The sequence below is a fragment of the Polypterus senegalus genome, chromosome 16, assembly GCF_016835505.1.
Source record: "Polypterus senegalus isolate Bchr_013 chromosome 16, ASM1683550v1, whole genome shotgun sequence".
NCBI lineage: Eukaryota > Metazoa > Chordata > Cladistia > Polypteriformes > Polypteridae > Polypterus > Polypterus senegalus.
Genome location: NC_053169.1, coordinates 75076 through 147164, shown reverse-complemented (window position 1 = coordinate 147164; position 72089 = coordinate 75076). Strand labels below are relative to the sequence as shown.

Genomic DNA, 72089 nt, shown 5'->3' with positions numbered 1-72089 from the left:
GGAATATTAGGACCACCATACTAATATGGTGTTTGACCCCCTTTCGCCTTCAGAACTGCCTTCATTCTACGTGGCATTGATTCAACAAGGTGCTGAAAGCATTCTTTACAAATGTTGGCCCATATTGATAGGATAGCATCTTGCAGTTGATGGAGATTTGTGGTCTGCACATCCAGGGCACGAAGCTCCCGTTCCACCACATCCCAAAGATGCTCTATTGGGTTGAGATCTGGTGACTGGGGGGGCCATTTTAGTACAGTGAACTCATTGTCATGTTCAAGAAACCAATTTGAAATGATTCGAGCTTTGTGACATGGTGCATTATCCTGCTGGAAGTAGCCATCAGAGGATGGGTCCATGGTGGTCATGAAGGGATGGACATGGTCAGAAACAATGCTCAGGTAGCCCATGGCATTTAAACGATGCCCAATTGGCACTAAGGGGCCTAAAGTGTGCCAAGAAAACATCCCCCACACCATTACACCACCACCACCAGCCTGCACAGTGGTAACAAGGCATGATGGATCCATGTTCTCATTCTGTTTACGCCAAATTCTGACTCTACCATTTGAATGTCTCAACAGAAATCGAGACTCATCAGACCAGGCCACATTTTTCCAGTCTTCAACTGTCCACTTTTGTTGAGCTCGTGTAAATTGTAGCCTCTTTTTCCTATTTGTAGTGGAGATGAGTGGTACCCGGTGGGGTCTTCTGCTGTTGTAGCCCAGCCGCCTCAAGGTTGTGCATGTTGTGGCTTCACAAATGCTTTGCTGCATACCTCGGTTGTAACGAGTGGTTATTTCAGTCAAAGTTGCTCTTCTATCAGCTTGAATCAGTCGGCCCATTCATTCTCCTCTGACCTCTAGCATCAACAAGGCATTGTCGCCCACAGGACTGCCGCATACTGGATGTTTTTCCCTTTTCACACCAGTCTTTGTAAACCCTAGAAATGGTTTATGTTTGTGTATATACGTGTATATATATATATATAAGCCCCTAGTATTCTTAAAATTGGCATTTATGTATTAGAAAAGTATTATAAGCACATAAGAGTGTCTACTTTACTTAAGTATTAAGACGTAAGAGTTGGGGGTTAAAGTTCATGCCTATACATTTATTACCCTGTATCAGCCGCAGACCACCATTATCTCTCAAAGTTAAAGTCTGATAAGGAGGGGAGTGTAAATAATGGGGGAGTGCTGGGAAAGAAGGGGGTGCAGGTAGGGGCTGTCAGACTGATATGACGGACAGCAAAGAGTGACACCCACCCAGCCGAGAGATAATAGTAGACTAATTAGGGGCAATGGAAGGCTAGAAGTCAGACAAGGAAGAGCAATGGCTTGAATGAAAAGAATTGCAATTTAAAGATAAAAGGTACCCATTGTTGGAGGCTCATCGTTCCATCTTAAATGGGTCTGTATGTGCGCCACACAATAAAGCTTAATTCTGCTGTCTGTTCTGAAGTCCGAGTGCCTTCTTGGGGGTCCGAGGGCACCCCTGCCGTGTCAGCCTGCTTCAACAGATTCAGCCCAAAACTACACGGGAGGAGCTTGATAATGATCTGAAGGCAGATGGGACCACCACAGTCACCATTGGTAACACACACACTACACCATAATGGATTTAAATTGTGCAGCACCTGCAAGGTCCCCCTGCTCAAGGCGGCACAGGTACAAGGAAAAGCCTTGGTGAGGGAGGGGACCAACAACTGGGTGGTCTCTCTAACAGAGCTTCTGAAGGCATCCGACCTGATCTAATCAATAACATTTTAGATAAGCATTTAAATGGGGGGAGGGGGGTTAGAAGGATTTTCTTCCCTTTATTTTGTTTTCTACTCAGTTTTACTCTGCGGTTTATGGCGTTGATGGTCGAGTGGTCAGACGGAAGGCACAGGAGTTTAAAGATTCTCCAGTCTGATGAGACCCTCCTTGAACTCCAAGCATTAGGTCTACTAAACAGCAGGTACTGCTGACCACTTGCCCAATACCAGCCCACCCTACCGTAAAATATGGTGGCGGCAGCTTCACGCTATTGTGGGGTACAGTGACAAGGAGACTGGTCGTAATTGAAGGATGAATGCTACTAAACACAGATTAAGACCCTGCACCAGAATGAACACCATCTCAGGCTGGGGTGATGGCTCACCTTTCAACACGACCGTGACCTGAAGCATACAGCCAAGACAATGCTGGGGTGGCTTCAGGACAAGTCCCCAACTTTCCTTGCGTGGCCCTGCCAAAGCACAGGCTTAAAGGTCACAGAACACGTGTGGGGAGACCCGACTATGGCAGTTTACAGGACGCTTCCCATCCAATCTAATGGTGCTTGAGAGGATCTGCCAGAAACAAAGGGATGAATGGCCAAAACTCAGGTGGGCAACGCTTAAGAGACTTTCACAAGAAAACTCAGAGCTGGCATTGAACATTAGAACAAATCGAGAACAGCGGGCCAGTTCAGCACAACAAAGCTCGCCAGTCCTGCCCACTTCACTTAAATCCTCCAAAGTAACATCACAGTGTGGTTTGAAGGTCCCCAAAGTCCTACTGTCCACCACACGACTTGGTCACTTATTCCAGATGTCTCTATGTAAAGAGAAACTTCCTAACATTTGTGCAGAATTCACCCTTCACAAGTTTCAGGCTGTGTCCCCATGCTCTTGATGAACTCATTTTAAAAAGTCACTGTCTCGATCATCTGGACTAATTCACTTTATCATTTTAAACACTTCAGTCAGGTCTCCTCTTCTCCTTAAGGCTCAGCTCTTTTCATCTTTCCTCAGAACTCATCCCCTGTAGTCATCCTAGTCGCTCTTCTCTGGACTTTCTCCAATGCTGCTTTGTCCTTTTTGTAGCCTGGAGAGCAAAACTGCACCCAGGACTGCAGATGAGGCCTCACCAGTGTGTTATAAAGCTGGAGCAGAACCTCCGGCGACTTGTACTCCACACATCAGGGGCGCTATATAACCCAACACGGTTTGCCTTCTTAATGGCTTCTGAACACTGTCTGGAAGTTGACGACTCCTAAATCCTCCTCAAAATTTCAGAGCGCCCATTGGGTTCTGAACCCTCTGAAGATATTTCAGTTTTGAATTCAACAAAATTTGGAAAGTTCTCCCCGTGTCTGCGTGGGTTTCCTCCCACAGTCCAAAGACATGCAGGTTAGGTGCATTGGTGACCCTAAATTGTCCCTAGTGTGTGCGTGTGTCCCCTGCGGTGGGCTGGCACCCTGCCCGGAGTTTGGTTCCTGCTTTGCACCCGGTGTTGGCTGGGATTGGCTCCAGCAGACCCCAAGGTGACCCTGTAGTTAGGATATGGTGGGTTGGATAATGGATGGATGAAATTTGCAAACCATTCTGAAAACATGTTCTTACTTTGACATTATGGGTTATTGCGTGTAGCTTAATGGACAACACACCCCCACGGTCACATTTTTCCGTTTTATATGAAATCGACAACACAAAGTGTACTGAAAGAGAGAGCGGGTCTGAAGACTTTCTGAATGTACCGATAGTAACAACTCGACCAGTGACAGAACAGGCAGGCGGCGGGACACTCGTGCTGAAGCGGCTGCAAAAATGAGGTGCTCTGAACAGTGCAGCGGGTAGGACCCCGCAAAGACGACGGGGTAGAGAGTTCACGTGGTCTGCGATCCCCTGTAGGAGTTTCACATTTTGCTGCGTGTCTCCCGAGGCCAGCCCCCCTATACGGACCACTGCACTGGGGTCCTACCTACACAATCACTCAGCAAGTCACAACATACATCGATTAGCATGGGGCGCCGTGTCCATGCGTTAAGACTGCCCTGGTCAGCAGCAGACCCTTTTATGCTAAACTGTTAGCTCGGTTGCTGCTTGCGTGTCTGTTCTTCCTCGGCTACCCCTCTGGTTTTTACTATAAATATATTTATACACACACACCCCATATTTTTGTATTGTAATTATTCACCATTCTAAAAAGGCATACAAGAATGTCATTTTACTCTGTACACTTGACCAAACTGATTTAAATATACCGTCAATATTCAATATGGCGTCCTTCATGCCCATCTGTGTTCCTGTCACACACGTGTTAAGTAGCATCCTTTTATATTTATACTGCCTATGAGAAAATTCAAATTTTATTAAAAACGCGTGTAAAGGGATAAGACGACGTGAACAAGCAGCTCCAGCTGATGCAGGCCAGCCCTTAAATGAATGCCTCGTGGCTCCCACTGCCCGCGGCTCGATGTATTCACGCACTCTCTGCTTTTAAGCTCCAATAACCTGCGTGGCCTTATGAAACATGACAGGCAGCAGCTTCACGTTTCTCGTTGCGACCGCCGAGCCTGTGCTTTTTGAGGGACGACACCGAGCAAATGACATGAGCTCAAGTGACAGCGTCAGCCAAGATAAAGCAGCGCACATACGAGCAAAACGAACATAAAAAGGCTAAGGGGGAGGTTCGGGCAAAGTGGTTACTCATAAAGGGCGGCGCGGGACCTGAACTGCCGAGTGTCTGCTACGCCGTGGCCACTCTACTGGTCATAACAGGGCAAATACAACCCGAGTGCTGCGGCTGAGCTAGGGGTTTCCTTCAACGTTGTCCATTTATTTTCGTATATCCGCCGCTGTGTGGGTGTATTTCTAGGATGGGTTATGGAAAGAAAGCAAAGGTTTGTGTATTTGGTTTTTTTTTTTTTTTTTTAAAGTGACCCTGTTATTGCTAGCTCTCTCTTCAGTCATCCACGCTGTCCTCTCTATCAATGTCTCTGCTCTGGCGTTTCCTTTGGGTCCAAATGGATTCCAGAATTGTGGGAACTCCATGCTGGCATGTGACCATGAATGTGGGGGTCATGTCTGACTCGTCCTCTTCGTTCAAGATGGGCAGCCTGTATTGCCTAAATTAAGGAAAGCCAACAAAGAAGAAGTTTGAGAGTGGAAGTGCAATGCAAAGGGGAATCACGCAAGTGTCACTCACCTCCCCAAGCAAAAGCACAGGAGACTCCTTTTAATATTAAGGTAGGCAAAAGGCAGCACACAGCATCGTCTGGGTTAGTAATGTTAAGCTCTAGTCATTTGGTCTGCCAGTTTGGCTTCCTTCAGTCTGTTTGGATGTTTTGCTTGCTCTGAGCCAGCAGGTGGCACTGCTCGACAAATAAGGCCTGGCCCTAAACCTCCGAGGTTTTCAAGCCTACTTATTCTGCTAGGGAGACTAACAGGCACGAGACGTAACAGTAGGATTTCCCAATTTAGGACTCCTTTTCAGCTTTTATAAAGCCAAAATCAAAGTTAAAAAAAAATAAATAAATTCAAGCACACTTACTGAGAGTTTTAAGGAGGGAAAAAAAATGATCGACAAAAAGGTTTTCAATCCACAAGCTTGATCTTTAAAAGTCTATCATGTCACTAACTAAAAAGTTTACGACCCTCAGGTGGTCACACAACTAACAACAATTAAGGTTATGCCAACGACAGGTATGACAAAAGAGCTGCAATGTTTATATATATATAAATAAATAAGCAGCACATACAGGCCAAACAAACAGGAAAAAAATCAAAAGCAAGACTAAAAGACAGTACTAAAAAGTAAATACACTTCTTCACAAGTGAGGCACAGCAGTTGACACTTTGAACTTAAACCCCCGAGACTGCGGGATCAAAACCCAATATTGACCGAGTCACTTAACCGGCTTGTGCTTCAGTTGAAAAACCAAAAGGAATGTAACCAATTGTATCAAATGTGTGAGAAGTCACCCTGGATAAACATGTCAGCCACAGAAGTAACTAACTTGTAGTTAATCGTCGACTTTCTCATATACAGAGAGGAGGAAAAGGTCATCAGGACCACTTCTAGTTGAGCAATCCGTTTATCAGAACTAATTCATTAAATCGATACACAATCATTTCTCTATTTATAATAAATCTTTATATTAAATTATATTTTCGCAGTTAAGGAGGTTTTTTCATGATTACATATGCATTACCTCGATTACGTGCAAAGTAAAAAGAGTTAGTCACCTAAAAGTGTTAGTATTAAATATTTGTTGCAATAAATTGCTATGTGTAAAACTAGCTACATTTATGAGAACGGCGGACATTTAAGAAAAAAAAAAATCAAAATTAAATGCATTTATCAGGAATACGACGGGTACATAAAGATGTAATGGGAACAAGCTTCTATATTTACATGGCATGTTCAATGTTTACATGTTAAACTGAGGTATAAAATAAATAGTTATTGAAAGAATATGCGTTATATTGAAGCGATTCTAAAAATTGGCCCTAGTGTGTGCGGGTGTGTTTGTGGGTGTCCTGCGGTGGGTTGGCACCCTGCCCAGGATTGGTTCCTGCCTTGTGCCCTGTGTTGGCTGGGATTGGCTCCAGCAGACCCCCGTGACCCTGTGTTCGGATTCAGCGGGTTGGAGAATGGATGGATAGTTTTTAATATGTACACATTTATATTTCCATGTTACAAAAAATTGATGGTTTAAATAAAATGACTTCCAGTCGAGTAATTTTTCTCAACTTTCAAAATCGGTTTGCTTTTTATCATTAGATTCAAATTTTGCATAGATATTTATAATCTAAATTATAACCTTATAGTTTACTTGAAAATTCACGAAAGTATTCAGATAAAGTACCACATCCGGTTTCCAAAAGCGGCCCAAAAAGTTGTACCGAGGTCAAAGCGTTTTGAGTTAGTGTGTTTACAAAGACGCACAGAATTTCAACAACGATATTTTCGTACTCGAAGGTCTAAAACGTCAAGATTGAGGTTGAATTTTTTCCACGAGTCCCATACTATAGAAAATGAGTAAAAAAAAAAAGTGCTCAAACAAAATGAACACAAAAGATAACCCGTTTGTAACACTTAATGCATTCAATACTTTTTGAAGTTTAGCGACCAACTTCATGCATAGAGGCCCGTTTGAAGTTTTTGGAGCCTGAAATCACACCTCAAATAGACATAGAAGCAGCAACTGAAGTCAGGCCCGTTTACCACTCATTTAATGGGATTAACAATCGTCAAAATCTAACATTGTCAAACCTGCAGTATAAATGTCAAGGTCACGCAGGGTAAGAATCTACCCCAGCATCACCGACCATCCCTGCATGGGCCCGTAAAGTTTGGTGACAATTTTTGAGGGCCTCAAACTCTGATTGTGTTTAGGAGCTACAGACAGAGCAACGTTAACAGTATTGTTCAAAGTTACTCCACTTACGGCTCCCCTCTAATAACCACTGAGTGGGGTGGGGGGGTCAATACTTATGCAATCAATTTCTGTTTTATACTTATTTACACTTTGACATTAAAAGGAGTCTGCTGTTCAGGGTCAAATAAAATAAGCCAAATTCAACACACTGGGAATTCAGTAGTATATCAAGAAAGTGTGAAAACTTCCAAGGAACCAAATATGACCGGCACCGTATTGCCATGAAAACGGGCAGATTATATTCTGCACCCACCTTTACACTTTGCCTCGTGCCTACCCACACCAAATTTTCTTCCACTCTGATACAACAGCAGAGTGGCCCTGATGGTAAGGCTACTGGTGCCGACTTTACTTTAACCCATGTCTGGCATTTTATGCAACTCCAAACAAGTCCCTAAGTCTGTGGTGATAGTAACGGTTAATAATAAAGTCTCATTACAGATGAACAAGTCATAAAAAGGAAGCCAAGTGAGCTTTAAGGAAGAAAAACTGAGCGAGGCTAAAGGAAACCTCTTTACTGGTTTACAGTCCCAGGGTAGATTTAATTCTACATAAACTATGTTGTTACTCTTATTGCCTGAATGGCATCTCTATTTGTCATGTCATCCTAACATTCTTCTAAAAGTGACCATTTGGATGTCCGCCATACGTACATCAGCTGGAGGTCTTCCCTCTGGTCACTGTGTTGTAAAAAGTCAATTTCTCCAAGACTCTGAGTTTTGACAAGGACAGAAACCTGCCCCCAACAAAAATGCTAATGTGTGCTCTTTTCATTCTCCTATTCACCCCAAAGGCCAGATACGCACAAAAGTGAAGAAACTCATTATGGTAGTGATGCAGAAAGTAATAAGGCACAGCTGCCTGAAAAATCTGTCATTTCTTTAGATCTCCCCACAAGCTTGATGCAAGGGCATAAAAGCTAAGCCATGCCAGGCCTTTTGTGGACTGCAGGCAGACCTACCAGTTTGGCCTTACAGTATTTCCACCAGATACCCTCCAAGTCCACTTTTCCAACCCCTCACCCTGACGACCTCAAGCCTGTTATTATAGAGAAAAGCCAAATCCATAACTCAAGAATCTTGTGAATCAAAATACCAATAAAACAAACAATGCATTAGTCAGTTATAGGGCACTTAACTGTTTAGAACTAACCAAGTGGGCATGGCAAGGCTCTTATGGGGACCCATTTTAAGGGGCACCAGGGGACAGTCCTTAGAGGCTCAGATACCAAAATCGGCTGCTTAGACAGCTTGTATTATCACATTTTTTATATCTGGCTGAACAGCTAAACTTCTATTAAGTCTGCATGATGTGATTATGCATCTACTAACACACACAAACTATACAGTAAAGTGAAAAAGTCTTACGCTCCAGATAGTTCTCAGAAGTATGCATCCTAGTCCTGGTCTTCTGAATTAGCAAGTCAATGGAAAAGGGATTTTCGAGTTCCAAATATGCCTTTAGCAAAATGTTACAGAACACAATAAAGATTGCTATCCTTAAAGGAACTCCGCTAGTAATTGAACACTTTGTGTAAAAAAAAATTAAGATCTTTGCCAACATACAGCCCATTATTTGAATAAGGTGCTAATGATCCATGACAACATGCGTAGGTTGAACCAGAGTGATGAATTAAAACAAATTGTGTGTGGATTTTAAAACACACACATGGCAGGGGATAACATTTAAAAGGGTGGGGGGGGTTTGCGGCAGAGGGGTCTGGTTGCTGTTCTCACTAGCCACCACCAAATGTTCATTCTGCCTCAAAGTCTCTCCCATGCAGGCAGGTGGCTCCATATGTGCCATCCAAGCTACTCTGCAGAAGCACAGCAAACCGGCAAGGCTGAAGACTGGAAACAAAGTGATCAGCCACAGAAACCGAGGGCAGCAAAACAAGACATCAAGCTTACCTTACTTCCATTTGAAAACAGATGTCCCCCGATATATCCGCTCAGAGTTGGCACAAATCCTGGTACAGCCATTTATAGGTCAGAAAAGCTTCATCAGTAGTGGTCTTCATGGAAGAGCTGTGACCAAGAAGCCATTCCTCTCGGGTGGAACGGAAACCAAAACAACTTACCTATGCAGGACAGTGAGGTGGCTCCGAGGCCAAGGATCTGCAATGGCAATCTGAAGGTTGTTGGTTCAAATCCCGTAAAATGCCAGAAGCGTTTCCACTCCGCTGGGCCCTCGAGCAAAGCCTTTACCTGCAAAATTGCTTTGTCCCGAGTAGGACGATAACCTGCATCCAGCCCTGCAAGTAGACCCTCCAACCAGCAGGGAAAACCTAGGGGTTGATGGCAGGATTGGCACACCAGCCACCATAAAAATAAAATAAACCCCACACTGTTCCGTTCCATCTGAATTAGCATGGCAGTGAGGTGCCCCCCCATTGCATGGCTGAGCTCGGGTCCTAACCTGGGATCCTGAGGTAGTTTGTCATGTGGTGGGTGCGGGAACACGCTGTATCGGCACATGCTCCTAAACTCTATGCAGGAACACAAGGATTGGGGTGTAAGGCAGCAGGTGCTCTGGACTGAGAAAAGTTCAAACTTTTTGCCTGTACCAGAAGGTAGTGTGTCTGCCAAAGAACTAGTGAACAAGACACAAGTGAGGTTCCCTGCAGGTTTGGGGTAAATGGATGAGCCCCCTACACAAGGAGTATAAGCAGACTCCATTCCAATGTGCAATACCATCACAGGGGGTCTGACTGGTCCCAAATTCATTCTGTAACATGAAAATTGCTCCAAACACAGATGGCAAAAAAAAAAAAAAAGGGTTGGGATGGCATGACACCCACAGAGGCAGACGAGGAAATTCAGAAACTGGACTTTCCATTTACTGCATTTTCTAATAAGCGTCATTAATATAAACTACTCACGGCATCACTTTGAAAACATTCCCACTCTATACTGTATTAAACACACACACAAAACCATGAGTTGCATCCACAAGGTTTGCCATATGCATTGGATAAGCAGGTTACTGGCATTAACAGAGCAAAAAAGTAGCCAAGAAAGTGGCCACGGAGTGTAAATGTACAGAATACTTCCGTATTTATTGCATGTCATATTTCCATTATTTCAATTGTCCTGTGCTGGTCAAGTTTCACTTGTACAGTATTTGTAATTACTGTAGAGTGCAACTAAAGGAGTAACATCTTATTAACAGCAGGTTACAGGCTGAAAACCATAAAAAGGACTTGCACGGCGAATTTTTTTTTTATACTTTAAGACTGCCGATTGCCATTAGTGCATGCAATGAATGCATTGAAAATTTCTGCGATTAAAATTGAATGCAACAACTTGATGCATTAAATATGGTTAATTGGACTAAGCTTCACATGTTAAAAAGGCAACACCAAATGGAGTTCAAGTCTACTAATAGTAGGAAGGAAAAAATCCCATTGATACCCCCAAACTACCTAAACTGGCTCCATGCCGTTTTATTTCTCCAGCCGTCTGGAGTTTTTTTTTTTTTTCTGTCCATCCTGGCTATCGGACCTTACTCTTATTCTACGTTAATTAATGTGGTCTTAATTTTCTTACTGTGTCTTATTTTCCTATTCTTCATTATGTAAAGCACTTTGAGCTACTTTTTGTATGAAAATGTGCTATAGAAATAAATGTTGTTGATGATGCGATGCAGAGAAGCAGCGGTTCTACTTTTGAGCCAGTCCTGAATGTCTACACTCCTCACCTTACACTTCTCTCCCTCTCTAAGGTGGAGCACAGAAACCTCACAAAGGAAACTCATTTCAGGCCTACTTGCATCTGCAATTTGTTGGCCATAAAGGCGGCAAAAACATAGATCAACTGGTAAATCAAAAAACTGAGCCAAAAGGCGGCGCTCCCTCTTCACCATGACGGACCATTACAGATGTTGCTCTGATCTGCCCGTCTCTCACCTGCTACCTTCTTTCAGTTATGACTAAGACAGACCTCGGAGATACTTAAACTCCTCCACTTGAGGCAGCATCTCAACCTGGAGATGAGACGTAAACAAACTGGTCTGCTTAAGCAATAAGTGAATCTTAAGTCAGAAGAAAATAAGTTCATTTTTTTCCTCTTTATCTCAATAAGACAGCGATATTGGCTAGGCTAATTAGCACTGTGTGTGGCTCAAAACAGTTCAGCTGTTGATTATTGCATCACAGTTTAGTCAGTGGTTTCAGTTATAACAACTTTTCAATAAACTATGCCTAGGCAAGTGGCTATTAACTCACTGATAACTTTCTACTAAAAACATTGGATTTCCTTTATAGAAAAACAAAGGAAAGGAAGCATGTAAAATATGCAGTTAATTTAGATAAAAAATTAAATTGCACATTTTAAAAGCAGCTAGATAGAGAGATATAGAGATAGATACACACACATACTGCTCAAAAGAATTAAAGGAACACTTTTTAATCAGAGTATAGCATAAAGTCAATGAAACTTATGGGATATTAATCTGGTCAGTTAAGTAGCAGAGGGGGTTGTCAATCAGTTTCAGCTACTGTGGTGTTAATGAAATTAACAGATGCACTAGAGGGGCAACAATGAGATGACCCCCAAAACAGGAATGGTTTAACAGGTGGAGGCCACTGACATTTTTCCCTCCTCATCTTTTCTGACTGTTTCTTCACTAGTTTTGCATTTGGCTACAGTCAGTGTCACTACTGGTAGCATGAGGCGATACCTGCACCCTACAGAGGTTGCACAGGTAGTCCAACTTCTCCAGGATGGCACATCAATACGTGTCATTGCCAGAAGGTTTGCTGTGTCTCCCTGCACAGTCTCAAGGGCATGGAGGAGATTCTAGGAGACAAGCAGTTACTCTAGGAGAGCTGGAGAGGGCCATAGAAGGTCCATAACCCATCAGCAGGACCAGTATCTGCTCCTTTGGGCAAGGAGGAACAGGATGAGCACTGCCAGAGCCCTACAAAATGACCTCCAGCAGGCCACTGGTGTGAATGTCTCTGACCAAACAACCAGAAAGACTTCATGAGGGTGACCCAAGGGCCCCATGTCCTCTAATGGGCCCTGAGCTCACTGCCCAGCAGCATGCAGCTCGATTGGCATTCGCCATAGAATACCAGAATTGGCAGATGCACCACTGGTGCCCCGTGCTTTTTACAGATGAGAGCAGGTTCACCCTGAGCACGTGACAGAAGTGAAAGGGTCTGGAGAAGCCATGGAGAACATTATGCTGCCTGTAACATCATTCAGCATGAGCAGTTTGGTGGTGGGTTAATGATTGTCTGGGGAGGCATATCCATGGAGGGTCACACAGACCGCTACAGGCTTGACAAAGGCACCTTGGCTGCCATTAGGTATCAGGATGAAATCCTTGGACCCATTGTCAGACCCTATGCTGGTACAGTGGCTCCTGGTGCACGACAATTCCTGGCCTCATGTGGTGAGAGTATGCAGGCAGTTCCTGGAGGATGAAGGAATTGATACCATTGACTGGCCACCACACTTTCCTGACCTAAATCCAATAGAACACCTCTGGGACATTATGTTTTGGTCCATCCAATGCCACCAGGTTGCACCTCAGACTGTCCAGGAGCTCAGTGATGCCCTGGTCCAGATCTGGGAGGAGATCCCCCACAACACCATCTGTCATCTCATTAGAAGCATGCACCGATGTTGTCAGGCATGTATACAAGAACACAGGGGCCATACAAAGTGCTGCGTACAATTTGGAGTTGCTGCAATTCAATTTGGGCAAAATGGACTAGCCTGCCACATCACTTTTTCACTCTGATTTTTGGGGAGTCTTTGAATTTATGGCTCTGTAGGTTGATCATTTTCATTTCCATCAAACGATGTGGCATCCTTTCGTTCCTAACACATTACCCAGTCTATATCAGTATAGATATCCAGGAGGATTTCTTTTCCCCCATTGAGATCTGATTTGAGCAATACACATACACAAATAAGAGCAGTAATTAAGAATTTAAAATATTACCCCATACCCATTTGCTTCAAGCACACCAACACTGTACGGGGGATTTTTCAGCTTAAAAGAGCAGTCAGCTACATTCCTGGGCCAACATGCTCCGAGAGGCTAAGAGAATTAAAACATTCTGTCATGGGCAGAAGTGGCCATGGGTAGGCCGAATTATTATGAGGGATGTGGGGGGTCATTCTCAGATAGGCAATTATAATGCTAAATCAGAAAGATTTTTAGTTAAACTCTAAAATCACAAGCTTGATGAAGTTCACACAGTAGATAAGAATTAAAAAAAAAAAAAAACCCACTAGAGACTCGTACCTTGACAACTTAAAAAAATAATTAATAATCAAAAACCACCCACCCCACACAGGTGAGACACCATGTTACCTTGAGCTATAACATGAAGCCGACAGGCTGAATGGCCTCCTCATTTCTCATATGTAAGCACAGGGTCATTGAAAGAGCCACCAAAATGATCATTAGGGTTTGAAGAACATACACACACACACAAACAGTATCTGTATAACTTAAAAAAACATTTTAATATCTTAATATAAAAAGGAGTTATTTCTAATTTAGATATTTGCTTTAACAAACCAAAACAAGAGAAAAAAAAAAATGTACAAAGTGAAAAAATAAACACCCCAAGGAGGCGGTGTGCTGAAATGTGCCATCAGAAATTGAATATTTGTGCAAAGAAACAGAATGCATACAGATCACATTGCTACATTAAGGCAGTCCCTATGAATACACGTAGGAGGTTATCCTTTATAAAGTGACAGTGTAAGCTTCTTTTCTCCATTCTTTCCTTTTTCTATCTTTCAAAAAGCAGATAGTATTGCACTCAGTGGTCATCTACAACCCATAAGGAAATTAGGAGATGTTTGGAGAGATGGAGTTAAAAACAAAAAAAAAAAAGACAAACCTGCAATTATAGACTAAGATAATGGAAACCAAGAATCTTTTGCCATCCATGTTAAGTCTCTTCAAAACAAAGGAGGTATAATTAGCCATTAACACTGGGTATTTACAACTGTACTGGTTTTAGGGGTTTCCATTAACATTTCAATCTGAGATTTTTAAAAAATACTTTAACTGGAGTGTAAATTTTAGTTGCCAAGTATAAGAAAAATGCAATAGTGGAAATTTCTAATCCACTCAAGATTTAGTATAATATGTATACAGACCTGCAAAAAAAAAAAAAAAAAACTCAGATTTTAATGGTGTTGTACCAGGTTTGTCAGTATCACCTGGCTTTGGCATCAAGATAAAGCAATTTAAAAAGAAAAAAAGTATAAAATATATTTAACTTAACATGTAAAAGGAATAAAAAAAAATATCTACCAAGCCTGATAAAACATGAATAAAATAAACTTCAAAACAACTTTAGCTTGGAAAGAAAGAAAACAAAACCAAAACCCAACATATAAATTTGAACACTAATCAGCTCAACTGATTCAAAATTCTCAAATAAAAACAAACATTTTCATTGGCTTTCAAAAGTCCTTAATAAACCTACCACCTCCCCTCTACTCAGGGGAATGGAGTGATAATTTTTGCCTGAAGAAAACACAGGAATGATTGCTTATGTCTAACATAATACTTTTTTTTTTTTTTGCACTGCTGTCACCTCCCTTTACATGAAGTTGTCATTCAGTACTGAGCAACACAGTGGCTCACATTACAGTGAGGTTCAGGAGACTGTGGCAAGCTGGTAAGTAGACATGCTGAACGTGATCCACTTCCGAGCGGCAGACTGGACATGACTGAAGAAAGAACAAAGGAGAAAAAAAAAGGTTTTACTTTCCATTTTATTATTAGGCACTTGTCTAGTCTTAATCCTTCTAAAAGTTTATTAAAATGAGTGAACTGAAAACTTGCAATGTCCCTGGGCCTGCTTGCTTTTGGATTCCCCCTTCAGCTACTACTGCACTGTTTCTCAAGTTCGGGTGACCATCTTGGATATGCATGACTGAACCCTGTGATGGATGGGCACCAGGCTAGTCAGAGTTGATGGCTGCCTTGCCCTCAGTGCCGTCAGGATAGGCTCAGACCTCTCTGTAGACATCAATTTGACTAAATGGATCTCAATTCTACATTAACCTTTATGACGCAGACTTGCAAATGCCAACTCAATTAAACTTGAGTCTATTTTTTTTAAACCTATCCAGACATACCTTTTTAGTGCCCTGGATGTCAGAATTCTTTTCACAACAAAATTTCACCCATTTTATATTAATTTTTACATCCTAACCTGTGATCAAGTTTTTGAATCAAAAAAAAACCCCTACCGAAATGCCGGGAGAAAGAAAAAAAAAAAAAAAGTACTATATGGTGGGACAAAATTGACCCATCAGACACAAGTCTTCAAAATGTACAGCAACGATCGAAAAATTACATTTAGAATCTTTAGGGGAAAAAAAATTTTGTAAAAGGTCACAATGTTTCATCCTGAATGGATTAACTTTGAGATGCTTGCATTTCAACATAAAAATCGGGTCACATTTGACCGAGACGTTAACAATTTAAAAACCCCCAGTACATGAGTTAAGTCCATTGATCTTTACAGGTATCAACTCTTAAATAGGAGAACATTAAATGCCTTTTTTGGACAGGATATGCTTTTTGAAGACCCCGTGTGTGTGTGTGTATATAATATATATATATATATATATATATATATATATATAAAAGTTGCTATTACTAGAAAATGTCAAATTTTTTACTACGGATTCACGATATAGGTTTGGAAATAATTAGGGTTAGGCATGCCTTCTAGGGCTTACGCTTAAAACAGCCACACATGTTGTAGGTACTTGTAAGTAGCTATTGCTGTTTAACCTAACAAGAATCATGGCCTCTAAGAATTCAGTGTTTGAAGCGCCTTTTCCCACTAACTCATGACTGAAATGCATGAGTGCCTCCATTCCCACCACAAAAACCTCTAAAATCCTAGGGGAAATTGAATTTTCCTGATATGTCAAATTGGCACAGGACAAGTTTAACCATTTAAATCAAAAAAAATAAACACCACACACTATATACTTTATAGAAAGAACTTCATTATAAAAACGGAGTAACCGAGTCTGTAAAAATGTAGACAGGAGCAACTCCGATGGGACTAGAATGACACAGGTCCTCCAGTAATTAGTTCAACCCCACCTCCCAGTGTAAGACTAATTTGATCCGAATCATGATTATGAAAGTTAGAGCATTTAATAAATCGCCTAGATGGTAGAAATCCTCTAAATTTCCCTTTCAAAATTCATAAAGGTACTGGTTATGAAATAATTGTGGGAAGATGTGCATTTTGAAAGAAATTTGTAAAAAATCATTTCAGCAATTTACAATCAAGATTTTTGTTCTGGACTCTGAGCTCACATACGTGCATCCCTTATCAGCAATAAAAATACTTGAGACAAGGAGATAAGACTAAAGTGGCTAGCTGGCACGTTCAAAATACATGCTCAAACCTGCTTCACCCAATTTAAAAGGTTTTATAATGCTCAGTTGGGGCTTCACGACTGCCCTACATCCTTGTCTGTGCAAAGTTCACTCTTTAGCCCGTGGTCTAAAAAACCCCTAGCAGGACACCAGTAAAGGGTTTGAATCGGTTTTCCAACCCCAAAATTTACCATGCATGAGAGTGGATACATGTCAAGGCATCCTAATGAATTCCTGCCCTGGGTACCAATTGCCCTCCCTGTGTCTCGGTGGCTTTTTCTCAGAGCACTTCAGCTACCATGTTGGTTAGGCTAATTGTCAACTTGAAACTAGCCCAGTAGGATTAAGTGAGGGTGTCTAAGTGGCGATGCCCTGGCAATGCATCCAAAATTGGTTCACATCGTTTTGGGACAGGCACCTGATGCCCACTACAGTAAAATGGAGAGGCAACACTCAGTGGTTAGTTAAATTCTGTGTGTTTTAGTTTCTTTGAGCTGGGGAAAAAAAAAGGTTTTACAAAACACCTCAACAGAAACAGTATGAGCTAGGTTCACCAAACCAACATTTACTGCTTATACTTGATGGAAATGCTTAAGGGGCAAAGGCCCAATCATGCTTATCATGGAGACCAACTCTTTCTGGCCAAACAAAAATTAACCAAAATGAAGAAAACAACAAAGTGTACAGGTCAGGTGCAGGCTCCAGTCAACATCATGCACACCCTAACTAAGCAAAAACCACCACTGCCCTGGGAGGGGTAGAAAAATACTTTCAATTAGTAAAGTTACTGAAAAGGTAGAAAAGGGGAAAAAAAAAAAAGTCCAGACTGAAACAGCCATCTCTGAAGAGGACTACTCCAATTATGTATTCAAGGAAAGATTAAAACAGCTATTCATTGTTTGACAGCATAACATTCTCAAATTTGATTACTCCATAACAAGTACACAGAGGGTCATTCCCAGATGCAAGGCAGAAGAACACTCTGAAGATGATGAGCAGGGTCCACTCACACAGGGACATTTCAGAGTCAACTTAAAGTGCAGCTTTACGATGCAGAAGAAAAGCTGGACCAGGAGGAACTACGTAAAAGATGTTGGAAAAACCACGTCAACTGTACATAGGTGGTGGAACATTTAAACCAAAAAGATACTGAAGCTGTGAAACCAGGCTGAATATGGGGGTGGGTTTGGGTTCATTTCCTGATTAAAACACTGTTAATGTGCCAGCTAAATTCTTAAGAATTTTGTTTGTTATTTATTTATTTTTTTTAAAATGGGACTTTTTATGCAATCAACTTCTCTTTTCACATAAGCAGTCAGCATTGCGAAAGTAGAGATCACACATATGCTCAAACTTGCACTGCACAAATTAGGAACATTTCTAAACTACCATGGGAGGGCATTCAGCTTTGTCTGCATGTGAAGTACTTTAGATCCTCCCCGTACCCCACTCAGATTACCTGTAACCGAGAAGCGCAGGGCTGACAGCAGACCATATGTCCACACGGACAGAAAGCCGAGTTAATGTCCTCTTCGCAGCATATCACACAGATCATGGCCTCCTTCAGCTTCTGTAGCCTTTCTTGTAGTGCTTTACTCTGTTGACAGCTCAGACCAGGGCAGCTGGTACAGTTTAAATGGCTCTCTGATGACTTGAGCGGGGAGTCTGGAGAGCTGCGAGACATCAAGTCCACAATGCCGGCATTGTACAAGGCTCTACGAGCGTGATCATAAACTTCCTTGGAGGTGCGTTTGATGTCAAACACATATTTTTTACCCAGGTTTATGTTCTCATTGAGAAACAATGATGCCAAGTGTCCTTTGAAGTCCCGGCTATACTGCATCATGACTGCATTTGTTACAGTGTCACACCTGGGGTTAGGGGAAAAATAAATAAAATAAATAAAAATGAAGGATACCAGTTGGCAGTAGTCATTCTGAAAAGGGAATCTACTTAGTGCCACAGTAGTTACCAACCAAAAAAACAGGTTTATGGCCAAGGAGCTAAAATTTTAAAAATGTATCTATAAGTTTTGGTCAATGAGATATACCTGTAGACAAAATTCACACACACAAAGCTGTAATTCATTTGTTGTAATGTAATATATGAAACCAATAAAAACCTGTCACAGGTATTGTGGTGTACTGGTTAAGGCTTTGAATTTCCAACTGTGAGGTGGTGGATTCAAATCCTGCTACCAGTTCTGTGTGACCAGGAGTAAGTCACTTGACCAGACTGTCCTCCAATTGGAGCAACAAAAGAAATGACAACATCCGAGATCCAGTTGGTTTAAGATGTCAGTCAAATAAGTAAATATGGGTTACTGGAGACTGAGCCACTGTTTTGCTGGCCGGATCCAAATTTAGAGGCCACCCAGCAATAATCAATGGCTGCTCTTCCCTTATCAAAGCTATAATTAAACTGATGTTAGTAATGAAATCTTAGTAGATAAATGAAACTGAAAGCACAAAGGTCGGTCTCGCTCTCCTCTTACATAACAGTGTTGTCACCACTGAAGTAAACAAACTAATAAAATGTGTACCTGTAGAAGGCGTGAGTTTCAGTTATTGCTCTGTAGAATCCACTGGCTGCCCGTGTGCTGACCAGCTTGAAGAGCAGCACAATACTGCTGTTCGTTTCCTTTTTAACAGTCAAGTAGACGTTTTTACTAGACTGGGTGGCTATTTGAATTACTGGGTAAGGAATTCTTTGAAGAGAGGGACACAAAAAAAAAAAAAAAAGTATTAGAAAATAGAAAATAAAGGGATTACACCAAAACAAGAAATACCTAGCAGAGTGAAGAAGAGAAATATTATCCTGCTATTTCAAACATTCAAAACCTTTTTGCCCTCCAAAACAATTCTATAGGCCAACCTCGGCAGGTGGACGCCACCACTTGCCTCCCATTGCATTTCATAATTTCCAGCAATTCAATAAGCCCCTGGGGGGAAAAAAACATTTCTAAATATTTCCAGTTCAGCCATTTACTACTAGCAAATTTTAAAGAATTAACTGGAGCTCATGACCGTGTCGAAATGCTGCCTTTTTTGAGATGGGAGAGCAGATACCATTCAGAGGATTTACTCACTGGGTTAGTTATCAGTCCTTCATTAGCCTGCACCTAAAAGTTCACTCCATGCAAGCACGGCTTACTTAAGATTTAAAGTCAATACTAATTATAGCAGTGAGAGTGTGTGTATAAAACAGTCAGGACTCATCTACAAGATTCTGTAATTAAATTCAAGATAAGCTAACTAGCTATGTAACAAGAAACTTCCCCAATACCTATTAAGAGGAGTGAAGTCTTCTTTGCAGACAGATATCCCTTCTGGGCCAACGCCAATGACCAGTTTCTGTCCTTCTCCATTTCTTGCGTAGTGCCACTCCACACCATAATTTTCCAGCGTGGAGATGTTCTGTAGGACCTGGTACTCTGCCGATGCGGTATTCATGCCCGTTAGTGCTTTGTGCTTTGCAATAATGCTGTGGGGGAGCAAGACAGGAATAACTTTTTGGTCAGTCCAATAATTTATCCAACTTTGACAGTTACAATGTCTATAACTGTAGATATAAAATTGTCATAATCAACCCACAGTAAACAACATTTATTTCTATAGCACATTTTCATACAAACAGTAGCTCAAAGTGCTTTACATAATAAAGAATAGAAAAATAAAAGACACAATAAGAAAACAAAATAAGTCAACATTAATTAACATAGAATAAGAGTAAGGTCCAATGGCCAGGGGGGACAGAAAAAAAACAAAAAACTCCAGACGGCTGGAGAAAAAAATAAAATCTGTAGGGATTCCAGACCATGAGACTGCCCAGTCCCCTCTGGGCATTCTACCTAACAAAAGAAGTAGCTCTGGACCCACTGACCCCCCACCATGCCATGCCACACACGGAGCTCTTATTACAGCAAAGGTGGAGAAGGAAACTCAGGAGGAGGAGAAGAACACAAGCACAACCAGTTTGAGATCAAAACAGCCTGTCCTCCGCTTGAACCCGTTTTAAGCTATAGAAAGACTCCATTTTTTAAAAAACAGCTTCTGAGGGGAAAAAAAAAAAAACACACAAACAAACAAACAACCACACACAACATAGGGGTGTAGCACAAGTTGGTCAACTCCGTAAAGGGGGAGTGAGGTGCTGGGGTCTTTTGGGCAATAAGATTGCTTTCTGCCAGTCTACCTTACTACCTTAAATAGATTCCTTGAACTGAAAAAAGGTTTCAGAAGGAATGCCGTGTAACAGAGCAGTGTGTTCCAGCGGCCAGGATCATCAGGGTTCCAAATCAGTTCCAAGTATGCCAAGGAACATTCAAGACAGATCCCACACCCCCGTTCACAAGATACTGCTAGCAATCAGATTCAGTTTGCCATCTCACTAAATTTTGCAACATTCAGTACAACTGATCCTTAACAGAAATTCAACGCCGCGCAGAAGGCACACTGGGGGTAGCAAGTTACAAGGTCAAAAGAGGAACACTGTGGTCGAGGGCGCAGACAGACAGTTAAATGTTCATTTCTTTTCCAGCTCAGGCTTCCCAAATGCCGTTTTTAACCCAATGACAATAGCAACATACAGATGGCCCCATTAAAAGCCAGGATTCCACACCACACAAAGGGATTTCAAAACATAGAACAATCAGAACTTGGAATGGTTTCATTTTACATAACAATAGAGCAAGAAACGAAAGAACATGGTAGAGACTCCCAATAGCGTATGGGGCCATGAGATTTGCTGCAGACCCTTTACTAGGGAAATATAATCCTCCAGCACAGACCTTCAAGTGACAGACGGTGTTGGTATCAAACGTTATATTCAGGTAGCTTTGTTTGGAAGTACAAGGCGGGGGGTTTAGGGTGGGCTGCAGGGATCCAACACGAATTCTTGCTATAAAATTATCCAGGATGGTGCAATAACAAAAACCTCAATTAAAATGTACAGATGAATTATGTTATGAAAGTTTTGGTAGAACATTAAACTCACTACACGTTTACAAATCTGGACATTGACGGCGGGTCTTCAGTTTATATGTCCTACTTTAGCTGGATGAATGGATGGGATACTGTTCACAGCACTGACCCGGAAACGGTGCAATATTTCTACAGTTGATATCCACTGCTATTACCTGCCATAAAAAACAACAGGTTGAGTGTGGTAGAAAAATAAATGCCAAGGGGAAAGGTGGACATCAAGGTAGCTGGACTACAAAAGCCAGACACAGAAATGTTAGCAGGTTCAATTTAAATTCCAACATTCTCACAACTGCTTGAATTCTGGATTGCAGGTTGTCAGTCTATTCCATCTCAGCGCCCACCTTACACAAACTGGGCTAAATTTTAATAAACCAGTTAAATTAATGTGTATGCCTTTATAATGTGGGATGGAGAAAGGGGTGGGGGAACAAACTGGACTACCTGGAGCAAAACCCAGACATGGAGAGAACGGGCAAATTCCACAAAGGCAGCTATGTAGCAGCAAATTAAAAACAAATGAGCACACTTTACCTCAAACAAGTGAACTATTAAACTAAATGGTGTCAAAAGTAAAAGGAAGCTTCCAACCTATGAGCGAGCAGAAGCGTCAAGAATAAAATGTTACAGGTTGCATTCCTTAGAGTACTCTTAAATCAAATGCCAAAAGCATAATGTAGCCACTATTGGGTGGCACCACTTTCTCGCTATCCAATTTGCATTTTGAAAATTTCACATACGTAACAAAAGCTCGTCATTCTGAGACCGACTCGGATCGTGTCTCCTAATTGGCTTATTGCTGGTATACTGCACTCGCATGCCATGGGAAATTTCAAGTTTTCCCCTTGTGACCGCTCATCTTCCTACTTGGTAATGCCCACATGAATTTCCTGTTTTGGGAGAGACCAGCTCAGCTTGGATTCATCACTTGATTTAGACAAAAATAAAACTACTAAAAAAGGCATTAAGTGAACATTACCACCCAAAAATGCAATTTTTCGTTTTCTATTGATTAAGGAGGTGCAATTTCAAGGCTGCCTCACAGCTCTAATTCAGATAGTAGACTCTTCAATTGATTATTCCAAAGGGAGCGGACACTTCAAAAGGCATTCGCAAGAAGTAGTATTCCACTGGGAAACTCGTAAATGTTGTTTGCAATGGCAGAGGCAGAACATACAACTGCTTAAACAAAATAAAACAAAGGGGATGGTCCACATGGACTTTGACTTGCCATGGGATTCAGGTACGTGGGTTTATTTTTCAATTGAGCACAGAAAATGTGCTATATAATGCATTATTAATTCCATAATGGACTTCTGTGCCAGTGTTTATGAGTGGGCACTGTGACACACTGGTACTCTAGTCCAGGGCCACTTCCTGCTTTGTAACCAATGCTGCTGTGGTAGCCATCTGAAGTACTAAACGCCATTAAGCAGATTTTCTAAATGTTATGCTTGACTAATGTAAACTGTTGGCGGTGGGGTAGCTGGTGCAGATGGTCAGTTTTCCCATGGCCGCCAAATTATTCGTAAGGAGCTGCACCATTAAATGAATGCAAGGAGGATTTAGATGTGGAATGGTGTCCGCAGAGCATTTTACTGTAACAACGATACAAGAGGAGTCTCTCTTTTGGAGTCCAAAAAGCAAGTGAATAAACCTTCCCTTTAAAGTGATCACCACAACAGATCCTGCTGCCAAAAAGAGGTCCACCTACCTGCTAAGTATGGCTGGACTGGGTTCCTCGCCACAGAGTTCTTTATAAATGTATTTTGCAGTGTTCTGATTGTAGTCTCCAAATTCTGTTTGAGCCACAAGTGCACTGAGCTCTTCTGCCTGCTCAGGGGAGCTGCGCAAACGACCATCATGGAGGTCATCCTTTATGTGCATGAAGTACAAATGCCTGAGGGAAAAGAAAAACATAAGACACTTCTAGTAGACGTTCTAGGCCAGTTCATTAGGTCCACCTGCTCGTGAAGGCAAATGGTCTGCTACTACAAGCCGCTAGTTATGTGGCTGTAACCCAGTCTATATAGCAGGCAGAGACGCAATCCAAGCCACCTAAATAATGGCACAATTCTTAGGACAACACATGGCGTTTCCAGATGTCCACATTGGATTGGTGCGAGAACCCAAAAACATACCAGCAAGTGGCAGCGCTGCTAAAGAGAAAAAGACCAGACTTGTTCACATTAACAGTAAGATGACAAATACTGAAAATGGCTTTTTAAAACCTTGGTATGCAAAAAAAGTAAAAAACCTCCACACACACGAGCATGTGTGAATGCACATGTCAGGACTTGAAGCAGAATACCGTGCCATGTTCCAATTTTAATCAGTCAAGAACAGGAAAAGGAGGCTCCAGCTGGCATTTAACCATCAAAACTGGACAGACAGAAAAAAAAAAAAAAGCTGCCTCATTCGAGAATTACCAACGTCTGCCGCAAAATGTAGACGGCAATGTCAGCATGTAGCGTCAATGAACCCAACCGGTCATATTCCTCTTGTACATGCTAGTTTTCTCACTCCATTACACTATTCCCATCATACATTAGACCTCTTTAAAACATTTTTGGGTTGAGTATTTCTTTTAATACATTTACCCCAAACCAAGTTTGAACTTCTGGCTTTTAATCTCATACTTTCAAGCAGGATGGAGAAAAAAAAAAAAAAAAAGTTTGATATAATGGGGAACCAAGGTGACCAAAGCTAAACGGCAGCAAATCAATGTCAAACATCATCCATTAAAAATCACACTCATTTGACTTGTATCACATAATCCACGTCAGGTCACCCAGTTATATGCTTAAAATGTCCCAAAACACACAAACACTAAGAAGTTAAATAAACCACTTTAGGAAAAGCTGAATAAAAATGGAATGAGCTCAGATACACCCATGCATCTGAACTGAAGACAATGTCGAAGTAAAAAAATGTTCACCCATATGCTCAAAACACAACTGCACACCAAGGAAAATACTGCAGTAGATTAAAATCTATTTGTGGAGGCCCGGTTACTATTAGAGAAAGAAAACTGCAATTCCAACCTGTGGGTTATTTTCCGGACTATTGTCTTCAGTGGCCTTTATTTCACTTTCTGGACAAGTCTTCAGCAACCTCTATAGGTCATAGTATTCAATTATATATTTGTCAAGAGGGCACTCTTTATTTTGGGCAGAGAGTTAGGATTACTACACTATGCAGATGGGCGTGTAGCCTTTAAACCAGCAGGGCCAAAAGGAGAATACATTGAATTTAAGCACCCAATTTACAACTGTGTGAAAGACAGACAGACAATAGAAAACCAAAGTGAAAGCAGTCTGGTTAAAGACCTCCATGTTAAATCTAGCTATTTGTTTAACATATTCCTAAATTAATAACTATTTGGACAACTACATAATTCCTGATGTTATTGCTTGTTGGCTACTATAAGTCTACTGCTTCAACTCCCATTCAGTCTGCTCGTTTTCAGCTTCAGTCCCTTTAGTGTCACCAATGAACACATTTTGGAACCCCATCTCTGTTTGTAATGGAAATGCATTTTAAAAAAAAAATAATAATAATCTGGTCCAACATTATGCAGTTAAACCAAGAACACACACACACACACAGGCTAGTGCAGCTCTCCATTTTGTAACCTATTTGCCCACATCGACCTATTAAGCTAATCTGCAAATCCCACTGTTGACTCAAACCTGCAGCTTCGGCACTTTGAGCCACCAGTGGTAACTACTGCACAATTAAGCAGCCTACAAAACTGAAATGCCAAATACAGAAAAAGTACCATCCTGGAGGAGATGGACAACTTCAAGGTGCCAAAAACTTCCACAGCAGCAGAAATCTGGAGGTAAACAGGGACAGGTTTCACTGAAGATATTATTTGAAAACCACGAACCGGACAACATGTAGAAGAAACTTCCACAAATGAAACCCTGCGAGTGAATCTTGTTCTGCATCTCAGTTTCTAATTGCCCAAAAGAGAGACCGCGGCTTTTTGAGAGCCCAGTTAGGTTACCTATCAGTGGAGGTATGGAAAGGGAGTGGTTCTTGTCCTCACAGGAGGCACAAGGGCAGAGATTGGTTCACGACAACAGAATTGCCACTTGTTTTCCTTCTTAATGCTTCAATACTTTGGAGGGAGAGCTCAAACAAAAACGGTCACCTCGACAACACTGCTCTACTTCAAAAGATACCCAATCTGGGCATCTCTCATTACACTTTTGCCTTGAATGAAGCAGTCTTTTCTACATACCACGCAACATCAGCTGGCATATACCTGTAAGAAGCCTGTTTTTAAAGAGGACGGTAAGGGAATTAACCCACATCTTCAATATTAAAAAGCACAAATAAAAAAAAAGTCTGTTTAGGGTATGCGGCTACACTAAATGTTATCAGATAAACTCGGAGTGTTAATGTCCAAGCTAACCAGACTTCTTACCATCTCACTGAAAAGCAGAACGGTGATCAAATTTTATCCTTTTAACAGCATAAGATACCCGTTTCCTTTTTCAACAATCACTAAAATACCTGATACATTCATGAAGTTCTTCACTACCACTCAAAAATGTTTAATTTGTGCAGCCACCTTGATCTTCATCACTGGCAGATAGTCATCCATGCTATGAAATCAGGAGAAGTCACATGTGGCCAGGTCTGGAGAAGGGGGCTTCAAATCCACAGCTTCACAGAACAGCCTTTCCAATCCAAGCAGCGCGACGGGGGCATTATCGTGAAGCAGGAGGAGTGTGGACGGCCGCTTTCCTCACTACTAGATTCAAAAAAATTTTCCACCAAAGCAAACAAGAGTAATATTGAATGGTTACACAATAAGAACGACAAACTCGACCTCAAGATCTTGCCAGGACTGTAAGATCTGGAATTTCTCTGGTGTTGTAGAGCCTTCAAGCTTCCATTGTTTCAATTGTTGTTTGCACAATGGGTCAGAGAGAGACATGTCCAAGATGTGAATAGGTTTCTTAGAAGTTCCTCTTAGTCCAAATTCATTGGCACAAGGTTCGCCTTAAAACTTTGGATGCAACAAAATGTTAATTTCAAAAGAATTAAACGTTCAGGGAACCTAATGTACACAGGCCCTGGGGGAGAAATTGGAAGTGTGACACTGCAAGACTTGTAGCGATTATCCAGCACAATGTGCGACCAGCTTTAGTTAATCCAAAGTATGGCGAGCTAGTGCCCTCTCATAGCCAATAACGTGCAATACAAAAACACTTTCCAGAACAGCAAGCTCAGACGTAACCTTGGACTTTCTCAATTTCCCCCATTCTGTCCTGGTACAGAAAACATGAGACCAACAAACCAACCCTTTTACTAGGGTTAAAAACACATTTGGTTCCTTATTCCTGGTAGCTTCGTTATAGTTGTGTTTCTATCTGAATGATTATGGATCGCCAGCTCTTAAAAGCTTGTCCATATGGCTCAAGACAAAAATTCATTTTGTTGCGGATAGTCCGACTATTTGGACCGAGCGGACAGTTGTATAGTCGGACACATACAGCGGTCTCAGGATCACGCCACGACTCTTGACGATTACATAAATGAAGTATGCAACTCAAAAATCACTGAAAGCTTCCTGTAATGCGACACCAACAACTAATCTCTAGTGTCTGCCATTTCACACACCATTATGAGCAGGCTTCTCCTTACAGCTCACTCCACAGTCATGCCATTCTCTTATCTCCTCAGTATTAAAAGGTTGGCTGAACTGTGGATCATCTTCAAGAGAAATGTTGCAGTAATGTTGTAGTACACATTGACTAAGACTCTAGCATTAGAAAGTCAATGACAGTAGGATTCTTAATATTGATATCCATAGGGTTTCTATATCAATAGGCCATAAAGGAAAAAGGAGAACCACACACACACACTCACTTCTAATTTGCACATTTTAGCATAAAGGGCCTAATCTGGCCATGTACAGTACACCATCAGCGGTGTAGAATGGCTCTTACAGATTCAGGATCATACAGTACAGCATAATGGACATTAAAATGAACAGGAGGCTCAGGTTGTTTTGATGCAAGTAGTAATGGATTAACTGTAGCACTACCTATTTTTTAAATTAGAAAAAAAAAAAAAAATGACCTTTGTACAACCTGCTGATGTCAATAAGCAGCACAGCTCAACTGGTCAGCAATGGGTTGTGAGCCGCTGGGACTCGCATTTCCTGAAAGTCACAATACATTGGCTTACTTTGAATCCGGGAGAGGATCTATACTTAGTCTTTTGGTGGGTCTGTGAGGGACGACATCTGCTTCTCTGAATTCGTTTTGGGGATTTAAAGATTTGTGGCCTACAGTGTGGAGTAGACGTTTCATTTTTTTTTTTTTTGAAAACCCAGACCACCCCTTCTCATTCTCGTGTGAATTATAGTTTTTCTTTGTCTTGTGCTTTGTTTACTCACTCTTGGGTTTTGATTGGCACCGAGTGGGAGCTTAAGTGTTGGCTGTAAAGTCTGAACCTGCTTATCTTCCATCATCAGCGAAAGGAGGCGTTTAAAGAGGAAGCCGTCACATGGTAACCAATTTAGCTACACGGTATCGTTAAACGCATTTTGTTGTTCTCTCAAACTGTTAATGCCTTTTCAAAAGGAATCAACAGGCAGCGGTCGCATAGCCAGGTCATGTCTCTTTGTGCGGCAAAAATCCTACCAAACAGCTATGCATAAATTCTACTGAAGGACCAACAATTTATTTACTGATTAAAAGCAAGTGCAGCGTGCCAACAAATCTACTAAATACAACTGATGAACTCATCCCTGCAGGGTATTTGTTTTGCGCTTCCAAACGGTTGACACATCTGATCTAGTGGCTTCAAATCCAACAACCGGGGGACCTCCTGCATCGGCATAAACAACAAAGCAGCCGCCACATACCGCCAGTGTCTCTCCGATTACGGCTTGATGTTTAGTAGGGAGAGACCAGAACTTTGTAACCAATCCTCAAAACACTCTTTGCCCACAACAGTCACCAGGTCATTGGGTGCATCACTCAGCCAGGACGGATAATACACAAGAGCCTCGTGTACTGCGCCTGCTAAACAAAATCGGAGGAGAGAAAAATATGAGGAAGCCAAAAGGGAAAAACCCTCAACCACACAAGACAGCATTTGGTTTTAGATTCATGGCCTTAACGTGACAAGTCTCAACCAATCAATGTAGTAACTGTTTGAGCAGAATGAAAGGACTATTATATATAACCACAAAAAAAAATAAATTCAGGCTTCCATGGAGTAAACGCCATCAGCAGAGTAACACAATAAAATACCTACAGTGTGCATGTTTGTGTAATATACTGTACGCTTGTTTTCTTTCAAAAGGGTCTTTAAAGCCCTGCTGCTGGTAACCTTCGTCTGTCCTGTAGTTGATGTGCGGTTATCCTTTGTGCACATTCTCACCAGGTTTTAATGACCGACTAACTTTTTAATTTCTCCTTTCATCTTCACTAATGGCAGCCTTTTCTCATCTCCTTAACTTTTCTCCTTTCATCTGCCCTGGCTTTATTCCTTTCTTCCTCTCCTACAGGTTACCTACTCTGTCATTTTCAGTTCCGCAGCCAGAACGTCGAGTCTTTTACCTTCTCTCGTTTTCAGCAAAGAAATAACCTTTAACCTTTTTTTTTTTTCCCTGCACCAATTAGGTTGTGTGAACATATAAAATGCACATTAAATAATGCTGGCCATGTGCACCATACCTAAACTACATTTTTTATATAGCATTTATAATCTCACCGATGTACTCTGCAAATATGCACAAATGCAATATATGCTCTTCATTTAGAAGTACATAAACAAATAAAGCATAGAAGAGGTGTCAAATGATAGTCCATTTGTGTATCAAACAAAAAACACTTCAGAACATTTGTATAAATACACAGACAGATGGCTGTAAAATATACAGCTTATTAAAAGGACTCAAACCATTTCCCAGCTCAAAATTCACAAAAAAAAAATAAATAAATAAAAAGATTTGATATTTAAAAAACACACACCGGAAGTGCTAAGGAGGAAGAAAAAAAAAAATACAAGGCAACGCAAAAAGGGAAAAATGACTCGTTACTCCTAAAACTGGTTAATACACCCAACACTGGCCTGAGGCATTCCTACCATCATCATCACCCACACTGCACTGCCTACATTTCCTTAAGCACTTTTATAAACTCTTACTTGCCCAGGCAGTCCCCAAGCTCAAAAAGACTCTCCACCTGGATGGCCCACTACTAACGTAGGGGCTTCCTGGGACCACACAGGATTCCCTCGGTCACTTCTGGGATGGTGGCGACTCTCCATTCGCACAATCAGCTCCACACTGCGACTCATTTCCCCTGCCCACAACAGTATGAAAGCGCTCTAGTTATCCCCCTTGTAAAGATATACTCTGGAAAAAGGAAAAAAAAAAAAGTTCCCTTCCCCGACGACCTTAAAATGGTGAACCATCACTTGCTGTGGAGCAGAACGTCTATTTTACAGAAGGATCCACCATGCTGTACCTACAGAGACAGAGGGGCAGACTCAAGGTTACTGTCGCTCATAGTGTCTACAAAACAGACAGATGAAAATTGAGAACAAAAAGAGGGCAGGGAGAAAAAGAAAAATAGACTTCAAACCAGTTTTACTAGTCTGATCACGCAACACACAATTCCACATGGTTTACTTTAAAGATTTGGAGCTCATAAACAACTTCAGATAAGCAAAGCACCAATTCTAGCCGGAGGCCTAAACTGCAACTTTGCCATATAAAAAGAAACCCAAGAGATTAAATTACTAATTGATGTAACACCTGTTTTAGTACAAAGGCATTTCAAAGAGTTGTACAGTAGGATCATCGGGGATGCTAGATTGGTTCGATCCCACCAACTACTGCCATGCATGCCACTATGCCTCATTAGGGCTTGCGACGCAGCAAGCCTCCATGTTAACTTTGTTTTGGGGTAAAGAGAGGTGGGAGACGGAGAGAGAAGGAAATAGATTTTGCTTATAAAAATTCACCATACAATTTTCTACGCCTGCTAAGTCCCAAGCAGGGCGGAGGGGGAGTGCTTGTAAAATGCAATATTAGAATTAACCCAATCGAGCAGGCCAATAATCAAAATAAGTGGGAAACTTCAAAAAACAAATCAAAAAAAGACTCGCATAGAAAGCTGATTCAGGCATTAAGGTCAGAAAACGCAACATGGCTCATATTACAAATTAAGAATTACAGCATGCGTTTAGGTGTTCCTAAAAAATAAAACGAGGTATTGGTTATCTTCACATTTGCCATTATCATTTTTTTTTTTTTTTAATTTAAAAACGCATTACAAAGTGGAGCTGTGTATTGTGCAAGCTGCTCCAAAACTGAACTATGTAAAGCAGAGACATCGGAGAACAGTAGGGTAACCATTTATAAAAGTCCCGCCACCCCAGACAATAGGTCAGCCCCGAAAGAAAGAAAAATGTGCTCTTAAGAGAAATTCCCCGCACTCCATATGCGCCAAGCATACAAATTAAGCTTTAAACTATATAATGTGTCCAGGACAAGATTCAACCTGCGAACGTTACAATCAAGCTCCGGCCTCACCGGGTCACATGTTTTGGGCCTGCACCAAAATATTTAAACGCCTTTCTGACAGCCTTGGCGTCCCAATCCCTCCTAATCCACTAACAGCTGTGTCTCATGGGCTCAGAGGGTCTTAAACTGGAGGACGACAAACTAATTGCCTTTACCTCACTATAGGCACGTAGACTTAACTTGGTCAACTGGAAGAATCCTAACTCACCTGTTCTAAGTCAGTGGGTATAGATTATCAAAAATTGGGAAAAAAAATAAATAAATACACACACCACACTTAGGGGATCTGTATACAACTTTCAAACAATATTTTAGAATTTGCATTTAAATTGAAGTGGATTCACTCCCCTCTTTATTCATTTATTTACTGTACTTATTTTTACTAGTTTAAAAGTTTTACTCTGGTGGTCTAGCACTCTCATGGGTGGGGGTTGATTTGTTTTGAACCGAGTTTTGCTAACCTTTACTTGCTTGTATTGAATGTCATTCGATTTTAATAAAAAAAAAAAAAATCATATTAATAAGAGGAATTTTTTTAAAGCATTTCATTGAAGTGTGTGACCCAAGTACTTGGCTTAGCGGTCACTGGATGCATCATGTCCTTTTATAAAGCACTTTTCTTTCCTCTCTCTCTCTCTATCAACGTACCTTTGAAGTCCAAAGTTCTATTGAACTCAACAGTCCACCCCTGTCCCCAAACCCTGTCTTCTCCCCTTTCTGTGCCTGGAACTACAAGTTGCTGGCTAGCCAAAGAACTTGCTTTAGACCATGGCAGGGATACGGATGACACCTCGGGCTGTACTAGGAGAGCAAATGGTGCACTCCGAGACCGAGATCTATGTGGCAAGATTGAAGGAACTGAATCATATCAGTTTAAGTAAACAGATTAAAACAGGGTCATAACTGAAGTGTTTGAAACTAAGAAAGACTTGCTTTAAAATAAATTCTGTAACAAGAACACAGGCATGGATGGAAACTTGTTAGAGGAAGATTTCACACCAATGTTACATTGGTCTTCACACAAAGAACTATAAAATACACTGAATAAATTATGAAGCATTTTGGCGAGGTGTAGGAATTTAGGTTCCTTCAAATCCGAAATTGATGTTACTTTGGACAATCTCGCTGAATAGGGTGGATGAGCTCATTGGGCTAAATGGTCCGTTTTCTTCACAGCTTTTCAAATATCCTACTGGTTCGCTCACACAAGTTTATGGCCAAAACTTCACTTGGATAAAACTGCCCAATCAAAATATTCCTGGTAACAAATCATGCAGCAGAATTTATATACAAAAACATTCTCAACTCACTTATCAAACATGTCGATAGTTGATGCTACCGAGTACTGAAGAAACCACAACTGACCAACAAGACAGCTTTTAGTCTGACAGACACTTGCTAACAAGTTCCTCAGCAAAACACACAGAGATATGAAATCAACATCATAATTCTGACTGGATGACTTTTAAATATCCAAGGACTTAGATGGCACAAAGAGGATCTCTGAAAGATCAATTTTAGTTTGGATACACTCAGCTATTAATGTCAGAACAACAACAACATTTATTTATAGCGCACATTTTCATACAAAAAAAAAAAAAAAAAATGTAGCTCAAAGTGCTTTACATAATGAAGAATAGAAAAATAAGAGAGACACAGTAAGAAAATAAGTCAACATTAATTAACATAGAATAAAGAGTAAGGTCCAATGGCCAGGGGGGACAGAAAAACCAAAAAACTCCAGACGGCCGGAGAAAAAAAAAAAAAACAGGGAAGCCCTCAGTTCCCGTTCGGGAGGACTGCAATAACTGCTGGTTTTCATTAAAGTGAGACCTTGCTCATAAATGAACTTCCATATAAATTATTTTACAATTTATAGAAGTCAGTCTGGAAACGTAATTTTGTGAAAAAATGAAAAATTGGTAGACCTAGATTATGAACTGCCTCCATTTACAGTTGCTCGTTAAAGATCAAGCAAAGAGAAGGGACACTGAAATACTGGTTTTCCTCTAGAATCTCATTTTCATATACGGCTGCTCCTCTGTCTATTATTCTAGAGTCTTCTTTTACAATTATTAATTGTAAAGATGAACAACAACAAATATCAAAACTCAGAATACAAAAACACACAGACTACAGTGCATTGACAGAGTGAAAGCAGAACAAAGGCACATTATCAAACAATAAGCGATTAACATGAATTGTACCCAAATAGCAAGTGCAGACATGGGTATAAACAAGAAACACACAAGTAGCATTTCCAAGACTTTTATGCACCTGTGGGCAAATGACTATGGAACGCCTCCTTCCATCATGAATTATAAATGCTGCATTTACCTCAGGAATGGCATTTCTTTCTATTTCTGTATCATTTTGATTATATTGTATGTTCCGGGTCTTGCACTTGTTTAATGGGAACCCCTACAGATATTTTTTTTTCTCCGGCTTTGAGTTTTTTTTGGTTTTTTTCTGTCCACCCTGGCCATCGGACCTTACTTATTCTATGTTAATTAATATTGACTTATGTTTATTTTTTATTGTGTCTTCTATTTTTCTATTCATTTTGTAAAGCACTTTGAGCTACATTTTTTTGTATGAATGTGTGCTATATAAATAAATGTTGATTGATTTTCCTGTTGCGCAGTATGCTTTAGGTTGGATGTTGCTGCTGAAGCAAGCTAGTCTACCTTTGGGGAGTCAAAATACATCCATCCGTCTATAAATGAAAGTTACCACAGTGGCTTAAACACTGAAGACATTCCAGAAAATGTAAACTAAAGTTCTCAAATTCCAATACAGTGAATACTTGGAATTTTTAGGATTAACAAAAACAAACTTGAAAACATCATGTTAACTTAAACAAGTGAAAAATGATGAATTCATCAGAATGAAAAATGTAAACCCACCGTAGCCTTCAGTGACCGAGGCTGAGCAACTCTGAAGTAGGCATGTGGCGGACTAATCCAAGTAAAAGGATTAAATACTGACGTGATCACAAATACGCTAAAATTATCAGCACATTGTATTTATAAAAGAAGGTATCAATTAACACTTTAATAATGGCCCCTTAGTTCGACATGCAAGGCCCCCATTCAACTGACCTGTCCACATTTTAAACCCAAGGACTGAGCAGGCTTGGAAACATGTTAAACTGATGCCCTATCAAACCTATTTTCAAAAGCAGTTTAAAAATCGTTCTTAATAGTAAAGCTACTTCTATGCACCCACATATTCATGTTTGAGGGATTTAAATATTAAAGTACACAAACTTGGAAACAACTTACCATTGTGAATATTGGTATTGTGATAATACAAAATATTGTTAAGCCATTATCTAAAACCCAAAAATCTAATTCAGTCACAGGGCGCTGGTTCCTATCCTGGCAGCACTGAACTTGAGGGCTTGGTCCAGGCCTAGACAAGGAATCAGTTCATGGAGCTGCACAGGCATGTCAACCTACACTGGGCCAATTTAACCAAACCTCAAGTATTGGGGGGCTGTGTGGGGAGAAAAAAAAAACAAAAAAAAAACCCCACACATACGATAGCAACAGCTGATCATACAGATGTAATAAATTAAAAAAATATATATATATATGTTTTGCAAACGCAAAAGTTAAAAAGTTTAAGCTCCTGCATCACTGTCGGATAGTCTATTTGCAAGCCCCACAACCACAAAGTGACAAGGCACACCCTAAACCAAACCTCCCACAGGCCCTTTCTGCCTAGAAACTGCAGCAACTGTCCAATCAGGAGTCATATTTCATGTTGTTGGGCCAAGTGCCAACACCACAACTGGACGTCCGTCAGTGAGCATGTCTGGGAGTCATTAGCAAGGGGTTACTTTGTGTCACTGAACTGGAGTTACATTAGACGGCTCATGACTAAGGAACTAGAACAGCCAGTTTTTCACATGAAGCACATTATAATTTCCAGCAATGACAAAAAACAACCCCTGAGCAAGAGTGTGCTTGGGTCCGATTAGGAAGGGTGAAACCAAAACCAAATTACTCAAAAACATAAGCAATATTAGGTTTAATTCAGATATAAACTCAAAATTCAATCAAGGACTAAAAAGGTACAGTACAGGCAAATTGCACCCATCACTTTTTTTAAAACCCAATTTAGACATAACTGATATCTATATCTAATATATATCTCTCTATATTTTTTTTTTATTTCATTTATTTTACCGGTGTCCACGGTTTCACTAGCAGCTGCATTCCCATAAACAAAGCAGATTATAAAAAGTCTTGTCAAAGACAAATGACAATCCCCGACACAAAAGTAGAGAATTACCCAAGTGCTTGCTGCACAAATGGCTCAAACGAGTTAAGAGTCACCATCTTTGAAGTGCTTAAAGGTTGACTAGGCAAGAACCCAAGTGTACCTGCTGGCCGCTTGCCTCACTTCAATTAAACAGCCAGAAATTACATTCTTGTGTCAAGCTTTGAGGCGACACTTCACATTGTAATCGAGTCTATTGCAGCGGTGTCTCCTTCAAAAAGGACATGCAAACAGAGCACAGTGGGAAGGTGCAACATCACAAGGGTTAACTCCAAAGATTTCCAGATGAGGTTACCACAGCAATTCCCATTACCTCAGGCTCAAAAGCACTACCTGCTGATCATCAACAGCACAAGGCAGTTCAGAGAGCAACAAAGTAAATATAAAACAAACAATTTAAATAAAAGAAAAATCAATTTTCATTTGCTAGGTAATACACCAACTATGGCAAGGCTTTATAAAAAAAAAAATAAAATAATTTTATTTTATAATATATATATCTATCTATCTATATCTATATCTATATCTATATCTATATCTATCTCTCTCAATGCCAACAATTCAGCAATCACATAATCCTATTATGTATATTATATAATCCAGGACAACACTCATATGCCTCTGTGAAACTGAAGGAGTGGCATTACATTCCTCATCCACCTAATTACATTCATAGTATGTGGATTCTTTTTAAAGAACACTTCTTATATTTGAGGTAGGCAATAATGGTGCCAGAGTGTGGAAACATGTTGAACAGCAGATTCAAGTAGGGATATCTCTGTACTCTACAGCATACAGAAGACTTTATCCAGGCATTATTCCTGCCTTGTACCCAAAGTTTTCTGGGACGAGCTCCAGTTTCCCTGCATAAGCATGTTTAAGTCAGGGCTGGAAGTAAATGAAGGCACATAGCTCAACTGCAATTAAAACATTTAAAGGATTTGAATTGCCAAATTTCCCGATGTTTAAAAAAAAAAAAATAAAAATGGGCAATATGTAGAAACAAATAAAACTAAATGAAACCCACCAGGTAGAAAGTGGAGTGGTGCAGTGAAGCGTAATGAAACTCACTTTAAATAAATGCATACTTTTTTCTCTAAGCTTTCCAACACTCATTTCATCTTAAAATATTTTTATAAAAAAAAAAAAATCAAAAGTCTGTCAAAGAGATCATCATTTTAAACAAAAACAAATCTGACACACACACAGACCCAGAAAAACTCCTGCGTGCCCTGTAGTAACCAGCACACGAGGTTATTGCAGGGCATTTCCATTAGCACAAGTCACCTTTGCCCTACATACAGCAGTCACCACCAGCTTTGTCAAACTGTGATTCATACTTCCTTCACTGCAGCATACTGTAAGACTGAAAGTAAAAAGAGCAACACAACTTATTCTTGAGGGCAAGAAAATTGGCTTAAACAAAATTACGTTTTCAAAATAATCTACTTTTTTTATTCAAGTCAGATTTTAAAAATTTCTCCAGTCACTAAATGGTACAAAGGGCATAGCGATTAACCTCGTGGTTCCTAGAAACAGTTCTCAAATAGTTTGGTGACTATCTACAGAGTTTGTAGGTCTCCCCATTTCAGCAGTTTCCTGCGGGTGCTCTGGTTTTTTCAACCCCAACTCAAATGGGCAGCGCAATGTTTAGCACGGCCAGCACATGCATATAGCATCCAAGGTTCAAAACCCATACTAGTCAATTTCTTTGGTGGATTTCCTTCCAGGTACTCCCATATCTCCCAACATGGCCACGTCAGGCTAAAACTCATGTTGGGGTGTGGATAATTAAACCGTATAAGACTAGCAACCCACGTAAGGTTATTTTCCCAATTTGAAGGTAAAGAAACCTGGATAGGCTCCATCTCCACCATGCTCCTGAACTGGATTAAGTAGGTTTCATTATGTCATTTTACTTTGCCTCAAAGATGAGCAAGTTATGTTAATGAACGCCCCCAAAACCTGCCCATTTTGTGGATAACCAATGTGTCCTACAATATGGCTTCTGCATCCAGAGTTGCTTCTTTGGCGTTTTTGCAAAATAAAGTGTGCAGGCGGCACTCCATTACACCCAAATCTGGACATGAATAACTGCAGGCAACAAAATTTAAACACGTCACAATGATATTTTGGAGCTGAACAAATAGAAGAAATAAACACTTATAACAAACTATGGATAAAACAAGAACTCCACCCTGATAGTTAAAAATTGATAAAACAACCAAATACGTTTATTTTTGTATAGCCCAAAATCACACAGGAAGTGCCGCAATGGGCTTTAACAGGCCCTGCCTTTTGACAGCCCCCCAGCCTTGACTCTCTGACAAGACAAGGAAAAACTCCCAATAAAAACCTTGTAGGGAAAAAATGGAAGAAACCTCAGGAAAGGCAGTTCAAAGAGAGACCCCTTTCCAGGTAGGTTAGGCGTGCAGTGGGTGTCAAAAGTAGGGGGTCAATACAATACAATACACAGAATACAAATACAAATCACTGGGTAAAGTAAATAAAATAGGAACCAAAGAAACTGAGACCTCCATGTTACTAACCAGACAGACACCAGCACAGGTGAGCAGCCTGTTCGATTTCCTAATTGAGCCAGACTCGCATTAACCAACAAAAACACTCAAGACATACAAGGGTGTGAAAAATGCAGAAATTTTGAGAAAGTCTAATGCCTTCAAGGAATATAAAATACATTCCTGCAGTAATCTGTTTGAAATCGAACACTTGTGTAGGCAAACTGCAGAGGATGACACACATTCTAAACGATGGGCAGGGTCTAGTGTAGCTTCCATTAAAATCGAGAGGTTCTGCCCTCACAGCATTATAACCCTGCGTTGTTCATGCGACACCTCATATTAAATTACAATGAGAAACATTCAACACCCCTTCCAACATAGCGCATGGCTACTGAAACTGACACTGTAGTAGTGCCAAGTGATCTGGAGCCAAACCTGGCAAGCCTATTTCTTTAATTATTTTACAGCAGATGTCGAATAAAGTGGACATGTAGCCCTGAGGGTGGATGTTGACCAAAGTAGACATTCAGGGGCAGAAGGCAAAAAAAAAAACCAACGTGCGCGAGTAGCATACACAATGTCTAGAACGGCATTGACACTGGGCGAGAGCACCAAGCAAATTACGCAAAAATAAATACGCATCAAGTATCACTGCTGAATCAAACTCTGATTTCGATGCAAGTCATCTGGAGATCATAAACAAAAGTCCGGTACCTGCATCAGGTGATCGATACCCAGATGACTAGAGTGTTGAACAAGTTTGTGTAGCGAACGCACCGACTGCAAAGTTCACCCTGGGAGGACTTCATAGGCTTGGATCTAAAGTAAGCAAGCTGGAAACCGGACTTCAGGCGACGCGACACATTAATGGACACTACGGATTACCAGCCACTCAATTACTTCAAGGAACCCCCCAGAAAGAGGCTTTCAGTTTATGAGTAATGAGACAAACAGTTATGCGATAAGTATGTGAATTTACATACTGTAGGGGCTCAAGGACCATAAAGCAGAGTACCATTTGTCAGATTGTGTCGATTTGTGTGCTTTTCAGAGAAGAAAAAAAAAAAAATTAACCAAAGGTAGAGAAAAGCCAAGCAAAACGACGCCTTTTATTGGCTGACTAAAAAGATTACAATATGCAAGCTTTCAAGGCAACTCGGGCCCCTTCTTCAGGGCCCCCAGTTGCCTCAAAAGCTTGCATACTGTAATCTTTTTAGTCAGCCAATAAAAGGCGTCGTTTTCCTTGGCTTTTCTCTACATTCATAACGGCTAACACAGTACAACATCCTAGTACCAAAGACAAGGTGCAAAATCTGGAACAAAAAAAAAAAAAAAAGTTCCCAATTTAATGCCTCTAATCCTACCTGGTCTGCTCTTGTAAAATAAGATGGGGCTCAACAAAAAATTTGACCCGAAGCTTCAGCCTGCAAGGAGTCAAGTTGTCCATCTGCTGGGAGATCCTGTTTCTAAGGTTCAGCCATAAACTTTCTCCTTTGTTGCCAGTGAACTGGAGTCCAAAGTAATCCACTTCTATGATTCCCAACTTCCGACAAACCTGAAAAATGAGATCAAGAGAAAATAAATATTCAGGAAAAACTGTGAACAAGCAAGATAGTGAACTTTATTTGCTTTGAAGGCTTCCAACCAACTCCAATTCTTTGCTATTTGGCTTGACAAAGGCAGACGATTGCATTGTCCAAAGCCGTTAATATTTTTACAAACATTACTTTTGTCTAATGCTTTGAAGTACTTTTTTGTAAGGCACTGTATAAAAACTGTCGTCAACTGTGCTGCCAGGATAGGTCCAGCCAACAGTCCCAAATTGAAAACGTTAAAAATTAGTTTACACTGTTCTTTATTTTTGGTTTAATTAGTTAAAACTTCACTGTACTATTTACAAGCAAGAATACAAGTTAGACAATTAGTGTTGGTATACCCAGCAACAGACTGGCATGGTCACCAGGAGAGGTTCCCACTTTGCTGCCTGGATAAATCAGGACTCTGTAGCCCTGAATTGAATGTGCAGGAAGGAAAATGGCAAGATGGATGGGCAATAACACAGGCAATTATTATTTTTTTTTTTTACTACTGTAACTCTTCTAGCAGACTTACTGTAGAGGTTATCTGCATCATGGCATAGCAAAGTTTTAACGTTTATAAAATGTCCCAGTTTCAGACTTCAAACCACTTCTCCTCCCGTAGCAGAACTAAAACTACCAATATACACCACTGCGCTATTGAGAGGTCACACTCAGACATGGTGCTCACCATCAAATAGGATCACTAAGGGCCAATTCAGGCAATAACTGGCTATACTGATGTACCCCAGAATATGAAGAGTGTAGCCCTACCACTACATTTCATAAACTAATAAAGCCTGGCATCAGGCAAGTTGCCGCTGCACTGCCCATCCTTGACTAACCAAGATAACACACACAGTGTCCTGGTATATACTTATAAAATTGTGTTTAGTATTGGCTTTATATCTCCATTAATAAAACAGATGTCAATATTTAAGTATTGCTACAATATAAAAGGATTATATAGGAGTACATATATTCTTAACTTTTCTTTATAAATCCATCCATCTTCAGACTGGTTTAATCCAATTCAGTAACACAAGTGCCTTGAGTTCCTCTCAGAATCATGGGGTACAAGTCAGTAACCAACCCTTGGCTTTGCACCAGTTATTACATCCATCTACAGTGTCCATTGAATACACACGCAGAGAATCAAGCAATTCTGACTGCCTAGAATACATTTGCGAGATCGGTTATGTTTTGACAATTTCTCTAGTTACAGACTCGAGTTTCAAGCCTTAGGCAAGGATTTAGAACACAAGAAATGTGACAAACAAGAAGCGACCACTCAATCCATTTGTCACTCTTTTGTTTACCGCAGCCAATAACTAAACTGCTCCGACACATCTAGAGATACAACTTACAGTTTGTCAGAGTTTCTGATTCAACTCCACATCTCGGTAGTTTGTTCCTAATTCCCACCACCGAGTAAAGAAGAGCTTCCTGCCTTCAGCCCTAAACGCACACCACCCACAGACCCCACAATTTACACGGGTGGCCAAGTACCAACTCACTGTTTAGCTGAAAGAATCCTACTGGATCTAATTTCATCAGTGCCTTTGAGAATCCTGAAGGCTGAGATTACAAAGCACTTTTAAGATTATGGTTTGTTCATTAGGGAGATAGTGATAATACTTCTAAAAAGTTAAAAGGCCCAAAGATAGAAAGATTGGCAAGAGGACATGTTCATGGAGTAAAACGGGTTTTAAAAAAATAAATAAATAAAAAGGGCCGCGCTGAAAAAGAAATTCCATAAAAAGCACCTACTGAAGGAGGATTACATTGTGAAATGTAAAAATCATTTTCAACTAGCTTACTAACTTTGAATTGTAGAAAGCCATATCCATATATCATATTGGAAAAAGTTGACAATTATTCGTGTCTTTAATATTTACATTTATATTGTGTTTTCCAAACATATTCAAAAGCACTTTTTATAGACCGTGGGGAACTACGAAAACCGCCACACGTGTGCAAAATGTAATGGCAGCCGTTTTTGCCCAGTACGCTGCCCACACATTAATTGTTAGGTGGTGAAGCGATGAGAGAGACAGTTAGTTTAGAGTCCAGGGAATGACTGGGGTCCAGAATGACCAGGCCATTGCGAGCAATTTAGGTAGAACATCAGGCAACACCCTGCTCTTTTTTTAAAAGATGCCTTGGGGTATTTTATGACCAGATGGGGTTAGGACCTTGGTTTTATGACCAATCCCGAAGGAAGGAGCCAATTTATACTGAATGGTGTCCCCGCCACTTCGCTAAGGCAGTGGGACCCACATACAGACCACGAGGTAAGTGCCCCCTGGTGGCTTCAACCAACATCTCTTCAGGCAGCAACCTAAGCTTTTGCTATGTGGTCTCTCATCCAAGTACTGGCCTGAACTATTTACATTGGGTTGGGGGGTGTCTGCAAACAGATAGGTTTTCTTTGAGGTGGCATAGTAAACAGCACTGCCCACTTACAGAACTGGTATCCTAGGTCTAAATCCTAGACCAGGTAGCTGTCTGTGCAAAATTGGTTCCCAGTGTCCCTGGGTTCAAATTCCATATACCAAGGGTGGCGAACTCCAGTCCAGGAGGGCCGCAGGTTTTCATTCTAACCACCTTCTTAATTAGTGACCTGTTTTTTTCTGCTAATTAACTTATTTTGCCTTAGTTTGAATTAACTTGACTCAGAACCCTTAGATCATGGGTGGCGAACTCCAGGCCTGGAGTACCGCAGTGGCTACAGGTTTTCATTCTAACCCTTTTCCTAATCAGTCACCAGTTTTCACTGAAGCCAATCACTTTAATAGCCCTGTTAGAGTTCATCCCTCTGAATTGATTCCTTTCTTCATTAAAATGACAGACAAGCAGAAATGAGATGTGAAACGAGCCAACAGATGACCAGCTAAACTGGGGCTTCAAACTCCAACCAATTTCACTCCAATCACTTTAATGAGAAGACAATTGTTGCTGTTAATTAAACCCATGGCTTGTTGCTGCTCTCATTCTGCCACAGCACACATTTTGAAAACTGCGGTTTTTCTGTTCTAAGAGCACCATCAAAATGTTTCGGCGACCTCAGAGATCAACCTTCCCAAGACCATCACCTCTCTTTAATTTCAGGTATTGTGTGACGGGCACAGGGGAGCTGGTCATGTGGGGGCTTGTTTTGTGTCTCATTATTGTTTGGCTGCTAATTAAAGAAAAACAAACTATGGGGCCCCAGTCAAGTTAATTAAAAGTAGTAGTCAGCAGCAAAAACTGCTTACTAATTAAGATGGCAAAAATGAAAACCTGCAGCCACTGCGACACTCTAGGCCTGGAGTTCGACACCCCTGCATTAGTGCTCTCTTTTTCCTTAAATAGCAGCCAAACAATAATGAGATACTAAACGAGCTGCCATGTGACCAGCTAACCAGATTATCAGAACATAAAGGTGAGGGTCTCACTAAGGTTGATCTCAATTCACCAAAACCTTTTGACAATGTTTTTAGAAAAGAAAAAACAAACCCAACAGTTTTGGAAATGTCTGCTGTAGCAGAATGAGAGCAACAGCAAGCCACTGAATTAACAGCAATTGGTTTCTCATTAAGGAACTGGTTGGAGTGAAATTGGTTGGAGTTTGAAGCCCCAGTTTAGCTGGCCATCTGTCAGCTCGTTTCACATCTCATTTGTTTGGCTGTCATTAATGAAGAAAAAAAAATCTATTCAGAGGACTGAATCCTTAAAAACAGGGCTATTAAAATGAAGGGAACAGGAGTTAATTAGCAGTGAAGACTGGTCAATTGTTAGAATGAAAACCTGCAGCCCTCCAGGCCCGGAGTTTAACACTCATGTCATATACAATCCTCGTCAATGTGCGGCTTAAGAATTATTTTTATCCCCCACCCCTTAGAAAGTAATCAAATTGGGTGCTAGATCGGCTAATTGGAGACCCAACCTTACTATGAGCGAGTCCTGAATAAAAGACTGGCGCCCAATCCACAGTCAGTTCCCGTGTGGATGAGCGCCAACAAAAAAAACATCGAATTTCGCCGGTTTGTGTGTGTTGAAGGAAAAATACGCACGCCTTTAAAATTTCCAACGGTCACTTCGCATTCAGACGGCAAAACAATTAATGCAGCAGACTCAAAACTCACAAATTCCTAATATGCAAAACTATACAGAGCTCAACGTAAACGTTCAAAATCTTTCAAATGGAAAAAACAAAAAAACAGTACCCCAAATATAAAATTTAAAAAGATATACAATCTAAATTAAAAAGACGACTGGAGGGGAAAAACGGCAACGTATACGCGCGCACCAGCAACTTGATGCATGAATCAGACCCCAACACGGCTTCCTGTCAAGAGCAACGGAGGGGAAAACGAGAAGCCAGAAAAGCCTGCGAGCCGCACAGCCACTTGAACTAAAGTAACCTCTAAATTGAGCAGCAAGGGTGGGCACAAAAAAAAAAAAAAAACGAAGGCTCAACGTGCGCAGCAGGAGCGGCTGGCACCGACTCGTTGGACGGTGGACTCGATCAATGCCTTCTTAAAAACCGTAAAATATAAAAGACGTTGATGGACGAAATCAGCCGACGCTCGTATTAAAAAGTTAAAAGAAAAAAAAAAAAAGTTCCCGAATGATGTGCGTAAACTTTCAATGTCTTTAGCCAGGAACGCATATATTTTGCTACTCCCAAACCCGCCACAACCAAATACGCTTCCAAGTTATTACAAGAAGAAACTTCTAAAATAAAACAGAGACCAGAAAGCAAAAGTTCCGCCCAGTAAACGCGGGACTCTGGAAGCGGCGCATGCCGTTCGTTTGGACCGCTACTGCTCTTGTATCACACCTTATAAATATGCAAAAAAAAAGTTAACAGTTGCGCACGAATAAACAAATTTGGTACAAATCATTCCCAACAAAGGAATTCCCTCATTTATATTAAAAAAAAAATCATAAATAAGTGGACAACACAGCTTACCTTATTTAAGCATTCCTCTCCATTTGCTTTCGCGTCCACCTCCACCTCCATTACCACCGAGTCCGGCCTCGTAACATGGCAAAGCATTTTGGGGGGGGTTCTTTTCGGAGTGAGAAAAAAATCTTCTTTGGTCTATTCTCCCCTTTATAAACTTCCAAAAAAAAATCGCCAATTGCTCTGCGAACACCTTGCGTCTGTCTTTCTTTCACATTCCCAATCCTTCTGTTCTAATCTGCCCACTCTTCCGATCTCCCAGCTTTATTTCAATGGCTGAAGCTCCAGCGCTACAAGCACCACCCTAAACGTCAGAGCTGCCCTATCCAGCCAATCGCCTTTCTCCTGCCGCTGACGGCTACAGGTAAAAGCCAATCAAAAGTGAAATACTCTTTTTTTTCGCGGGGATGGGGAGGCTGCACATTTTTCTTGTTTGGATTTAGGAGACGCGTGGAGCCCTCTATTGGTTAACCTGAAGCCGTCGCGTTTCGTTCAAGCCCTCCGTCCGCTCTTGAGAAGACGTTATGGAAGTTATTTTTTTCTATTTTTTTGGGCGAGCCAAAGCATTTCGCTTCTAGTGACATGGCGATGTTGCCATTTTTTAAACAGACAAAAACTCAGTTGTTTCCTGGACCTCGGTGAGCCAGATCGCTGGTTTTCCTTTCATCAGAGAGAGTCAGATCGTTCGGATTCTCGTTCAAAATTGAAGGTGTCTTTTAAAACGGATGTTTTGCGGTTGCTAGTATGATTTGTTATATTTGCAGACCCCTTGACCTGTTCAGAGTTACGGAGGCTTTTACACCTGTCCATCTATCTATTTTGTGCATCGATACCAGAGCCCACCGAATTAGACCTACACTGGACTGAATGCTATTAGGCAATTTGGATTTGGGATGAATTTATCAAACAAAATGTCACGGGACTCTGAGAGGAAGGACTACCATTGACAGCCTGTGACAGGCCAACGTCCAACCAAGGGTTTGAGCTTGGCAGGTTCACCTGGACGGGCACCTGTACACCTGTGTATCCGTCCAATTATGTAATCAGCCATTCATGTGGAAGCAGCACAATAAATGAAATCATACAGATACACCTCAGGAGCTTAAGTTAATGTTCTCATCAAACACCAGAATGGGGACAAATGGGATCTCAGTTATTTCAACCATGGCATGATTGTTGGTGCCAGATAGGCTGGTTTGAGTATTTCTGGAAAAGCTGATCTGGAATATTCACACACAACAGTCTCTAGTATTTACTCAAAATGGTGCAAAAACACCCAGAAGAGAGAGAGGTCAGAGGAGAATGGCACACACATTAACACTGCTTTTACCAATGTTGTGCCAAATGGGATGCTAACATTTGTAGTAATGAAGCGTATTTGTCATTTGAACAGATGGCACATCACAAACATTTGTAGTAATAAAATGCATTGCATTTGTCATTCCAGCAGATTTTGATTAGATATACTGTAGTTTGTTCATCCCCATGGGGAAATTATCTTTTTCGCATGACCTTTCGGGAGTCAGAGCACAGGGTCAGACATTGAACAGAAACCCTGGAGCAATTTTTTATGCTGCATCACAAACATTTGTAGTGATAAAATGGATTGCATTTGTCATTCCAACAGGTGCTACCTCTGTTTTACACCATTTGGTATGGGATTCGAAAAAGCAGTGCTAATGTTTGTGATGCACCATCAGTTGGATTACAGACATGGCAACTAGACAGACACATAGACACGTGTCCTTTGGCTAAGGTGGATTATTGTGCAAGAATACAAAAAGCAGTGCATTTTCAATAATCAAATAAATAATCCAATAAGTAAATCAAATAAAATAATGCCTTAAAATCAAATTATGTCTTGGGGTGCAAGTAAATAACAAATCCAAAAGAAAAAGTGGATTAAAATCACAAAAGTAAAGAGGATTGCGGGGAAGCCTAGTAATGTGCAGCAGTCCATATATATATATATATATATATATATAGTATATATATATATAGTATATATATATAAGGGCGGCGCAATGGGTAGCACTGCTGCCTCGCAGTTAGGAGATCTGGGTTCGCTTCCTGGGTCCTCCCTGTGTGGAGTTTGCATGTTCTCCCCATGTCTGCATGGGTTTCCTCTGGGTACTCCGGTTTCCTCCCACAGTCCAAAGACATGCAGGTAGGGTGGCTTGGTGATCCTAAATTGTACCTAGTATGTGCTTGATGTGTGGGTGTATGTGTGTGTGTGTGCACCCTGCGGTGGACTGGTGCCCTGCCTGGGATTTGTTTCCTGCCTTGCACCCTGTGTTGGCTGGGATTGGCTCCAGCAGACCCCGGTGACTTTGTAGTTAGGATATAGTGGGTTGGATAATGGATGGATGGATATATATATATATAGGGTGGTCCAGATCTAATTATACAATTTTCATTATGCTATAACTTATTAAGTTTATTTCACATAAATCACCATAAATATCCCGGACCATCGAGAAGTGTGCATACTGACGACATGAAGAATCGTCTTCGTGCCGAACTGAAATCATCTCCGCATAAATCAAAGTCATCCAGACGATTTCAACCTGCATAATTAGATCTGGACCACCCTGTATATACTGTATATATAAGAGATAAATATAGATAGAAATGAAAAATATTGTTGACATTACATGATAATAAGAAGAAGAAGATTTAATTCTAAAGAATCTTAGTGCTCTCATTCTCCTTGATTTTCTTTCTCTTAAAACATCCTGCAAATGTTTGGTGGACAGTAGCAGATCAGTAATTCCATTGCCTCTCAACTGACCCCATGTGTGCATTGAGGGCCTTCATATCTTCTTTATAAATATTTTATTTAAGCAGAAGCCATATGGTGTGGCAGTTTGGTTGGCACCTCACAGTTCCAAGGTCCAGGGATAAAACTGCAGACACTGACTGTGTGGATTTTTCCATGATCCCTCTGAGTCCGCACAGGTTTATTCTTCTGGTGCTCCTGTTTTGTGTCACCTGGAAACTCAAAACAGGCCCTGTGCGAAAGAGCGCAGGTGTGTGTGTGTGTGCACACCATGTGATGGGTTGGCATCCTGCCCAGGTTTCTTTCCTGCCTCAGAAACATTCTTCCATCCATCCGTCAGTTTTCAAACCCACTTATCCTAAGCAGGGCTGCAGGGAGCATCTGGCGCAAGACAGGAACAATCCGTGGACAGGCGCTGGTCCATCACAATGAATGAATAAACACACACACACACACACTCGCCATGTTATCTTGAAACTGATTAAGCAGGTGATAAACACCGTGCAGCATTATATGATAGATAGATAGATAGATAGATAGATAGATAGATAGATAGATAGATAGATAGATAGATAGATACTTTATGAATCCCAAGGGTAAATTCACATATGATGAGCACATACCATTTTGTAAAGGTGACAAGGTTTGAGGTGCTCTTAACTCTTTTTAATTTCATTAGTAAATGGCAGGTGCTTAAGAGGAGCAGCTTTAAATCACCCTGGAAACAAATCAGCTATAATCATAAAAAAGAAGCCCTAAATATTAATGATCAGAGTTTCAGACCCCCTAATGTAAGGAGGTCCAAGGTCTAGGAGCCTCATCTGTTTGCTGGACTGGGAGAAGGAGACAAGCGTTACTTTCAGAACAGCACCAGCTCCATGGAGTCTGATTGGGTGGAGTTCATACATGCAAAACAAAAATGCAAAGCTACAACATAACCACATAATAGCATCTACAGTCCACGATGGCAAACAAATAACCAATTTAAAAAAACGGATGAGTAAATCCTGCTAACAGAGTGAGTCCTTTTCGAGTATTCTCCATCATACATTCCTAAGCCCTCTTAAGCCATTTCATGGCTGTGGGGCCGAAAGATTAGGAAGCAACCCTGGCTGGGATGCCCGTTCTTCACTTGGCACACGTATGCACACACTCACACAGAGCTTATCTAGAGTCCTTATTTGACCAAACCTGTGTGTTTTTGGTGAAGTTTCCAGCTGCAGTCAGGACAGTTTTAGGCCCCCGACAGATCTGTGTCCTTCGGACATTATGAGGCCCAGAAGTTTGTTGTATTCATGTGAGTAACATAACACAACATTTATTTTTTACCTCTCATATAACTGTGCAATTACATACTTTACTATTTAGATTAGGTAGAAACTGTTAATGCCATGTGTTTCTTTACCTAGAAAATTGATTTATTTTATTTTTTCCACAAAAAAATATTTACATTAACTTCTGAAATATATATTTAAACCAATAACAAAAGACATGTCCATTCTGTGGTTTTGGTTCAGAACTACGAGACCAAAGTAGCTCAGTGGTTTAACAAATGCTTTCGGAGCAGCAATTAAAAGAAATTGAAATGGACATGAGGGGCGTGTAATGTAGGCGTCAGCACAGTGGGAAATCAGGGGCGTGGCTCCTAGAAAGTGGGCGGGGTCCAAAGAGATGCCGCTGACAGGAGCGTCATCTCACGGGCCTCAGAATGTCTCAGCTCACTGAATCTGTCCGAGGCTTCAGACTGTCTCACCTGCATCTGGGCTCTATTGGGGTTTTTGAGATGAGATGAGGGAGAACATGCAAAGTCCATACAGATGTTAAAGGGCAGGCAATCAAACACTGGACTTTGGAGCTGTAAGGCAGCTCACTGTGCCCTTGGGCTGCCAGTTTGATACGCTAATATAAGGTCTCACTGCATGACCTGGAAGTTCTTCCACCAATGCCATGTCGTGACATTAGAAGTCCTCCCGGGTGCAATATAAACAGTGACATCCCACCTCACTTAGTTGAGTCAGGGGTCAATGCTCACTTGGAGGTGCTATGAAGAACTGTGGTTGTTCTATTTGGCCATTGTCTGCCTCTCAAGGTCGGTCATTTTCTTACCTGCTTATTCCTAAACAGGGTCGCGGGATGTGACTGGAGGCTATCCCAGCTAGCACTGAGTGCAAGGCAGGAATAATACTTTGGACAGGGAGTTAGTCAATTGAAGGACAAATACACATGCAAATCACACACTAGGGTCAATTTAGTATCACCAATCCACCTAACCTGCATGGCTTTAGACTGTGGGAGGAAACTGGAGAATCTAGAGGAAATCCATGCAGACATCGGGAGAACATGCAAACTCCACACAGGGAGGACCTGGGACACAAACCTTGGTCTCCTTACTATGAAGCATTTTTTTGAACCTGAGACTGTGTTTGGTAGAATTGTCTGGTGTTTGGGGCTCTGGGGTGCCCTCGTGTGGTCACACCTTATTTTGTGGTTTTCTCTGGAAGGTCGGGACAGGCACTGAGGGGGTCTATGAGAAAGAGCACCTTATTAATTTCCCTGGGCAGATAGAGCTGTGAAGCAAAAGTGTATTTGTGCGTTGTGTGTGTATGTGTGTGTGTGTGTGTCCCACATTACGTACAAGTCCCCTGGAATTAGCCTCATATCGTTAGGTTGTCTATCTGTGGTGAGTGTTCATTTGTAAAGAAAACATCTTAGCGGAAGCTATATCTCATCAGGAATAGGAGATTTATCATTAGATACAAGGGAATTATAATTGTGTTATAACCGCATCATCATAACTCAGAGTTATGGCTGATCTTCACTGAGGATTTCAGAAAGGCAAACAAAGAGTGCCACATAAATGACAATCTGCAGAATGCCATGAAATGTTCAGTGGCGGATGACGTCAAGGAGTCCCAGTTCCTGAGAATTTCCCACATCCAGGTACAGTACGGCCATTGAGACCCCCTAACAATGTGTTCCTATTCACAATTCAGCTCTTGTTCAACTGATTTGCCTTGCCGCCCTCTTCACTCCTTGATCATTTGATATTTATTCTGTTGCGGGTCTCCATGTATTGTTGATGGCTGGCATTTGGGTTTTTTGAACTCAAAACGACATTGCCAGAGTACATCACTGCTAGGAATTTTTCTTGATGTTGCAGCCTTAGACGTAACAAGCTAAATACAATTAAACAACACAACGTACAAAACACGATACCATTCAACATTAAGAACAGGGAATCTCTCTCGGTATATCCATAAATTATTGAGACCCTTTAACTTTCTGCACACTTTATTATGTTGTAAATTTTATTTCAAATTTGCCATTTTTGTCTATCAATCTGCACTTAATAACCCATAATAACAAAGAGAATGCATGGTTTCAGAAATATTTGCAAATTTATTACAAATCAAAAAGTGAAATCTCTCCTTCCAAGAAGTATTCAGACCCTTAGTGCAGAACTTTGTAGAAGCTCCTTTGGCAGCAATTCCAATTTTGAGTCTTCTAGGGTTAATCTCTACAAGCTTTGCACACTTGGGTTTGGCCTGTTTATCCCATTCTTCCTAGCAGATACCCTCAAGCGCCATTAGATTGGATGGAAAGCATCTGTAAATAAATAGTTTTATAAGCAACTCCCCGGCTCAAACAAATGTTTGTCATAATAAAAAGCATTGCATTTGTCAGTCCAACAGATGGCACCTCAAAAACATTGGTAGAAATAAAATGCATTGCATTTGTCATTCCAACAGATGGTGCCTCACAAACATTTGTAATAATAAAATGCATTGTTGCAACAAATAGCTCATAACAAATATTAAGTTTTTACAAAACTCATTCCAAATGGCATACACGTATAAGACATATATGCATTACATTTGCCATTCCAACAGATGGTAGTAATACAATGCATTGCATTTTAGTCTATCATATAGCACATCATAAATATTAGCACTGCTTATATGAATCCCATACCAAATAACATATATGTATAACAGAGACGTATGCATTACATTTATCATTCTAACAGATGGCTCATCACAAACATTAACATTACTTTTATGAATCCCATACCAAATAACATATATGTATAACAGAGACATATGCATTGCATTTGTCAATCCAACAGATGGTGCATCATAAACATTTGTAGTAATAAAATGCATTGAATTTGTCATTTAAACAGATGGTACTACACAAATATTAACACTACTTTTACAAATCCCATACTAAATGGCACATAACAGAGACATATGCATTGCATTTGTTATTCTAACATATGGTGCATCACAAACGTGTAGTAATAAAATGCAGTGTAGTTGTCATCACAAATATTACATTTTTACAAAACTCATACTAAATGGCATACACACATGTAAGAGATATATTCATTACATTTGCCATTCCAACAGATGGTAGTAATGGAATGCATTGCATTTTTTAGTCTATCAGGTAGCACATCACAAACACTGCTTTTATGAATGTCATATCAAATAGCATATGTGTATAACAGAGACATATGCATTGCATTTGTCATTCCAACAGACTGCTCATGTCAAACATTTGTAGTAATGCATTTAATTACTGCAAAAGTTTGTGTTGCACCACCTGCTGGAATGACAAATGAAAAGCATTTTATGAGTGCATGGATTACAAAATAGATCCCAATAGATGGAGCAATGCAAATGTTAACACTGAGGTCTATGCTGATGCCTTTGATTTCAACTTGTCTTAGATGGGCAGCCCAGCCAGGTACATTATAATTCTAGAAGAAACCGAACAGCATCCCCACCCATTTCAGACACTGCATGTACCAAATTATCTTGCAAATTTTTGGGAAAGTCTTTAGATGTTTGATGTCAGGTCACTGCTTTTATCAAATGGACTCTCAGAGTGTGCGTAAATACAGGGAATCAGCAAGCAGGCCTTTTAAGGCAGGTTTTAGCGCCTGTGTGAAAATGGCACTTCTGGCTTTGCATGTAATGCCCTAAAGGTGCCTCATTTGCGCAATTGTAATAGAAAATGAAAGCGTGAAAAGAAATAAATTCATTTTCATGTTTTGAAAGGGATCCAACCAACAGCTGTGCTGTGGCTAACATGAAGAAGACGGAAGGCTGTCTGAGGGGTGCTGGACCTGTGAGGGGCACCTCTTCACCACCCATGTCACCTGCAGTCACCCATTACATGGTAAGGACTCACTGGGCTTGAGAAGATAAGCCATTCCCTTGAAATGTAACCTGCTCTCCATGTCAATGGCACTCGTGTCAGCACAAAGAGAGCTCAGCCAGAGTCTCCCCACCGCCGACAGCAGTGATAATGTTAATGGATGCTAAAATATGCGTTCTTAATTGTACAGATATCATCAATCTCCTCCTAATTGTATTGAAACAGTTGTTCTAATCGGTCACAAATTTCTCAAAATAGCTCCTCACACTTGTATTGCTTATGGACAGATAGCGTGAAGCTCCGGTGGTCACAATCACAGTAAGCGCTAGGGGGTTGTAAGTTGGCATATCTCAGATGCTGCCATTGAGGGGGAAACCAAATCATCTTGTTTGTCTTCATCCCGTAGTTAAAAAAATTATTTTCATTATTGTACAACAACCATAGAGTTTATGCACCTGCCTGTTTGTTTATGGGGTGAAGAGGATTAATCAGCATTGGGCACAAGGCAGGAACCTGGATGGGATGCCAGCCTATTAAAGGGCATGCTAGCTTTCTGCATGGTGTGACTGCAAATCCCCTTAAATGAAAGTCTGTCCGGTGCACTTTAATGATGTCTGAATTGTTTGATTTGTAATTTAAAACTGCAGAACCGAAGGGTAAATCAAAGAAAAATGTGTCTTTTGTCACGCACGCACGAGTAGGAGACCGCGGACGGATCTTAACACACTTGGGAAGACAATCGCCGGCAGGGAATGGCGGGGTACTAACCTTTTTCCTTTGCTTTCTTACAGAAAAAAAGACTCTCCGCCACCATAAGCCGGGTTTGCCCGCAGTACGTTACTTCCGCCCTTTCTCCTCCATTGTTCCTGACGTCATCGATCCCATCTTCCCCCACGGTTCCTTCCCAGCATTCCTCCACTTCTGGCTCCTCCTTCATAAAATGGCCGCCGACACCATGATTCGGTGTCGTGCATACTTAGAGCTTTTTGTTTATGTATTTTGACCCTTTTTGGTTTTGTACTGTGGAGAATTGTACAGTATACGGGGCCGGAAACCTCAAACCTTTATGTTGTGTCCTGATTCGTCTTTTACAGTGGCGTAGCCGGCAGGATTCGAACCTGCGTGGAGAAACCCCAATGGATTTCAACGTCTGGTGGATAGAGTGCTGAAGCCCCACCAGTCCTATAGTGCCGCCTACCTGGATGATGTCATCATCTATTCCGGCACCTGGGAGGAGCATCTATTGCAGGTCTCTGCTGTCCTCATAACACTAGCTAAAGCCGGCTTCCGCATAAACCCTCGAAAGTGTTTTTTTGGCTTGAAGGAGGCCAAGTATTTAGGCTACCTGGTGGGACGAGGACAGGTGAGACCACAGTGTTCAAAAATCAAGGACATCTTGGAATGGCCCCGTCCGAATACCAAGAGACAGGTGCAGGCTTTCTTGGGGTTGGCGGGGTACTACCGCCGGTTCGTACCCCGTTTCTCCGAAAGGGCAGCACCCTTGAACAATTTCACAAAGAAGGGCTCTCCCTTATGCGTGGTATGGAACGACAAGGTGGAACATGCATTCAGTGACCTAAAAAAGGCCCTAACGTCAGCACCTGTATTAAAGACACCCAATTTTGGGCTCCCTTTTATTCTCCAGACCGACGCCTCGGACACAGGCCTGGGCGCCGTGTTGAGCCAAAGCGTCGATGGTGTCGAACACCCGATGATGTACTTAAGCCGGAAACTGCTGGACCGAGAGACCAGGTATGCGGCAGTGGAGAAGGAGGCCTTGGCCATTAAGTGGGCGGTGACCCATCTCCGTTACTACCTGTTGGGTCGCGAATTCACTCTGGTGACTGATCACGCTGCACTTCAGTGGATGTCCCCACATAAAGAGTCGAATCCGCGAGTCACCAGGTGGTTTCTGGATTTACAGCCGTATAAGTTCACCATCACTTATCGTCGCGGCACCTTTCAGGCCAATGCCGATGCCCTCTCTCGTATCCATGACCTCTCGGTTAGGTCCGCCCGACCTGACGGTTTTGGGCTAGGGGGGGGTCGTCACGCATGCGCGAGTAGGAGACCGCGGACGGATCTTAACACACTTGGGAAGACATTCGCCGGCAGGGAATGGCGGGGTACTAACCTTTTTCTTTTGCTTTCTTACAGAAAAAAAGACGCTCCGCCACCATAAGCCGGGTTTGCCCGCAGTACGTTACTTCCGCCCTTTCTCCTCCATTGTTCCTGACGTCATCGATCCCATCTTCCCCCACGGTTCCTTCCCAGCATTCCTCCACTTCTGGCTCCTCCTTCATAAAATGGCCGCCGACACCATGATTCGGTGTCGTGCATACATAGAGCTTTTTGTTTATGTATTTTGACCCTTTTTGTTTTTGTACTGTGGAGAATTGTACAGTATACGGGGCCGGAAACCCCAAACCTTTATGTTGTGTCCTGATTCGTCTTTTACACTTTGTTCCTAACAGTTCCTATGGAGGGTGCTGTATATATATATACAGGTGAGTGGTGAGTGTATATATAGGTTAGGAGAGTGTAATTTATTGCCAAGACACAAGGGGGCACTGTCAAATAATGTGCTCTCTTTTGACACGACCTCTCCCACTCTGACGTCACTCCCGGGGTCAGACCATCTGGACCCGCCTCTTCCTCCCAGAATCCAAGAGGAAGCAATGCCATCTTGGGCAGACTGTCTGAATTTAATGAAGTCTCCGTCTTGCACTTTAACACGCATTTTATTTTACATAACCGCAATATGCAGGGGTTGCCTTTGGGTGCGCCAGACTCTTTATCTTGTGCCCTTGTCGCTTTATAATTTATTTACACGTATAAATATATACACTCACCGGCCACTTTATTAGGTACACCTGTTTGTTAATGCAGATATCTAACCAGCCAATCACATGGCAGCGACTCAATGCATTTTGGCCTGTAGACGTTGTCAAGATGACCGTCTGAAGTTCAAACCGACCATCAGAATGGGGAAGAAGAAAAGGGATTTAAGTTGCTTTGAACGTGACATGGTTGTTGGTGCTGGGCAGACTGATCTGAGTATTTCAGAAACTGCTGATCTACTGGAATTTTCACATATATCGATCTCTAGGGTTTACTGGGAATCATCCGAAAAAGGGAAAACATCCATTGAGCAGCAGTCCTTTGGGCAAAAATGCCTTGTTGGTGCTAGTGATCAAAAGAAAATGGCCAGACTGGTATGAGCTGATAGAAAGGCAACAGTAACTGAAATAAACACTTGTTACAACTGAGGCTTATATAATCTATATAAAAGCCAAATACCACTGACTCACACATCATGAAATCTCCCGAACCATGAGGACTTGGGACTTGAAATTTGGAATGTAGGTTACCCTTGGCCCATAGGTGCTCGCTAAGAAACAGTGTTAAAGACTTCATGGTCCAAGTGTGTTCTGTCTGTATGTCTGTCTGCTTTTCACGAGAGAATTGCTTAATGGATTTAGATCTGGTTGTTTTCTATAATTTGCTTGAACTTTCCGGTTGATTTTGCGACTTCTTTCATCCAACTAAGTACCATAGTTCTCTTGCGGTACCGATGTATATATGGAAATCCAACAGAGTGGCTGTGGGTTGAGAGCAGGGGGGCGAGGCCCTTCTCATTCACTCGCCAGCTTCTATTCGAGTTAGTCTGCCTCTCGCCATGTGTTGGAGTGCACCTTGCCTCCACTTAGCTAGTGATGCCTGTTTGTTCAACAGACATTATCATCGACAGATTGTTAAGGAGTGATGTTTGATGTTTTTGAGAGAGAGATCAGAGCTATGTGTGGTTTAGAGGGTAGCTGCTGATTGCCAGAGATATCACAGCCATGTGCTTTTCTCTCCTATCAGAGATGAAGATGATCAGATACATTGCCAACGCCTTTTGATTTTTAAAGTTTGTCCTGCTTCATTACTATGTGGGCGCAGCCAGTATATACAGGTATATGTGTGTGTATATATATATATATATATATATATATATATATATATATATATATATTTATATATATATATATATATATATATATATATACTGTATATGGAAGCGAAGGTTTGTGATACGGTTTGCATATTTGCAGTTGGAGATCCACAAAGGGAGAGAATGAATCATGTATCATAAAGTAGTTTTTATTCCTGAGCTTTCAGCTCCTGCCAGGAGCCGTCATCAGAGGACAATGATTATACTGTATATATATACCAGTAACGGCGCACTGCACGATAACTGGCAGTGAATAAATACACTCGACTTGAGCATTCCTAGTTTTCATGCTCATGTATGTCAGCCATACTTTTGGTAAGTTCTGATTCAGGAACTAAACGATGCACGTTCCCGTTTGGAGGTGGGTAAGGAGGCATGCCTCGCGATTGGTTGGCCGGCATTGAGTAATCTCATTGGCTAGAAGAACGAAGTCCCGCCCTTGCATCGTGGCTTTCCTTCTTAAATAATTCTGGCTGTGCTCCCCAAAACAATAACAACACGTGACCACAGAACACCCGCCAAGTGCATCACTCGCGCTCTTGTAACACTAGCGGTACGCGGCCTCGGCCTTTCAGCAGTCGTCTTAAAAACTCCACAGCCTCCAACCACGGGATTCTGTGCGGCCAGAGCAATCTCAAACATAAGATTTATGAAAGACGCCTGAAACGTGAGTTTTATTTTTACCATTGTAAAAAATACAAAATGTTAAGTGTGGGTGGAATTCTGTTTTGTTGCTTTCATTTTTTCTTATTTTTGTTTTCCTAGTTTTGAGAAGTCATTTGTTGCATACGTTCGACCTGATTGCATGAAATCATCATTTTTTTCAAATACAATAATACAAAAAAAGTACAAAATGTGGTGAAATTAGATTTTTTTGTTAATTCAAATTCCGACCGACCTGTTCTCATGAAATGTTGTTCAGAGGAGACGGGGGCCAAAGTTTAAGACCGCACAATTACGAATACTGTGAACGCGGTGAGAGTTTGAACACGACTGAATATGTAGAGAATAATTAACCACGTATGAATTGGGGAAATTTAAAACTATTCTTTTTTTTTTTTCTTTAATGGACACTTCAGTATGGCAGACTTCAAGTGCGACTTAATTTATGTGAAGATCTCTGCTGGAGCTTCCCCGCTTCTTTTTCTGATTAACAATTAAGTAAAGCCCAGAAGACACGGCGGCTGATGAGACAGCCAGGAGCGCTTTTTGAAGCTGCGTGTCAGGAGTTCAGCAGTCGGCGCTTTTTCTTATTGTCGTCTTACTTTTGGGTTACGTTTTCGTAAGAAAACTCAGACGTCAACCTCTGTTGACACTCATGGTGTTTGTCGCACCACCTGGTGGTCACAATGGACAGACTGAAGCAGAGAGGACCATGGACTGCACGGGTCCCCAAACAGGGGCTGGCTGGCCGGCCGGCCGGCCATTAGGGAATTTGGGCAATGGCCAGTGTGCCGCGGACTCGGGTCTGGTCATGGGCCGGCCGTTTCATGAAATAGATTTTATGTACTGGTTACTTTTTGACATTCAAATTACAGTAATTTTCTAAACTACTAAACATTATCTGTCCGGTACTGCGATTTCTAGAGTCCTATATAATATACCGTGTGACGTCATCAAGTAGTTTTAGTCGTCAGTACACAACATTGCAGCGGAAAATTTGGTCAAAACTGCCTTTTGCTGATTTCTGTTTCTATCCCGCTACATTTAATTTATTTGATCTCATATCTAGTATCTAAATTCTTCGGTACTAATAATTAGTTTAAATTATGTATTATGCATTTTATTTTTCTCTGGTCATCAGCGATAATTAGTGTTTTTCAGCTGCTGCTATTAGTATGATGAAATAAAGTTATAAAGCACAGGGCAGGACGTTTTCATATTAGGACGGAACATTTATAGTTTATCGTTAAATTTCAATCATGTGAGGTTTTCATTATAACCTCGGTTATCATTTATTCCATTGTGTATGAGTAGCTACTGGGGCATGACATTGACATTTGACCTGTACTCTAATAACGTTTATGCCGTGTTACTCTATTTTTATTTTTCATTAAATTTTATTTCAAAGCATGTCATCAAACAACAGTTTAGACAGAGTTCATATCATAGGCTCATAGCAAGTAGCGAGCCGCGTACTCATCACAAATTTGAAGAAAATTACAATGAATAATGGGCCGAGTGGATCGACCTCGTCACCTCGCATGTTGAAGGATGCCCGGGCCGGTTTTGAGACCCAGTCGGCTCCTGGTCCCCAACACAATGGCTGCAGGTTTTCATTCTAACCCTTTTCTTAATTTGTGACCTGTTTTTGCTGCTAGTTAATTTCTTTTGAATTCAGTTTACTTGATTTGCTCTTGAAGACTCAGACCCCGTAATTGTTTCTTTTTCCTAAATTAGCTGCCAAACAATAATCAGGTGCTAAATGAACCAAAACGTGACCATCCAACTGTGTCCATCACACGGTATCTGAAAATAAAGAAAGGTGAGGGTCTCAGGAATGTTGGTCTGCTCAGGTCCCCAGTGCTCTTAGAAAAGAGAAAATCAACAATCTCGGAAATATCTGCTATTGGACAATGAGAGTGGCAACAAGCCACGGGATTAAAGAACGGGTTTAATTAACGACAAGACTCTGCGCCTCATTAAGCAACTGGTTGGAGTGAAATTGGTTGGAGTTTGAGGCCCTGACTTAGTTGGTCTTCTGTTAGCTCACTCACTTCACATTTCATTTCACCCTAACTACAAAGAGGACTGTTTCATTTATGTGAGGTTGAATGCCCAGAGGGGACTGGGTGGTCTCATGGTCTGGAATCCCTACAGATTTTATTTTTTTCTCCAGCCGTCTGGAGTTTTTTTTTTTTTTCTGTCCACCCTGGCCATTGGACCTTACTCTTATTCTATGTTAATTCATGTTGACATATTTTATTTTCTTACTGTGTCTTTTATTTTTCTATTCTTTAATATGTAAAGCACTTTGAGCTACTGTTTGTATGAAAATGTGCTATAGAAATAAATGTTGTCTTTATTTCTTTCCCTAAACAGAAATAATAACAACATTCAGGGGAACACATCTTTAAAAAAAAAAAAAAAAAACAAAACAAACAAGTCAATTTAAAATGAATTCAAAAGAAGTTAATTAGCAGTAAAAATGGGTCACCAAATAAGAAAAAGGGTTAGAATGAAAACCTGCAGCCACTGTGGTCCTCTAGGAATGGAGTTGGTTGGGGACCCCTGATGTAGTGAGCGACTAAAGGCGTCCACGTGAATAAAACATGCGGACTCCAGTGCAGGCAGAGAGAAAAAGCGGGGACAGGATTGGGGACCGAATGACAGAGCGTGACGCGGTGTGACGAATCAAGGAGTCCTAACGGGGAGATCAATTACTGTAAACCGAAAGGCAAAATCCAAGGATGTGTAAGAATGAAAACCAAAGCGGCATTAAAAGCAAGAAAAACTGGTCATATTTTTGTTTTTAAAAGTTGGGACGATTGCAAATCCTGAAGAGGGGGTTTAAATACCCTTGACAATGATGATGTCATAACGGTGCGACCCCCACAGAGACTCCAACTCCTATTGTAGCAACCCAATCACAAAACAACCGTAGTCAAGATGGCGTTGCAATAACAATAAATAACAAACAAATAAATGAAACTATTAAGCTGCTCGATGGAACAATGAAATGAAATTAAAATAACACCGACCAAGAATGGGAGAAATAACCCAGCCGTGGGGAAAAAATCATAAACTGAAGAATAAATTAATAAATGTATAAAGGAATTGAGCGCCGACAGAAAGGGATAAGGTACCCAAAAAACAAAAAAAGGCAGATGGAAATCAAAACAGACATTGAACTCGACTCGCAGGTAAGTCTTTTAGGAATTCTCCAAATTGATTAGGCGGCTTGTTATGAATTTGGTGTCCCAAACGCACTTTTGAAAATAGAGGGGGATTTCCCTTCAAACTCCGGCTAGATAAAAGGACAAACACAGAATCTTTATAAAATAAAAAGATTTATTTCTTCACAAAACAATGCTCTGTAATATCGTGAAGCTCAGAAATGGACGACAGCCGTAAAGGATTTGCCTGAAACGATAAGACACAATCCCAGTCCAGAAATCGGAGCAGAAGGTTGAAAGTTCAGAAATCGCCAACTTCACAACGAACCACCTGGAGCTGTGGGAGACCCTCCAGATTTAAACGGCAGAGGAGGGCGTTGATGGACAGGTGGACCACCCACATCAGCAGATAATGAAAAAGAGTAACGGTAACATAAATAAAACCTCACGGCACAGAACTTAAAGGACATAAAACAAGACCTTGAACCCGGGCCAGGCGAGGAACCCTGCCTGAGGTATAATGGTGGTGTTCTCCTCACAGACACCCACCATAGATTTTTTTTAGGGCGCAAGCACAACTATCGCCACTTTTGCTTTCTCTTTTTCAGATTATTAGTCCACATCGTTCACTCCAGTGACGGACACACCGAGATGGTTAAAGAGCAGCCTGCAAGATGACTGACTGGCTTCCCTCGAGACTTGGAGCCCAGTTGTTATTATTTCTCCATCTAAACTGTCATCACACATGTCGTCTTTTGAAATGGAGGTAAGCAGGAGCTGTAATTTTTCTCCCGTAAAGTTTTACATATGCAACCCGCGTTGCAACAGCCGTCAATTTTTAATGTTTAGCCGTGCCGACGACTTCAGTACAGCTGTCACATCCAGTATATTACAAGTGCACTGGTGTCAGTAGAATGTGGCAGGTAATTTGATCAAGCAATTCCAGCAGCGCTGCATGTAAATATGGAGGCTGTTGAATACATTTTGTTGTAATCTTTTTATGGTGGGTTGAGGAGAAGCCCTGCTGCGCTGCAGTGAGTAGAAAATAAGCATTGCTGGGTAACATGCAAGCTTTTTAGTGTTGCGTTCTGCTCAGTCTTTAAAGTTATACTTGGGACAGCTTGACTGTGCATAAAGCAGCCGCCTCTCCGGGTCCAACACTGCCTGTTTGCATATTTTTTTTAGGTACTCGGGTTTCTTTCCACATCCCAGAAACATGCAAGTTAAGCTCGTGGGTTCAGTTGGCTCAGCGTGAGTGAGTATGTCCTGTAATAGCCCGGTGCTCCCTGCAGAACTGGATCTTGGCTTGAACCGAGTGCAGCTTGGATAGTCATCAGCTCCCCACTTCAACAGCAGAGATGGAAGGGTAATTGTACTTTTGTCAAATTTGAAGTCACTGAGGAGAAAGACTGCCAGTCCGTTACAGGAGGCACCCTGACTCTGCCCCTCAGAAGAGAGCTATTTAGGAATCTCTGGCCCATCGTATTGGTTTATAGCTTCAGTAGTTAAGCTACCTGTTTAAGGCAGGCTGAAATCTAAGCCATCAACAGACTTTAGTGTTCATGTTTGCCCTGCACCTTCCATTAGAATGTATTTGGTAATGCATTGCATTTTTGTCATTCCAACAGATGGTGCATCACAAACATTTGCGGTAATAAAATGCATTGCTGCAAGTGCTTGTGATGTGCCATCTGTTGAGATGACAAATGCAGTGCATTTCATTACTACATATGCTTGTGATACACCATCCATTAGAATGGCAAATACAATGTATTTTATTATTACACGTTGGTGATGCACAATATGTTGGAATAGCAAAGGCAATGCATATGTCTCTGTTATGTGCCATTTAACATGGGATCTGTAAAAGTAGTGTTAACATTTGTGATGTACCATCTGCTGAAATTACAAATTCAATGCATTTTATTGATACAAATGTTTATGCGCCATCTGTTGGATTTACACATACAATGTATATGTCTCTATTATGCTGTATATTGTATGTATGCCATATGATATAGGGTTCATAAAAGCAGTGTTAATGCTTGTAAAGTGCCATCTGATGGAATGAGAGATGCAAATGCATTTTATTACTACAAATGTTTGTGCTGTGACGTCTGATGAAATGAAAAGCACAAAATGCATATGTCTCTGCTATTTGGTGTGGGATTTGTAAAAGCATTGTTTGTGATGCACCATCTGTTGGAATGACAAATGCAATGCATACGTCTCCGTTATATACATTCATGTTTGTAATGCGCCATTTGTTGGAATGACAAATTCAATGCATTCGTCTCCGTTATATGTATTAAAATTTGTGATGCGCCATCTGTTGGAATTACACATGCAATGCATTTTATTACTACACATGTTTGGTGTGCTATCTGTTGGAATGACAAATGCAATGTATTTTATAACTACAATTGTTTGTATTGTGAAATCCATTGGAATGACGGAGACGTAGCAACTGGATGGATACACAGACACTTGTTTTATCAAGACAGATTAGATAAATAAAGTGAACAACCTCGTTGGTTTACTTTTCTGAGTATAGAGGGGAGCCAGTTGTTGTGGTTTTTTTTTTATATATATATATATATATATATATATATATATATATATATATATATATATATATATATATATATATATATATATATATATATATATATATATATATATATATGTATATATATATATATATATATGTGTATATATATATATATATATATATGTATATATATATATATATATATATATATATATATATATATATATGTGTGTATATATATATATATGTGTATATATATATATATATATGTGTATATATATATATATATGTGTATATATATATATATATGTACTCGGGGTATCCACCTCCGGAGTTGTAGCAGATAACGCTCCCAGAGGCTGAGGGGTAGACCTGGGATGTGTTAGAAAACTCCAAGGAGGTGAATATTTTTTATGGGCCCTGTAAATACTTTGAAGAGCATGGCTATTTATTGCTTAATGAAAAATTTGAGAGTACAGAAGTTCAGCTGTGACAGGCCTCACATCAAAATGTCACCTAAGCTGTAGCCCACCAAAGAGGAACTCATCTCTGTGGGTTCCAAATCGTTTCTTGGATTTTTATCTTTTCAGCTTGGTTTCCTTGCTCAATTTCCACTCTGAACTCTCTAACTTTTGTTTTTGTAGGCCAGGTGTGCGGCCCGTTCATTTGTGACCCAATTCAGTTTTTAGGCTGAGCTTTTGCCAGGTGGCTGATGAGGTTTGTTTTCTTGATAACAGACAGTGGCCAGGCTGGCAGTAGTGAGGGTGTTAGACGGACCAGCATGCCACCTACTAATAAATGTAACTCGACAATAGGGCCTTGTGCCCTGTGACCCTGAGCTGAAGTGAGTGGGGTCAATAATCAGTGGAAGGTGGGCTGTGTGTGTTTAGCCAGAGCGCCATTGTGTTTGTTATATACCATTTTACCAGACTTTTTAACTCTCCGCCGTCCAACTCGGGAGGCCTTTTGTGTGTGACGATGGGACGCCAGAGTCTCCGTCTAACAGGAGCATTTTGTGATTAATGAGGCGTGGAGGAGGACTTGTATGAAATTGCAAACTACATAAATTGAGCTTCACTCTTCATTTCTTAACCAATTACAAACAACTGCTTGGACGCGTGTAGGTGCCACTGTGTGTTCTACGGGAATGACACAGTAATTAGACTCAAATAACATCCATTTTTATCTAACGCTCAGCTGAATCACAAATAAAGACATTGGAAAAGCAATAAGACTCGACTCGTGAGTGAATTGCTGGGTGGCTTCTGGGGATGCTGGGAAAGCACAGAGTGAAAATTAAACCTGACGCTAATTCATTATCTCTTCATGAAAGTTACGTCGCCAATTGCGTTAGCCGCGCTTCGTACCGCCGCATGCCGTTTGTTCGCTTACAAATTTTCTTTTTGTTTTTTGAATAAAGATCTTCACAGAAATAAAGAGAGCACTGCTGGGTCTCCTGTGCCTGGCTGGCGTTTCATTAGGACTCCCTAGGAAAAGAACACTCGACCCCTTGGAAGCTGAATCCCAGTGGATTGAATTTGGCTGTCTTGGCACTGATCAAGGGTGGCACGATGGCACAATGGTAAATCATCTGCCTCACAGTAAGTAGACCAGGGTCCTCCATGCCTGGAGCTTACGTGTTCTCCCTGAACCTGACATGATAACACTGATCAACGGAAAAAGACCCCGTGAAAGTCAAAGAGAAAACAGATCTCTGCAAGGTGGTCCACATTAATGACAAATGTATTCATGGCCAAAGCTTGCAGAGACTTACCAAGTCGCACATCGCAAACATTAGCACTGCTTTTACAAATCCCATGCCAAATGGCATTTAACAGACCTATGCATTGTACTTGTTATTCCAACATATGGAGCCTCACAAACATTAACACTGCTTTTTACAAATGCTAAACCAAATGGCATATGATTGAGACCTATGCATTGCATTTGCCATTCCAACAGATGGAGCATCACAAACATGTCCCCCCTGTGTCTGTGTTGCTCCAAACTCATGCTGGATTGGTTGTGCTAAATTGGCCCTAGACTGTTTGTTTAGTGGGTGTGTGTGTGTTTGCCCAGTGATGGACTGCCACCCTGTCCATGGTTTGTTTCTGCCTTGTGCCCAATGCTAGCTGAGAGAGGTTGCAATAAGCACCCCTGATCTGGATTAAGAGAGTTAGAAAGTGACATGACGACAGTGATCAACAGACAAAGACTCTCTTAAAAGTCAAAGTGAAAACAGATCTCTGCAAGGTGGTCTAAATTAATGACAAATGTATTCACGGACAAAGCTTGCAGCGACTTGCCAAGATGACTGGAAGCTGGAATCGCTGCTAGAGGGGCTTCTACAAAATACTGAATTAAAGAGTCTGAATACTTTGAAGGAGAGAGAAGCTGCCCATGTCCAGGTGTGCAAAGCTTGTAGAGATTCACCCAAAGAAGACTCAAAGCCAGAACTGCTGCCACAGGGGCTTCTACAAAGTACTGAATTAGGGGTCTGAAGAGATTTTAGTTTTTGATTTCTAAAACATTTCTGAAAACATGTTTCGTCGTTATGGGTTATTGAGTGCAGATGGATGGGCAGAAATGCCAAATGTATACTTTTAAAATGAACTGTACAACACAGTAAAGTGTTCAGGGTAATTGAAAGGCTTGTAATACGTTCTGAATCCACTTTAAAAAAAAAAAAAAAATTATATTCCAATTCCAAACGCGATTCAATCTGAGTTACAGGAGGCCAAGCCTGACCCAGCAGCAGTTGGGAGTAAGGCAGGAGGTCACTTTAAGAGGGTACACTACAGGGCAGACATAAGTAAAGAAATCATAGCTAACTTATTAGCAGGTGTGCTGCCATGCGGCTCGTCCGCTCTCACCCACTGCCACCAGGCATTTAACGCATTGAAGGGATGGCAGCACCGTTCGTTTAATTCATCTCCATTTTTGCACTGCTGATTCCCTGGATTGAAGTTATTTCCAATATTCAACCCCCTTTTAACAAAATGGAAAAAATGACTAACAAAAAAGAAAGTGTCTCCTGGGAAAACATCCCTCTGGTTATAAAACTTTTAGTGGTAAACGTACAAATATATCAAGCAGGCTTCTTAAAAAATGGATCAGCAGAGGATAAGTAATAAATGTTGTATAGAGAGTCAGTGAAGCGAGAGCCTTCATGGGCATCCATTTAAAGTGTGGGAGGAACGAGAGCCCTGAATAAGACGGCAGCAGGCGGGAGAGCCCTGAACGCCAGGGAATGACCAGCCTGCCAGCATGAAGGGTGCCCCATTGATTGCAGCATTTAAATTAAGGCTGAAGTGGTCTTCCTGGAGCTGTTGGCACGGCTGTTGCTTGTGCCTAAATATTGTGAAGTTGCAGTATGTATAAAGTGGGCATCACCAGCTGACACTAACCTCTCCTAATCTTTTTTTTTTTTTTTTCTCCTTCACAGTACAAATAGTTTGGAGTTTCATGATGTCTTGGTAAACCAGGGCTGTATGCCAACAGTGCCCTCAAGTTACCTCTCACTGGTTGCACGAAGGAGTGCCAAAGTAGGTGCAAACAAATGGTGCCAGCATTAACACTGCCTTTACATATCCCATACCAAATGTCATATAACAGAGATCTATACATTGCTTTTGTCATTACAATAGATGGCACATCACACACATTAACACTGCTTTTGTGAATCCCACACCAAATGGCATATAATGGAGACATGTGCACTGCATTTATCTTTCCAACAGATTACGCATCGCAAACATTATATTTGTAAAAGAAGAGCTCCTACCAAATGTCATATAAAAGAGACTTATGCATTGCATGTGTCATTCCAGCAGATGGCGTATCACAAACATTAACACTGCCTTTACATATCCCATACCAAATGGCATATAACAAAGATCTATGGATTTCTTTTGTCATTCCAACAGATGATGCATCACAAACATTAACACTTCTTTTACGAATCATATGCCAAAGGTATATACCAGAGACATATGCATGGCATTTTTCATTCCAACAAATCATGCATCACAAACATTAATACTGCTTTTACAAATCTTATACCAAAGGCATATAACAAGACATATGCATAGAATTTTTCATTCCAACAGATCATGCATCACAAACATTAACATTGCTTTTACAAATCCCATGGCAAACGACATATAACAAAGACTTGTGTTGCATGTGTCATTCCAGCAGATGGCACATCACACACATGAATGCTCTTTTTATGATTTCCATACAAAACGGCATATAATTAAGACATATGCACCACTTTTATTCCAACAGGTGGTGCACCACAAACATTATATTCATAAGAGTACTCATACCAAATGTCCTATAATAGAGACGTGTGCAGTGCATTTGTCATTCCAACAGATGGCACATCACAAATAGTATCACTGCTTTTTCAAATCCCATGCTAAATGTCATATAAGAGAGACATATACATTGCATTTTTCATTCCAACAGATGGTGCATCACAAACATTAACATTTGAATCCCATACCAAATTGGAATATAACAGAGACCAATGCTTTGCATGTGTCATTCCAAAAGATGACTCAAATCGTATCACTGCTTTTGCGAATCCCATAGCAAATGGCACATAACAGAGACCTACACATTGCGTGGCACACAGCAAACGTTAACACTGAAGTTTACGTTGGTTACTTAGACGGGTAGCTCAGCTAGTTCTTTGATAAAGTTTTCTGCTAAGCCAAGAAGTTTTTTTGTCGGCCTTTTTAAAAAGTCAGCTTCACTTTATAAAAGTATCGCCATCTCCCTGAAAGAGCCACCTTTATTATTCCGGCAGTTTAAGAATCAGAAATAATCTATCATGGTAGCCGGAGAAATAGCCTAGGAATGCAATTTCCTCATATATAGTGTATATAGTCTCCTCACATGGCAGCTTTTAATGATACGAGGCTGCTACTTCAGCTGCGTATGAAAGCACATGTCAGGAGACGATTCACTTTCAGGCTAACAAAGCTGGCAGAAAAAAAAGACACCAGGCAGTTAATAAAGCTGCCACAGAAATGATGACAAAGCCCAAATCCGAGAGCTTTTGTTTCTCCTGGACCAAATAAAGAAATGTTGGGTTATTCATGTGACTTTTTCTGTTATGTTGACTTTATTTTTTTTCTTTCATTCTTCTGACTTTTTTATTTTTTTGTTCTGTAAAAGAACACCTGATCCTTAATGTATAACTGGGATTTTCTGTATTCCTACTGGGGCGGTGAGTGCGTACTGCTTCTGCCTCATCCATCTGGCATCTTGGGTTCAAATCCTCGGCCCTGTCATCGTCGGACATGTGAGGTTAGGGGTAGGGTTAGGGATGGTGTGAGTGGGAGCGTGTGCAAATGCTGGAGAGCCCACCGTTAGATCCAGTGGGTAGACCATGTCATCAGAATAGGAGACCACGTTTTGCCTCGGCAGTTACTCTGTGGTGACCTGAAGGCTGGGACCTTGATAAAGATGCAGTGAAGGTGACCCGCCAGTCACGAGAATGAGACGGAACTCGCTGCCAAGCCTTGTGCTATGAAGCCTCTACCAGCTTTGAAGATACAGATGGCAAACCTTCACAGAATGTCACCGACAGCTGTTGTATGCTTTAAGCGCCATGGAGGAAGGACAGACATCCTGGTCAGACGGTGATAATGGATGGACTGGGTGAAAGGGCATTCAGGGAGTAGTTTGTTTCTCTACAGGAAGGTGGCAGTGTTACTCAGGGCTGAACCCAATTAGGACTCCCTCAAGATGGCATGGGAATTGGAGTCCAGAAAAGCAGGCCTGCTGGAGGCCACCAGAGGGCGCTGTGCCCTGGTTTTCGCACAACCCAGAAATGCACTGGATGACTCGTGAGAAGCCCTGCTGCCTCACCTCGAGGAGTCGGGTGGGTGAAAAGGAGAGAATCTGTGATTATATTTGTGCATTTTGACTGCCGCTTAATCGGAAAAGCGTTGGTTGAAAATAAATGGAACAAGTGTGGAGAGACCAGAAGATGGAAGTTTACAGACGCTTCCCATCCGATCGGACGGAGCTCAAGAGGACCTGCTAGGAAGAATGGGATCAACTGTCCAAATGCAGGGGTGCAAAGCTTGTAGAGGCTTAGCCAAGAAGACTCCAAGCTGGAGGTGGAGGTAAAGGGTCTGAACACATAATGAGGGAGAGATTTCAGTTTTCGTGTTTTAGTTAATGTGCAAACCTTTCTGCAGACATGTCTTCACTCAGTCATTAGGGGTTATGAGTGCAGATTGATGGGCAAAAAATGAAATCTACAACACTTATAAAGTGTGCAGAGAGCGAAGGGGTCTCAATCCTTTCTGAATCCTCTCTATAAAGCAATGCATGACACATTTGGGGGACGCAAAGTGGTATTTAACAATACAAACAACTCTTTGAATTCTGCTGCTTTGTAATCTTGTCAGCTGCATGGCAGCAATAATTGATGTGTCGCGTCGCTCTCGTTCCGCATGGCTGTCAGTCAAGCTTGCTGTCGTAATGTCTTTTGTTTGTGTGTGTGTAGCTACCCGTTCTCTTTACGCTGTGAAAAATAACAACAGACTGATTCAATCAGAAGTTTTCTAAATGTCCTTTCATTTTTATTTATTGTTTTTTTTTTTTTTTTTTGTTCTTTTAAGGCGCTGAAACCTGTTACAGAATTCTGCCCGGCAAGTGACCTGGCAGCTCGTCAGGACGTCTGCTCTGAGGTTGAAGAACGTGTGCCGACTCAAATTCCCCATTGTGCGGCCGCGCTTTGCCTCTTTGATTTGCAGGAAACGGCACCAGCATGTGCTGTGACCAGCAGGGGGCGCTACTGATCCCCTAAGCCCCCATGACACAACCATCCTGGGTTCAAACAGAAGATATTTGATCTTGCATAACCTGCACAGACCTCCAAATCCTTTTCCACAACACTATCATACAATATGTTCTCTTGTCTCGTTCCACACCTCCCTTGTAGTCTCATCCACGCTCCTCCCGACTCCGACAACTCGCACAGGAAACTCGGCTTCCTTTATGCTTGACCCGGTGGTCCGTCCGCTGCCACAGCATTGCAGACCTGGAAGCACTTCCGGGCACAAAGAGGGTATAACGATTGCCCTGCAGCTGCACCTGGTGGTATCCAAGATCCCCCAACCTGGGCTGTTCCATGGGACTACAATTCCCAGCATGCCCCCTTGGGTATTTTCATGGGAGTACCACCGTAGCTACCGGTTTTCATTCTAACCCTTTTCTTAATTAGTGACCTGTTTTTGCTGCTAATTAGCTTCTTTTGAACTGATTTTAATTGACTTGCTCTTGAAGACTCAGACCCCTTAATTGTTTCCTTTCCCTTAATTAGCAGCCAAACAATAATGTGATACAAAATGAGCCAAAAACAACTGGTGTCCATCACACAATATCTGAAAATAAAGAAAGATGAAGTTCTCAGGAATGCTCATCTGCTCAGGTCCCCAGTGCCCTTAGAAAGAGAAAAATCAACAATTTCGGAAATGTCTGCTAATGCAGCATGAGAGCAGCAACAGGCCACAGAATTAAAGAACGAGTTTAATTAACGAAAAGAATCGACGCCTCATTAAGCAGCTGGTTGGAGTGAAACTGGTTGGAGTTTGAGGCCCTGACTTGGTTGGTCTTCTGTTGGCTCACTCACTTCACGTTTTTGTTTGGGTGCCATTTAAGGAAAGACATGAAGCAATTCAGAGGAGCGATGAAGAAATTCAGGAGAACACATCTTTAAAAAGTAATTCAATTCAAATGAATTCACAAGAAGTTGATTAGCAGCACAAACGGGGCACTCATTAGAAAGTGTGGTAGAATGTAAACCTGCAGCCACGGTGGTCCTCCAGGACTGGAGTTGTCGACCCCTGCACTAGAGGGATGCTGCCATATTGTGCATGGGGGGGGGCGTAGACCAAATGTTAGGGAGCAGCCATCACAGGAAGCAGCAGGCCTCCTGTCCTGGCATGGAACTGCAGAGAACGAGCACCCACCCTGGTTGGGACAGCGGGCCATCCCTGTCCCCATCCTATCTGTGCCTCCCGTCCCCTCCATTCTGGTCAGGACACCAGTCCATCCAAAACAGCCCTCACAGCGTCCAAGAACAAAAAAAAGTTTTAATTTAAAGAAATAACAAGTGAGCAAGTGACAAGATGTCTTCAAAGGTTACAATGACTGGGTGGAGGACATCCGCCTTTTAATGGACTTGCTCCTCAGGCCCAAATTAGAAATGCGTTCTCTTCCTTTTAATTCTGACAGTAATTGACTATTTTGTGTGAATCGTATCCTTCGTTTCGGCATCCCTGCTGTTATTCATAACAATTCTAGAGAAAAAAAACAGTATGGAAAGAAAGGAAGTGCAAGACCACTCAGGGGTGATAATATAGGGGGCCATCATTCAAGACTGGCGACTTGCTGATGATCCTCCATCACTGGAATGTGTACTCACTTGTTTTCATCTAATATTGTCGCTATGTTGTGTTTTAATGTTTCTCGTCTGCTTTTCTTTTCTGTGTCATCTTGTGAGGCACGTTGATCCTTTGCATGAAAATGTGCTATTAAAACACGGCGCCCTCCATAACGTTTGGGACAAAGGCCCCTTTCTCCTTGATGTCCCCCTGAGCTCCACAGCTTAAACTGACAAATCAAACAATTCAGGCGTCGTGGTTAAAGTGCACATTGCAGACTTTCATCTAAGGGGCTTTGCGTTCATTTTTTTCTATGTGGTCCCCTCATTTCTGGGCCCTGTACTGTGGCAGGTATAATAAAGCCACCGTCATAGTTATGACTTTGTCACATATCCCTTTGCATGCAATGACTGCTTGAAGTCTGTAAATCATAAACATCAGCAGACTCTGAGGGTCATCTCTGGTGATGCTCTGCCAAGCCTCTCATGCAGCCATCTTCAGCTCCTGCTTGTTTTCTCTTCAGCGTATGGAAGACCCGCTCACCTGGATTTAAATCAGGTGACTGGCTTGGCCATTCCAGAATTTTCCATTTTTTTTATCTTTAGCTCCTGTGCTGCCTCAGCGTTATGTTTAGATCATTGTCTTGTGTTAGGATGAAGTGCATTTACTGGAACCCGAGGAGACCAGATGTTTCTCTACAGCTCAGGATTCATTGTGCCCGTCAGCAGTTCCATCATCAATGGAGAGAAGTGTGCCAGCACCTGTGGCAGCCATACATGCCCATGTTGAACAGGTGAGGTGGTCTGCTTTGGATCTCGGGCAGTTCCTTTTCGTCTCCACACTTTGCTCTTGTCAGGTTCACCTTTGTCTCGTCTCTCCACCAGACCTTTTCC

At 41.3% G+C, this 72089-nt stretch overlaps 1 protein-coding gene across 1 annotated transcript; it reads right to left on the bottom strand.

Annotated features, from left to right (window-relative positions):
* Positions 1 to 14247: 14247 nt before the first annotated feature.
* On the bottom strand, positions 14248 to 44741 carry mylipb (myosin regulatory light chain interacting protein b). The gene is made up of 7 exons (XM_039738326.1): positions 44466 to 44741; positions 39296 to 39486; positions 23275 to 23460; positions 19864 to 20061; positions 19121 to 19285; positions 18038 to 18449; positions 14248 to 14900 (listed from the first exon to the last, which is right to left on the bottom strand). The coding sequence occupies exons 1-7, from the start codon at positions 44550 to 44552 to the stop codon at positions 14811 to 14813; spliced, it is 1329 nt and encodes a 442-aa protein (XP_039594260.1). The 5' UTR covers positions 44553 to 44741; the 3' UTR covers positions 14248 to 14810.
* Positions 44742 to 72089: the final 27348 nt, after the last annotated feature.

Bases quoted from the DNA above. Each gene is read 5' to 3' on its own strand.
- mylipb (XM_039738326.1), bottom strand. From the start codon at position 44,552: ATGCTTTGCCATGTTACGAGGCCGGACTCGGTGGTAATGGAGGTGGAG. The intron at 23,461-39,295 runs GTAGGATTAGAG...CTTTTCCCTCAG, and splicing joins ATTTTACAAGAGCAGACCAG to GCATTTGTACTTCATGCACA. The intron at 18,450-19,120 runs GTACACATTTTA...CCCTAACCCCAG, and splicing joins GAAACTCACGCCTTCTACAG to GTGTGACACTGTAACAAATG.